Source organism: Molothrus ater, unplaced genomic scaffold (assembly GCF_012460135.2).
Source record: "Molothrus ater isolate BHLD 08-10-18 breed brown headed cowbird unplaced genomic scaffold, BPBGC_Mater_1.1 matUn_MA606, whole genome shotgun sequence".
NCBI classification, from domain to species: Eukaryota; Metazoa; Chordata; class Aves; order Passeriformes; family Icteridae; genus Molothrus; species Molothrus ater.
Genome location: NW_023416488.1, coordinates 1 through 71,402, shown reverse-complemented (window position 1 = coordinate 71,402; position 71,402 = coordinate 1). Strand labels below are relative to the sequence as shown.

General features: G+C 36.7%; 1 protein-coding gene across 1 annotated transcript; it reads left to right on the top strand.

The window, feature by feature from the left end:
- The first annotated feature begins 27,115 nt into the window (after positions 1 to 27,115).
- LOC118700145 (tyrosine-protein phosphatase non-receptor type 3-like) lies at positions 27,116 to 70,116 on the top strand. Its single transcript, XM_036404507.1, has 11 exons — positions 27,116 to 27,266; positions 38,478 to 38,585; positions 38,740 to 38,782; positions 39,863 to 39,941; positions 41,304 to 41,348; positions 42,265 to 42,317; positions 51,193 to 51,313; positions 55,024 to 55,111; positions 59,857 to 59,945; positions 64,870 to 64,933; positions 69,940 to 70,116. Exons 1-11 carry the CDS (start codon positions 27,129 to 27,131, stop codon positions 70,114 to 70,116), a joined length of 1,005 nt encoding a protein of 334 aa, XP_036260400.1. The 5' UTR covers positions 27,116 to 27,128.
- The last annotated feature ends 1,286 nt before the right edge of the window (positions 70,117 to 71,402 follow it).

Genomic DNA, 71,402 nt, shown 5'->3' with positions numbered 1-71,402 from the left:
TAATTTTGTTTCATTAAACACTCTAATTCTGGCTGTGGATTCCTGGAAGAACTCTTAACACTTGTCATCTCTCTCTCTGACTTAAAAAGCATTTCTGATGTTACCATATCAACTTTTTGCATCTTCTAAGACCAGGACAGTTCATTATTTTAGGACATAAATTTGAGTAATATCACAGTGCCATGTTTTACTTTACAGTACTTAACTCTTTACCTTCATGCTTCCAAAATACTTTCAGTACAAAGTAAGATGCTGATAAAGCTATAGTTAAGTGATATGCTATTAAATTGCAAAGCTCCATGACTGCTTCTCAATTCATCATTTTGTATTATTGGTGTAATATGCTTAAAGCAGTAGACAGAAGTAACAAAAAGTAGTAACAAAAAAGCTAATGGTAGTACCATCATCTTCTTGAATATGTTCATGGCTTACCAGGTGGTAAATCATGTTTTCATCCATTCCAGGAGTCTAAAATATCAGCTGATTTCTAAAGATCTTGGGTGGACTGTTTTTTGAGCAGTCAGTATTATAGCAGAGACAGTTGTGCATAGTTTTCTAAGCTGTGACCTACTTTTTACACTGATGGGTAAACGATAGCTTTACATAGACACTGGAGGAGTAACCTTACATAGGTACAACACCAGAAGTCTTGTGCACAGAAGTCATTAATGTTAGATTCTCCAAAGTGGACTAAATGTCAGTACAGTGAGCAGTTCTTCTGTTGTGGCACTTCATTCACAAGTATATATTTGCCATACTGGCATCTAAACATAGGGGTATTTGTTCATTAAAATTCAACCAGTTAAAAGTAAAATGTAGTGGTGACAAGGACCACAGTTACCAGTCTCTTTATTTTAAATGTGGTAAATATTCATTGTAAGTTCTATAGAAACCTTGTGGTGTGGGTTTGGTTTTAGTTGTTGGGGTTTTTTTGTCTGTTTTTTGCCTGAGAAGCACATTCCCTAAGCTTCATAAAACTGTGAACTTGAGAACTGATGTCTGTCAGAGGCAACACTGTGTGCTCATCTACTGGAAAGTTTGCACAGAAAAATCAGAGAGCAACATTTTTCAGCTGTTTTCCCAAAAAAGTATATTAAGCAAAAAATATTTATTTTGCTTCCCTCTTGTATTTGTTGGTGTTTGTAGCATTGGTTTCTCTTCTGGCTACCTGTGTGTAGCAGTGCAGTGTACATTTTGTTCTGTGGTGTTGAGTGCATGATGTTAGTCAGCAAGGGAGATTTGGCACAACACTGATGAGAAGCCATAGCTCTGGCACTTTGGCCCCAGATGGAAGCATCCCATACCTTGGACTGCAGCATGGGATGGTTCACTTGAATCAATCAAGTAACTCTGAACTGGGGTTATCTCTTAAGAGAGAGACAGAGTTTAGGCAACTTAATCTAGCAAAGGGAAGTGTCAGTGTTAACTAGAAATGCTCTGCCTGCAGTTTTGTCTTGGAGTTGGATGCTTTTCATGATCTGTAGTGTTTTTCTGTTCTCAAAGCCTAGAAGTCAGAAGGTGTATGTGGGCTTTCTTCATGACAAGTGGGAATGTATGGGAGGTAAATTATTCTTCTGTCAAGGTGTTTACTAAGGAGAAAGAGCAGGCACACAAGCAGTTGGAGTGGAGTAACAGATGTGCTGCAAGTTTCATCCTGACATACCTTGAGATAATTGATTCTAATCTCCCCATACCCTGTGATACCATTGCCTTCAGTCAGCATGCACTGAACCTCACTGAGTAGTTCTAATTTCTATTATTAGCATTGTAATATGAAACTCAGTCACGTGCCCACTATGGGACTTTGTGTTCCTTCTCTTTCTTCTTTTCATACCCTGACATTCATGAAATGCTACAAAATCAGATACTATAGAAAACATTGTCTAATAGCTTGCTTTATAAAGCTTTTTTTTGGTCTCAATTTTTCTTCCTATTGTCCAGCTGCATTCACAATCTTGAAGAGCCTTCTCGCTGCAGAGAACACTGATACTTCGTACATAATTTGGTTGCTTGAGTTGTGCTGAAATCTGGTCCATGCTGAAGTCTAGTCATGCCTGTCTGCTAGATTTTGGTTTAGATTTCCAAACATTACACATGACTAATGGTAACAAAGGGCTCCCGTCTTCTGGGTCAAGAGGACTCAAGAGAGACTTGAAAACCTTGTAGGTTCTTGGTGCACTGCTGAACTGTTGTTCACCTGGTGAGTCTCACATGCTGTTGGCTTACAAGTTAGAGATGTCCCAAAATATGGGCTCTGGACATACATTTGGAATACAGATTATCTATCTGGTACTCCTCAGGAAGATGCGAGGTATTTTTTAATCACTTTCCAGAAAAAGGTTGAAAAAGATACAAGCAGAACTGTATCTGCCTCTTCACCAGTCTTAGAGTTCCTCTGGCTTTTTCTGTCACACTTCTGTGGTTGGAGAGCCTTCTTGTCTCACATTATCTTACTATCCCTTCTCAGCATCTGTCTCCATCCAATAACAATACTTCTCCTTTTAAGAAATGCAGTTCTTCTGTCAAAGAACTGTCGCCACTGATTTAACAGGAGAGCATATCACTGTATAAGGGATGTGGTGGCTCTCTGCAGGCTCTAGGTCTCTAAGTCTGAACCAGCACATTATCCTAATGGCCTCTATTTGAAATGAAAATCATTAGGAGTGGTCTTGTCTGATGTATCTCTCTGACTAAGTTCCCTCTGTTAAACTTTTCTCTTCAATATGAAGATTACAGAACATTAGACAGGTAATGCCGTTTTACAAATAAAACAGAAATCCCAGAAGCAGTGAAGCATGTGCATGCTATGAGCATATGTTATTCTGTCATATTGGCTGTAATTTCATCAGTTCCCTCTCTTGGCAAGTTTAGGTTTGAGACAAGCACAGCAATATATGTTAGGGGGGGAGAGAGTGTCCTAAGCTTTGAATTATGACTAAAAACACTTCTGAGGAAACTGTGGTTTTAGAGTTTGGAGCTGAGAGCAACTCTTCAAGATAAGTGATCTCAATCCCTTTTTTGGCAGGAGGAGTATTAGGCTTTCTAAAAGGTGTTTTGCCAAAAATTAAATTGTTCTTTTCCCTGCATCACAAAGTTGAAATACAGCCAAGCTAATAAGTTGCATGCTTGTTTGTATTGACCAATTCAGTGAGTATGTTTCAAGAGGCAAGGTAGTGCCAATCCTTATCACAGCCACCTATTCTATCATCTTTGTCAACAGCCAGCTTTTATCTTACTAATTCAAGCTGGTGGCTAGTGCACTCTGAAATTGGTTAGGTAATTACTCTCAATCAATACTGTGTTACTAAGGTAGTAACTTACCAGCCATAGGTTCAGTCACTAGTTTTGTTTTTGGAACTCTCCCACTAATGTTAATTGGTATGCTCATAGAAATTCATAAGAATTGAAGCAAAAGTCAGTCTTCAAACCTGTACATGTGTGTTAGTGAGAGGTAGAGTTTTACAAGGAGTTCAAGAGGTTTTAAATAATTCAAGGTGAAAATAGAATCAGTGTGTTTTTAAGTTCTCTGCAAGCAGAAGAAAACTGGGTGTACAGAAAGTGATTCCAACTCTTTGTTCTTCTATTGCAATGTAATATAAAACTAATTGTGTACTCTTTCTTTCAGTTCACATAAGTGTTCAAAGAAGATAAAATATTTAATTTATGATGTTAAGGTGGACAGTACAAAATATGCTTCACTTTAATATTTTCTGAAGAAGAAGTAACGCTAAAATTTGTGTGAAATCATAAAATGCTTCAGCCTTTGTAGCTGGCAAATACAGTTGCAGTGTTTTGGAGGTAGCTGTAATTTTGGTGATTCTGACAGGTGCCAGTAGTGCTAACCAAGGCTTGTGCCTCAACAATATGGTTTAAAGGTCAAATTAAATGTGCATATGCACAAAGTAAAGCTACCTTTTAAGTTTTTGTGTAGCAAGATGCAAAAAGCCTCTCTTCAAGTAATTTATTATTTATTCTGATCCAGACTTTTTTCTTCTTTTAGCCTGAGCAAGACTTCAAAAAGTAGTTCTAGAGAAGGAGCAGCTGAAATCAACAGTGAAGTATTTCACTACTAAGTCAAATGCTGTTTTATTTGCACTTTGAAGTATGAAAGTAGTTATGATTTGACATCTTGTTCATTGGTTTCCTGCTATCCTCTCCCTCCACCCCCAGAGAGATTTTAATCTGGTGTGTGCAGTGTTATGGAAAGCCAGCAGTTCATAACACCAAGCTGTGATGAGTAACCATGGCTATTTCCCTAGCAAGTTATGTGATACAGTTACGCTCTCTGGAATGACGCATGTTATGAATCAAAGCTGGGAGCCTGAACTGTGACTTGTACACATGTGGGATTTCCTACTGTAGTGCTGTTCTTCACAGCCTGCAGTTCTGTGACTGTGGATCCTCTTGTTCAACATGGGGTGTTCCCCAGGGATTGGCCCAAGTATGCAGAGGTCTGATCCCGGCAGTTTCACTCACTTTTGGTGTTTTTTTCTTTTATACTGAAGGTTTTTATCCCATGTATGTACAGTAGTATTCTGTTTCTACATCTGTGTCAGTCTAAATGCTTTTCATAATTTTTGTGATTTGGGTTTTTTTTTGCATATTCTTACATAGATGGGGAGGGACTGTGCTTCTGGAACTATAATGGTGTGGATAGAGGCACAGCTTTTGATTGAGGCAGATGTGAATGTGTACCTGGAGTTAAGGACATGCAAGTATTTTTTTTTTTTTTTGCCATGGTTTCAATGCTAGTGGTTTGGAAGAAGGTGTCTTCTTGACTGTGTTGCTGATATTCTAACTAGCACATTAAGAGCCTGTAGTTATAGCAGATTGTACTTTGGTCAAGTTGAAGATCAGCTAGCACATGGTAAAGTACAGCTTGCCTTATCTTCACATTGTTCTTTCAGAATATGTGAGTTCATGTTTACTGTAGGAAAGAAAGGCATCTTTGAACAACCTAGTGAGCACAAGCTGTCCTTATTGGGTTTCAGAGGTTGTTGTAGGATTAGATCATTTCTAGTTTTTGCATATGCTTCTAGCCATATCTATATCTATATCTATATCTATATCTATATCTATATCTATATATCTGTATATCAGTAAAGATTTATTAAAGCACTTTGGAAACATGTTTAAAAACATTTGTCTAACATCCTGGCCAACTGGGTGCATTAAATTCATAGTTATGATATAGTTCAAGCTTCTATGATGTCCTTGGCTTCTTATTTTTGTGTTCAGTGTGTCAGTGGATTGTGTTGATTATCAAAAGACTTTAAAGAGATAAAATTATTGCACTCTGATAGTTTCTACTTTCACATAGAATTGCCTGGACTACTGCTATTTGATTAAGGTTTACACCCTTTCATATGCCTAACTCAATTTTAAGTCTTGATTCTCTCCATTTGTGAATCAGTGCAGTTGTTTATTAGAACAATCCTTCTATTAATAATAGTGTAAACTAAACCTGGTTGCCATTTTAGTATCTGTTCTGCCCATTGCCACTTCCATCTATGACATTCTCAGATGCCTAAAAAAGATGTCACAATTTTCACTTGATGGAAACTCATTGGTGAGCTTGACTTTGGGTAGAGCATAAGCCACTCTAAAAATTGTCTTTTGCATTATTCTATTAATAATTAGTTTGAAAAGAGATCATGTCTTTTGATAATATTTTTACAGAAATACCTTATTGTTTTAATGATCATAAACCTATCTTCACAGCATGATTTTGTAAATATAGTTTATTTAGTATGATGCCAGAAAATTTAATAAGTGGAGGAAATTTTTGTGAGACCACACCATTCAGGGAGCACTAGAAATCAAGAAACCAATAATCTCTGACATATTTTAGAACTCCCCAGAATACTCTTGTAGTAAAGCAGCTGTCCTAATAGTAGCTTTCTATTCATTAGGTTCAATTTTTTTAAAGTTTATTCTCCAGCTTTGGTTAATGTGCTTCCTGTTCATATTGTAAATGCACATCTGGAGAAAAAGTACCTATCTTAAGGAAGCTGGTGATTTGGCACTTGGCAGCTGATAAGGCTCCAGGATTAAGGGAAGCACAGTGGCTCTTGGTAACTAGGAAGTGATTCAGTGTTTGATAGCGGGAAAAGCTGTGGGTTGTGTGTTTTGTGGTTTTTGGAGTTTTTTTGTCTTATACCTTTTTTGAACAGATAGTGCTTTACTATTTTTCAGATAAATATTTAATCTTTCAATTCATTCATGTGATACTTGGTGCCTTTGACTAGAGGTACCAAATAACTGATGTATCATGTTAAGTGTCCTGTTACTGTTCAATTACAGAGCCTGAACTGGCCAACAGCAGTCTGCATATATCAGGTAGTATCTCCCTGGAATGAATTGGGAACATCATACTTTTGTTGGAGCAGATTGCATAGGGTTGCAGCCTCACAGTTATTTCTCCTTGTCACTATGAGCAGAAGAATTACACAGTTGTTTAAAATTACGCAGTTGCTTAAAATCAGTGCTAAACTGGTAAACTGTTTATTATATGTTAGTATTATATTGGCTTTAGATCCTGATATTGGCTTTAGATCCTGAGAGAGCAGTGCATTTGATTTTACTGTGAGTGTCGTTCATCTAACTATACTTGATTTCTAACTAAATTTATGTGACTTGCAAGCCATCAGAGGTCTTGTGGTATTCAAACAGTAATGCAGTGGAATATGATGTTGGGCATATTCAGAATTAGGAAAATTTTCTTCACCAAGTGAATTAGCAAGCTTTGGAACAGGCTGTCCAGTGAAGTGGTGGAGTCACCATCCCTGGGGATATTTAAAAGGCATGTAGATGTGGCACTTAGGGAAATGGATTAGTGGTGTCAGTGCTAGACTAATGGCTGGACTTGATGATCCTAGAGATCTTTTCCAGCCTAAATGATTGTATGATTCTGGTGAAGGTAATGGATCACTGAAATAATTTCTTCTTATTTGCGTTGACTTCTTGATTCTGAAAACACAATATAAATAATGTTTCTTCAAAACAACCCTCCCTCTTCTTAGAGCAAAAGGATTGCAGAGGAGTTGTGATTGTTTTATACAGGAAACCGCCTTTTCTCATGATATGTTACCTATTTTCTTTGGCTTATAAAGGAGGACTCTAACCCTTTATTAAAAGAAGTTTTGAAGGATAATTTGCTCTGAAAATACAATTTTCAGAGATTAATTAATGTGGTCTTAAAAGCAAGCCTCTAGAATTTGTTGTGTTGGGGTCTAAAGTTAGCTCTGTCACCAAGTGAGCATTCTCAGGAGCGAGTGATTTTGTTACTATTGTCAGTTACAGCCTCTGTTACTTGTTAACCAGTGCGTGCTACATTGGACTGACTCGGAGTAGTGTCGTGTTGCGTACTATGGTCATCCGTATTTGGTTTTGCTTTTTCTTTTTTCCCGATTATCCAGGAAGTAAATCTTTCCCAGTATAAAACAAGTGGCTTAAAATTTCTCTTTTGGGTGTCAAAGTAAGCTGCCAAAGACAATTACAAGCTATGTTAACTGAGTATGAAGGAAATTAATCTTCATGTTGCTTAGTCTCCCAGGTGTCCAGCACTGTGTCTTTATTATCACCTCATTTACCAAAGGCAAAAAGTAGATTTTTTGGCCTATGTTTGTCCCTCTGCCTTCTGTCCCCCAAACCTTTATGAACACATTAATGTAACCAACAAACATGGTCTGTCTCCTCCATTGCTTATCATCATAGAATTATTGAATGGTTTAGGTTGGAAGGGACCTTAAAGGTCATCAAGTTCCAACCTCTGTGTTGTGTGCAGGGACATCTTCCACTGGAACAGGTTGCTCAAATCCCCATCCAACCTAGCCTTGACCCCCACAGGAAAGAATTTTGTCCCAATACCTAATCTGAATCTACTCTCTCCTTGTTTGAAGGCATTTCCCCTTGTCTCGTCGCTATGTTCATGTAAAATGAACATAGTCTAGTCCCCTTTGGGGACTAGAAGGCTTTGTTTATTTAATTAAGTAAAATTACTTCTAAGGTCAAGATACTATGCTTATTCTTACAGTTTTTTTTTACAAAAGTAGATAGGAGTCCTAATGTTGTAGAAGCTGTGAAGAAAGTGTTGCTGTAGGTGTCACCTCAGTTGTGTAGATGGTCACAGCACTGCAGGAGTCCTGTGTCTTATCAGTGGTCCTCAGCTGCCACGTGCCAGCACCCAGAGCTGTGAAATGGCCTCTCTTGCTTAGAGACTGCTCACAGCATTCTTTGGAGCACATTTGCTTTTCTTTTCTGGCAATGTGGAGAAAAACTGGCTTTACAACCATCTGCATGTTATAAGGCAAAGTTGAACTTTTAACAGGGGTAATAAAAAAGCCTGTTTTACTGGATTGATTCGAGGCAACTTCAAGGCAATCAGCAAATGTGCCTCTTGCCAGCAGATAAGGTTAGACAGCATGAGGAGCCTGGCTTTATTAATGTCCTTTTCCATTCATAGGGATCCCTTTTGGCAGTTGATGTGTGACAAGTAAATGAGGTACGGGTTTGTGTTTCTTTATGTACTTAACTCTGATGTGCTGTCAGGTGACCTCAAGCAACATTGGGTCAAATAAACACTCCACGTCTGAGTTTTGCTGTTTAAAAAGCATGCTGGTTGTCCATCCCTGCACCTGTAATGCTCGATCATCTTGGTTTCAACACATTTTACATATATAATGTCTTACAGACCTCAAGCTGTGAACTACATCAAGAGCTTACTGCCTGCCCTAGGGCTGTGAAAGGCTCTGCAGATGTCTGTATTGCTCTGCCCACAGGGCAGAGAGTGAGCAGCTGCTTATGTTCACTCACTACCTACACTGGTGCTCTCTGCATCCTCTGTCTGACAGCTGGGCAAGACTGGCAGTATGGAGGAATGTGTGGGACTCACAAAGGCCTGGGATCTGGGAGAAAAGGGGAAGGGCTCAGGCTTGGAGAGTTGGCACCTTGGAACTCTAAGAGATGAGAGTAGTAGTAGGTGCATGCTCAAAGGCATCTGGGAATGCTTATGTTACTCTCTTAGGATAGTGGATGGTGCCAGAGGTACTCACCAAAAGGGATCACCAATATTTTACCAAGTTATTGAATAATGAATATGGGACTTGACCAGTTACATCTATTATAAACCTATAGTTACTTGAAATAAATATTCTGCAGACATTAAATTCTAGTATTCTGCTTTTATTTGCAGTGTGCTTATATTTACTGTTTTCTTCATTTTTGGTGTTTTTTTTTTTTTTTTTTTTTTTAATTAGATGCCTGTATATAAGAGGAAAAAATATTTGCTTTGAGAACTATATAACTCTGGGAATAGATTACATAGAGAAATATTGAAATCTTCCTTGCTGGAAGTATTCAAGGTTTGACCTAATGGGACCTTGGAAAATCTATTTTAAAGCCCTACTTTCAAGAACAGTTAGATCAGATGATCTCCAGAGGTCCCTTTCAACCTAGATTTTTCTATGATTCTGTGATCTAGGTCATGTATAGCCATGTATTTCTAAAACATTTGTGGTAGTATAATGGAAATTACATTAATCTTGTTAAAATAAAGGACATTTTTTCTGTTGAAAATAAATGTGAGAAATCAGTCTGCCAATGCAATACCATTGCCAGTATACAATGATAAACTTACCAAAAGAATTTACATTGTTGTTCTATATTACAGAAATAGCTATGATGCTGATACTCAGTTGTTTTTACTTATATGAGAGCAGAAAGAGCTCTTAGTGAGGTTGCATCCTGTAAGGAGTTTGCTTGACGCACACCATGCTGCTTGAGTAGTGTTAAACAACCTAGTTTCAAACGTAATCAGAAACCATTTGACTATTAATAGCAAATAGCTTCCATCCCCCTTTATTATTGGTTATATGTAAATGATGAATGCCTGAATGAGGTTTTATGGCATGTTGTCTATGTGTATATATATGAAAATAACATATATATTGATATGTTTGTTGCAGAACAAATTGAACAGGTTAAGACAAGCTTATAAATGGTGGAGCTATATTTGTTTCAAAACACTTTGAAGTAAACATATCCTGTTTGTAGTTGGTTTCTGGGCATTTTTGTTGGTGGATTTTTTTTTAAATTTGTCTGTCTGTTTTCCAAATTGGCCAGCTGTAGTGGTTGGCCTTTTTGGTGTAAGTCTTTTTGTTTTGTCCTGGCCATTCCTTGTAGAAATTGTTACAAAGTCAATGTAATCTATTGGCATTCCCTGTATGACATTTCAAATTAGCCTTTCAAATTTTGCCAAGGTAATTCTGCTGTCTGCTGGTTCAGGAAATAGTCCTGAGGTCTGTGGAGATTTCTGTGCATATATTATGTAAAATTTGTACAGGAGATGTAAAAGTTTAGACCTGGCTTTCAGAGTGGAACTTAAAATTCTCTTACTGGAGATAGCAAAATCCTGTAAGCTACTTCATGGGAAAGTATATTTAAATATTCAAAACCTTTTATGTTAACCTGTGACTGATTTGCATGTAAAATTAGGTGCAGGGACTACTTGGTTTAGTTATGATTTGGCTTGAGTATATTTAGTAAGTTTTAAATGCTGTTTCCAGTGCTTAACTTTGCAATAGAAGAGGAGTACATATATACAGATATACTTTACAAGCCTGTTTTATAATGACTCATCAGGTTCTTTTTTGACTTTTTTATTTCTTTTCATTATCTAGTAAAATTATTTCAAGCCGGGAGAAAAACAGTTACAAGGTCAGCATTTCTCAAAATGAAAACTTTGTTGTTTTTTTTTTACCTGGTGTTGCTAATGATTTATTCTTTTCTTTGTTGCTTGTTTAAATTATTTGATATCTTTACTTTCTTTGCATTTAGATCAGCCCTACTTTTTTTTGTTTTCCTGGCGCCTAACCACTTTAGGACCTGCTCTTGAAGTGGGCAGAAAGGTGTTTGCATTGCGCTTGCCTTCCAGAAGAGATGTTTGATGTAGAAGTTTCTTATTCTTCCACAACTCCTTAGCATAATTGCAGCCATCACAGACCGTGTTCAAATAGCGCTGCTCCAGGCTCTGGTGTGCTGTCACCTTTCTCTGGATAGCTAGATTTATAATTAACTACTGTTTGCACAATTAAAAATATTATAATTTAGGTGACAGGGGAGGGAAGGGGGGAGAAATCTTCAAACGGATTAGTCCTAGAACAGAGGAGCTGGTGGTTTTGAACGCCTGCTGTCAGCATGAGCAGGCGTTCAAAAGCCGGGGCAGGGGCTTTCCTTGGAGTTTGTTCGGGGCGAGAGCAGGCGCTGCGTTAGCTCGGCTCGCAGGTGCTCTGGCACAGCCCCATCTCCGGGCGGGCTGCGGGAGCCTCCTGCCCGGCCCTGGTTAATGAGTAGCTTGGACCTCTGTGTTCCCAGCGCGGGGCGGCTTGACGGTGCCACTGCGGCAGGGTGTGCTGGGCTGGGGACCTGCAGCCGTGCTTTTGGGGGTGGCAGTGGCCAGCACAGCCAGGCTTCTCTTCCAAGCTCAGTTTCAAGCCTCTTTTGGAGGTTTGCACAGCTGAAAACCAGAGGAAAGTAGCCATCTAAATCTGCATTTTTGAATTTTTAAATCCTTTCTTTACTGCATTTCTAATGGCAGTTGTATTACTAAATTTTGTAGGTTTGATAACACTTTGTAGTAGCTGAATTTCTAAATTTAGGTGAAAAGTTCTACAGCCTCCTAAGGATTTCATTTTACTTCAACTACATTGATATTCTACTGTTTTTGCTCTCCAAGTGTTTGATTAATTGATCAAAATAGTTTTGGGTTTTTTTCTGAAGCAAATTACAGTATGGTTCCTCTAATTCCACCTACATGAGTAAGAATGCACATTTCTTTTTTACAAGCTTAGTACACTACATTTTGTACATCTTTGATAATGTTGCCAGTTTTTCCCTTCGTGACTTAATATTGGTCATTGAGCAAAAGGTTCTTAGAGATAAGAAGGTGATAGTTTGCTAAACTGTTGCATACTGAAAGCTTGAGGTAGAAGAAAGTAATTAGCGTGGTCTATGATGATGGTTATAGTAATACCACCAGAAAGAGTTGTCATCCTTGTTCTTCTGAGGTTTTCATTTCCCTCTCCTTCTGGAGATATTGATAAGGTGGACCTGAGGAGTTGATTCTGAAGCATTAAATGTGAATGATGGCAAAATATTTTATACTGTGGCAGATCAAATCTTTATCTGTAAAACAAGATGTTAAGACCTGTATTTAAGTGTAGTAGTGCATGTCTGTCGCAGAAGTTAAGGTGTGTATGTGGTTACTGTTATCTGTCTGTACATGAATAATTTGAGTCATGTTGGAGAAAAGGTGACAAATTCAGTAGTAAGAAAATGTCAGATAGTTGAATGAGATGCATCTGATTTCTCACCCAACTGTGCAGATAACATTGCTTGAGACTGGCTGGGACTAAAAAGAGGTGCTTTCAAGGAAGCACTTCAGACTCAGCATGAAATCATGCTAACATTTATGAAGGGAAACCCACAAAAGATACTGAAACTTCAATAGACATTTTAAAAACCAAGCAACCATGACCTCCCAAAAATGCCCCAAACACCATATTTTATTTCACAATAATCAATAGTTTAACCTCTCTCCTTTTTTTTTTTTTTTTTTTTTTTTTTTTTTTAAAGGGTAGTAGTAGGAATTTGTACAAATCCTTAATACTTTTTTTGGGTTTTTTTGCCTGGCACTGATCTAGTTCTTCAGGAGCAAACTTCATTCATTTTTTTAAAGATGCCAGGTAATTCCCCTTCACTATCTTATCTAATTTCTTCTTCCAACCTCTACATGGTTGTCATACCCGTGTTACCATTTGCTTTGTTCCATCCCATTATGCTTTTATTCATCCAGCACTTGCTTTTATGTCTGGTCTTCTGCTTATTCTACTTGAAACCCCCTATATTCTTCAGAGCCTGTGCTCATTCCTATTCAATTAGTCTTATCAGTCCTGATTTATTTTTATGTTTGAACTCATCTGATATAATGCTTTTGAAATTTATGGAAAGGGGAGCTCTTTCTTCATGAATATGATAAGAAATAAACCAGGAGGCATTCCCTTCTTGATTTTTCCTCAAGGTTTTGAAGTGCTTCCCAGCCAGAGCTCTTCTGAGGTCTATCTCTTAGACCTCCCTTCCAAACATGCTGCTGCAATTCACTTTGGCTACTTTGTGTTTGCTGGTTCAGGGGAGGCAGCCAGCTTGTCATTGCATTCAGTCCCCAGCAAAACTGTCCTACCAATTATTCTTTCTAGTCTTGCAAATTGCCTTTACTTTGATAGAATTTCTGTTCTTGTCATATTGCTTCAAGAGGGGGGCTCTATGCTGCTGCATGATTTTAACCTGGTTGAAAGTTACATACCTTGCAAGTTTTGGCTAGATCTAGCAGTTAATTTGCAGTGCATGCTGAAGCTGAATCCCCACCCCATTTTTGCAAGGGACAAACTTGCTTTGGTGAAATACTAGGTTTTATTAATAGTAGGAAAGTGTATGTGGTGTAGGTCAGAATTTGTACTTTAATTCCAAAGATCATGTAGCCGTTGAGAGCATTCAGCATGAGTAAATATTGATGTCACATTCAGAAAGCTCTTGTGGGCAAGCAGACCACTTACTTGGTCATAACAAGGTACATTTTGCACTAGGAAAGCAATTAAGATTAAATAAACAAAGCTGAGTATTTTTATTTAGGTGTAATTTAGGGTAGGTAATCTGGAGTAGGGGTCATTACCTTTGTTACTGATTACAGCATAAGCTTAAATATTAGAGATCTATGTAAAGGTTTAGCTAATAGCTTTCAAAATCAAGTTGCTAATCTCCTTTATTCAGTTGCTAAGGTAAAATAAGCTTGATGACATTGAAGAACCCATTTCAAATTAATTTCTCCTTTAAAGCTTTCATGACGATCAGCTATTTCCAGGAAAAAAGGCTGGTTTGTCATTGATTTGCTGTACTGCTCATTTCTGGTCAATTGACTAGTCTTAAGCAAAACTAGAAATACAGTACTGTGCTTTCAAGTAGTCCTTGTTTTGATGCCTTTCCTTTAAAATGCACTTCTGGTGTATTGCTGGGTCATGAGAGAAACACAAAGGCAAAAAAGCATTAGTAGTTGTGGACTTCTGTCCTGGGTCTCATTCCAGCTGTTCTGTGATCATGGCTCTAACCTGATGAGATGCTGCAGCCAAACCCCTCTACCTCTCCCAGCCCTTCCACATTAGGTTTTGAGGAATTTGCCTGTGGGGAGGCATTGCCCATTACCTCTGCATTGTAAAAGTGCTGAGCAGTGAGGAAACTGGGAGAGATACCAGATCTCAGGACAGTAAGCAGAGCTTTCCTTTTTTTGCTCCTGTTTCCAGTATAAACCAGCAATGCTGGCCTAGTGCCTGCATTCCTCTGTAATCTGTTGCCACAGCATGCTAAGATTGTTTTGTGGGAAGAAGATAAATATTCTACCTGCCAGCCAGGAATACAAAAACTGAAATAGAAAGGCTTGGGGCATGTCAGATCTACTTGGCAAAATTTGTTGTGTTTGTTTGAAAATGCTTGGCATTGTCTTGTGCACTGAATGATTGGAAACTTAAAAATCAAACTAGCCTCTGAATGATAAACTCTGAAAAATAGCAGCAGTTGATACATATGGATGCATTCTCAAAAATGAGATGTTTTAATTCTGTAAATTATGTGATCTTGGCTCTGCATGGGAGTTTTAACAAGGTTGAAGAGACTTGCATTACTTCAGATGGCAACAGGAGGCTTTTTTATAAATGAGCATTTGCTGGACAGCTGTGTTAAAAATTAACAAAAAAGGACCTAAATGGCCTGAATTACTTGTGCCAGTGTTATATGTCAGTAGGAGAATTGGAGAAGAAACAAAAAAACACCAAAAAACCTAAAACAACCCCCCCCCCCCGTTTCCCAACAAAACCAAAGCAGTACCTCACCCAAGACAAGCAGTTCTTTACCAGACTCCTTTACAAAATCTCACTCTAATCCATTCAGTTTTACTCCCCCAAACTCCAGTTTGGATTGCATGGCTCATGTTCATTCTACTTTGGTGGCCTCATGGCAGAAGGTTTATCAGGTATTTGTCTAAAAGTTGCCCCAATATACTCACCCCAACCTGTGATGGTGGAGGAATGCTCTGCCTTCCCTGGTCTAGGGTGGTATCTGTGCTGCCAGGGACATGGCTGTCCAGCCTGAGCTTGGCACTAAACCTTGTTGAATCCTGACTGGGAGGTTGCTTTTTGGCTCTTTGGGGGCTGAAGTTATTAATGTGTTGAAAGGAAGAAAATGACCAAGAGATAGCTGGCACTGGGTTTGCAGTGGAGGGAAGACGCAGGAGCATCTATTTTAGGTGAATGCTTTTTGGAGCAGTGAGGTGCACCATGGTCACAGGGTGTGTGTTAATCTTGTAGGGTGGTCAAAATATTGTCTAACAGGGATGTAAAGATGTAAATGTTTAGATTTTGCTGGTTTGAAGCATACACTGTTTAAATACTTATGGAAAACCAGAAAGCACAAATTGTTTGCAAGCTGGGACGTGTTCTGTAGTATGTTTACTTTATTTTTTCTTCACTGTGTAGAGGGATTACTTTCTTCTTTTAAAGTAAGGATGTCCAAGCACATGCAGGAATTGGAAAAATGTCTATCCACATTGAATGGCACTGTTGCTTTTTTTTGTTTGCTTATTCTCTTTGTGCAGGAGGAGGAGGACTTGTGCAAAAGCTACAGAGCTGTAGTCAGTGCTACTGCAGGTCCTGGAGAACAATTTGATCTTATTGATATCTAGTATCTATTGATACTAGATATTTTGAAGTCTGTAAAACAACCTGAAAAGGGAAGAAAGAGGTGTGCTTTGGTAAGCTGAAAATCCAAGTATTTCTGTTAGTCATAAATGCAGGAGGAAGATGAGATGAAGAGAGGAAAGAATGGCAGTAAGCTGTTCATCTCTGGCGATTGTTTGCAAAATGCAGATGTTCCTAGATTGGCTTTCCACAGTGTGTGTATGCTTTTTCTTCTTGACTTACAAATCAAATATAATGGGTTGGGTTGGGTTGGGAGGGGCTCTAAAGATCACCTAGTTCCAGACCCCCTTCCATGAGCAGGAATATCTTCCACTAGACCATGTTGCTCAAAGCTCTATGCTGCCTGGTCTTGAACACTTCCAGGGGTGGGGCATCCACAGCTTCTGTGGGCAACCCATCCTAGTGTCTCACCATCCTCATAGTGAAGATTTTCTGCCTAATACCTAAACTGAATTTCTCCTCTTTTAGCCTAAGTCATTACCCCTTTTCCTATCACTATGCCCATATTAAAGGTTGTAAATTTTCTGGAGATGTTTGTCTCCCTTAGTCCCCTCACAGGGCAAGTAAATTTCTTACGTGAACATCTTCAGTTTTGTTTATCTGAATATGTAAAAACAAGTCATTATGATCAAAGTATCAGGAGGTGTTTAAATTTTATCATTTTGTTTAGGTTTTGATTCTAAGATGCAAGATTTCTGCAGCACATTTTCAAATGCTTTCCTAATAATCATGAGGTAGAACTTTGTGTAATTCCTTCAACTAGTTTTGTCAGACTTGAGGATCTCCTGAACTCATCATTTTGAACAGTGCTGGAGTATAAATTGCATTATAGAATTATAGTCTTTAAAAGAAATAGTTTTTTCTCTTCCTACAGCTTGAAGTTCCCCTTCATAACATAACTTTCAATTTCCAGATTGCTATTGTGTCCTTCCTTTTTCTTTTAAAGGAAGAATTGCTGTCATTTGATTATTCTACCATTTAATCTTTTTCAATAGTATTCTGCGCTTAACTGCAGATTGCTTGTGCTGTGTTCCAAATCCCTTTGGGGACATTTTGAAGCCATAGGTTTTATAACAGAAGTCTTCTGTCATGCTTAACAGAATATATTTCAAAAGCTTGCAGCAGAATGTGTATTATAAAGTATATGAAACAGGAATGTATAGAAAACAGTTTTGTGAAGTTTTAAGCTTTAAGTTCTAAAAGAAGTATCTGGGTTCAGAAAGATAATTCATAATAATTCTGAAGAATTTTTTGTTCATTGATACAATTTACAAGATAGGTTTTCTTCTGAGGTCCGAAATGTTTTCTTGCAAAACGTGTGAATTGGGTTTTTTTGTTGCCAGTGATAAGACTTTTTCTTCCCAAGCTTGAATGGTATACAGTCCTCTGTTGTGTTGAGAAGTAGATTGAGTATTGCCCACAGTGGAAAACACAGGGTAACAGTGGCACATCTTGATCTGCTACTTAACTGTGCCTGTGCATGAAGGAAACTTCAGTCATCTGTAATTTCAGGCTATTTCTCAATTTCAGGCTATTTCTTAACAATCCAGCACTGAATTTTGTGTGGAATTTCTGTTTTCTTTAAAAGCTGAGCTAGCTCTCCGTGGCATTAGTACTCTCACATCCATGATTAAGGTGTTTTCTTTCCTTCTTTCCCCTTTGGCAAAAAATGGCAGTCACCACTTCCAGCAGCATCTTTCTGAGCTGACAGATTTAAGGGCCATTCAGTCCTTCTGTAGAACAAGTTATTAAGTTTATCCACAGTCCATCTACCTATACCCCTGCTTTTTCAAAGTTTTCAAAAGTATGCTTTGGCAATTATTTCTGTCCTGGTCCATGTTCAATTTGAGGTGGAGGAAAGTGACCAGTTCACAAAATGTCAATAGTGCCAGCATCAGAAATAGTATGTGAACATTTAGATTCACTGCTTTATGTTGAGGCTATACTCTGTTCTGCCTAGAATCTGCTGTTTACCTGCTCCTTAAAAAACAGCTAAAATTTCTTTTGCTTTGTGAGGTACAATGGCATGAGTCCTGTTGGAAAGACTGAAGTCTTTGATAACTGTAGCTTTGACATGCAAACGTACTGTGTTAATTGGAGGCAAAAATTGTAAAAGGTCTCTTTTATTTGTCTGGTTAATATGTACAGGAAAAAAATTACTCTAGGCATCTATTTAAGATATGAGGAGAGGATTGTTTAAGAAAGCTGGTGTTTGGAGTTTTTTTAAACATGCCTGTTCTCATAAAAGGCATTTTCTGCACTTTGTGATTTTCTTTTTTTTTTTCTTTTTTTTTTTTTTTTTTGGTAGGCCATCATCATGCTGTATTGGCAAATTAAATATTTCAGTGTAGATCAGTAGTCTTTTAATTCTTAGGTGGAGGACAACAGTTCAAAGTTGTTATCAGAAAAGAGCGTGTCTCACATAGGGAACATTATATGGAGACTTGATACTTTTCTGACACTCTCAGCAACATTCTCAAAAGTGAAAATTGTATGTATTTATTTATGTTACCCTATAGGGGATAGAGATTTATATTAACCTGTAAGCATAGTGGGTAGTGTGAGATTTGTGTGAATAATCCCAGTTTAACTTTAGAGTGTTTTTAAAACCAGAAGTAGAACAGAAAGTTTCTCGACTGTTTGATTAGTATCATACTATGGATATAGTAAAAAATTAGAATTTCCCTCTAAAAGCATGTTTTGGAAATATATTTTAATACTTAAAGCTTTGGTTATTTTTCTACATTTCATCCTGAGTCTGTCATGCAGATGATTATAATTCTTCTTAAATATAACAGCTTTACTTGGCAGGAGAATTGACATGATGGTTCTTGTTTCGTGTTATGTGTCATACAAAGGTTTCATGACACACGGCTTATTGCCAATGGAATGATGTATTTTTTGTATTTCAGCTTTGGTGTGATGATTAATTTGGTAACTAAGATTTCAGAATATTTTTTTGCTTGTCTTTATAAATTTCAGTGGTGAATGCTTATTTACTTGGTTTTGAAAATTTGAAGGTGTAAATTACTTATTCTATATAAACTCATATATTTTTGGGAAATGTTGATAGCTGGGCACTGCAGTGCTCAGCTTTCACTTTGACTCAGTGTTCACTTCCACTCTTCAGTGTTGTTAGTGTAAGGCACTACCAAGCTGGGGAAGGTGAACTTTGGCTTTCATTCTGCAGTTTTTATTTTGAATTCATGCAACATTGTTAGTTACTTCCCAAAGGTATTATTTGGAAAATAAAGTAATGGTAGCCCTTGCATTTTTTTGGTGAGATGATTTTCTTTTGTTCTGTGGTCTGCTTAAAGCTGAGGCAGGCAATAGAGGAAGCCCTAGAGTTCCTGAACACTTTGATTGGCAGTGTGCAGGAAGTGAAGCAGCATGCTGTTTACTGCCCTCAGCACACTGGCTGAAGGTGTTATTTTAGAAATGGTTTTTAAAAATGAACATCTTAAAGATCGCTGACATGAGCAGTAAAAGCTGCAAAAAATGTGAAAGCATTATAAGTGTGTCATGTTCTCACCTGTATTTCACAGTATTTTAGCTGTGTAGGGAGCAGGGCTCTTGCTTTTTCTTCCCTCTGCTTTTTCTGCTGTCAATCATTCTGCATGCAGTAGATACCATCTCTTTACTTGTGCTTGTCCTGTGTCTCAGGTCTAGCAATAATGCTTCATTCTCTCTGAAATGACACATTGGATCCTACAGTGCCTTAGCTGTGTGGTTTTATTGTACGTATGCAAAAGAGCATTTGTGAAGTTGGCATTACCAGATTTATACCCTGGAAGTTTGAGGAGTTATTCATACAATCTTGTTTGATCCTTTGCAAATGTGACCAAAATATTTACTTCAGAAGTTGGAATAAAGGATGCTAAAAACACAAGATCTGAACAACACTGAAATTGATGGTCAGTATTGTTTTTCCACCAATAAGCTCTTCTAGAGTTTAGTTACCATTGGGTTATCTGATTTCAAGATTACGTTTTCAGATAAGCAGTCTTTGCTGCTGAACATGTTGCTGAAAGGCTGGGATAATCCTTCTAACCCCCAGTCCCCCATGTAAAGGCTATTACTATGTAAATAGTATGGTTATTTTGGTCTAATAATCTCTGTTACCCTGATGGCAGCCTGTTCTGCCTCTTCAGTCTTAACAGCAAGAGCTGTTGGGATGGCTGAAGCTGTGCATGTTTTACAACTCTTTGGGTAAAAATCTTTTTGGTAAATTATTACAGGTGAAGCACACCTTTTTCAAAAGGGAAGGACAGGAAGAAAGAAGGGTCTCAAAAAAGTTGAAATGAAATCTTTGTCTCTAAAACTTGCATTGGAATGAATATATATGTATATACAGAACAAATGTTTAATGTGACTATTCCCTTTTTTTTCAGGATAATTTGGTCACTTAGTGTTTTTACTCTGCCACTGTAGGATGGTCCCCAACAGAAATAATGTTCCCAGTGCAGCTGCATGAGTGTATGTAGGTCCCAGGCAGCAGAACTGAAATAAGGATTGGTGGCTTAATGTGGTGCATGGCTTTTCTGCACCAGATACTGCAGCTGCTCACACTGCTGGCATTACCTTCAGTATGATATTGGTTTAGTGGGATCTCAGTGGCATGTCCGTCGGGGTACAGTATAATGCTGGAACTGAAAGGCATCTCTTCTGGTCTGTCTTTGACATTCATGTCTGGTCCTGCTGAATCCAGAGTTTAAAATAGCTGGATTTCCCATGAAAACACTTTGCAATATGAATTTACCAGGGTTGTGTTATAATGAAAAGCTAAATGAAGTGCAGGGAAAACTTGCAAATCACTTAATTACTCAATTTATGCACTAATTAAGCATCTAACCTCTTGTAGTGGTATAGGGACTTTTTAAAATTTATTCATCTGCATAGATTGGGTTCTCTTTTAAGAGGCAATGACTACTGTAGATAGGTAGGTACCTGATTCCTAGACATTCCTAGGAACAAATCTAGTTTATTTCCTTTTGGCTTTTAAAAGTGAAATAAAAAGCTAGATTCCAATTCTGTGCTGGTTAGAAGAGGAAAGAGTATTCACAATTAGTTGTGGTCTGGTTTTTGTTTTTAGAATGAGCCTTTCTTTCTTGTACCTACCTTCATTGAAACTAAAATGCTTTGAAGTATGCTCTAAATAAACAAGTAGAGGTGTCATACTGTATGTGGTCTACCCTGAAGGCTTATTTGTGGGTGAACTCTGGCATTAAGGGCTATTAAATGGAGAAGAGGTATCATTATATTTTACTGTGGAAGGATGTTTTCTCTTTGCTCAGTTCTGTACTGGTTCTGGGAAATTATGGGCTGGCAATGTGTGTTATGCCTGTTGGAGGTATAACTTCAAAATGCCTATGTTTTTTGCTTACATGGACTAATTTTCTGTGAAGAATCTCTGCCTATAGGTTGTTTGGTTTTTTTTTTCTGGAAAACCAAAGATGATAACTAGAATGACTTAAGCACTAGTAGTTCAATTTTTGATATCATTCTTAGAATACTTACCTAGACCTATTGATTACTTACATGGCAGATAAGTAGTTTTGCTGCGCTTGAAAATATCATAGGTGTCATAGCACTGGAAACAAATCCAAGAAAGCCAAATCTTTAATAAAATTAATTTTTGATTTTAGCCTTGCTGTGAAGAGTCTCTATTATAATGATATTGCTGCCCTTCTTAAAGAGAAGTGGTTTGAAAACTTGCAGCTACTGCTTTGGAAGTTCTGTGTGTATCTACACACATGCACCAACTTTCAATATGGATATTAATCTTTATTCCTGTTCTAAGGAAGGCCATGCTGCAACAAGTCTTTTATTCTTTGTATCTCAGTTTGGAGGTATTTTTTGGAGGTATTCCTCCCATAATCTGTAAGGCTTAATCATCTAAGGCTTTCATGCTTGTTCTATATTTATGGTTTAATTGCTTTGGATCAGATTTTTTTTAGCTTTTGTTTTTCCAAGTAATGTGAAGTTTCATCATGTTGCTTCTGGCTTCCACACTCACTTTCTATATAATTTACATGAATATGTCAGGAAAATTTTGTGAAGAAATAACTACAAATAAGGATAAAATGGTGATCTGCACACACTGCTCAAAATGCCGTTTATCTTTTACTTTGGTTATTGCTTTAGTAATGCTTGGTAATTTGTATTGTGGTAAATACCTCTTGGGATTTTCCCAAGAGAAATAGAAGAGCTGAATTTTTTATTAATAGGGAGGCATTTAGTTTCTTATTGAGAATGTGGAAAAGATGAAGCATTTCCTCTGCAGAAGGTGGAGGCAGAGCCTGGTTTTCGTACATAGTGAGTTAAGCCTAACTCTTCTATTTGGAAAATCTGGCTGAATAATTTAGTCATCATTAAGATGCACTGATGATAGATAGGGCTCTGTGTAAGTAATTCTTAACTACCTGGGCTGATGCATGCTGAAGAGCATTTGTATCAGTTGTCTTAGGGATATACATTGCCACAAAGACACCTTTAATTTGTTATACCTCTTTCCATTCCCATGTCAGTTATTTTGTACCTTTTTAGTAAAGGAACAGATAACCATAAAATGTAACTGTTATTGAAAGGGCACACAAGACTTGACCATGTCGTTAGTACTACTGTTTTCCCCTTCCTTGTCGGGGTGGTCACTCAGACAATGAAAGTGAGTTGGAAGCACTATCCTTTTGTATATGACATTCCCACAGATTCTGTAATATCTATGATTTTTGAGAGGCCAGTGTTTTCAGTCAAGACTGTAATAAACTGAGAAAACTTAGTGCAGTAGTTTCCTCCTACAAAAAACATGATAATTTACAGGAGTAAATTATCCCTACTGACCTGAAGAAGTGGAGGTAATAAATAATTTATTAGAAAAAAAAAACCAACAACAAAAACCTCAAACAATCACAAACCCAACAAATCTATTAACAGTTATACACAGTATGATTATATGTAGAAGGTCTTTGAGTGTATACTCAGTAAATCTGCCCTTGATTTAATTACTTGGTAAAAAATAAGTTAATGGCAGTTATACTGATAATGGAATCTTAAGCTTTTTTACCAGCAATTTCCAAGCAGTTGGAAAGAAATCAAATGCTGGTATGGAAAAAAAGTATTTTTAAAAGTCAGTCTTCAATACAAAAGATGAGGAAAACGTGTTATTTTTGTTCTGCTTGACTGCAACATTACTGTAGGAGAAGGCATGCATAACCAAACTTGTCCAGAAATGTGTTTAATGTACTTGGAAAACATTAACTTCTTTTCATATCTGTACTTGTATTTGTTTCTCCTGTAAGCCTACTGCATGATTTCATTATGGGATAGAATTCCACATGTTTGTTTTATACTTTATAACTGTGAAAATAACTGTGTTTTCGATGTGTTTTGTTTGTTTGTTTAATTAAAATATAACTCCCAACTTCCTGGATTTTTTTAGGGAAAACATGCTTATTTTAGGGAAAGGGAAAAAACTATTGAAGTACTGACTTGTTGATAATATTAAATTGTCTTACAGGTATTTAAAATTTGGTTTAATTTCTGAATCAGCCTCCTTCCTGAGGCTACAAACAGGAACTGAGATTTGCATGTAGTGGCTGGTTCTGGTCGCTCAGGGCTGGAGGGTGATTGCTAGGGCTTAAGAGCCCTTGTCTTAGAAGCGTAAGGCTTCTGGTTGTGCTGGGCATCTCAGTGGCCCCTCTCCCTTCCCCGAAAGCAGTTGCCATTGCAGGTTCCTTCATGTGCTTCTACATGTTGCACTGGGGTCCATAAGCCATTCCAGTAACCTGGCCTGATTTAAAATACAGCTTTAAACAGCTCACTTATGGATGAAAAGTCATGTAGCAGGTGCCAACAGCTCAGCTGCTCACCTGTCTCCTGTTCTCCTTCCCTTGCCCTTTAGGCTAGGGATTCACTAAGTTGTTTCCTTGCAGACTTGCTGAGCACGTGGCACGCTGAGGTGGGACATGCAAAGTGGTGTGGGCAGGTTCCTGTGGTGTGACACTTGTAACACAGCTCCCTGAGGAGCTCACTTGGCACAGTGGTGCTCAAGGCCATGGAGGTGGGAAGTAGAAGGTGTGGCTTTCTCTGCTGGGGACTCCAGCTGGTGACAGTTTCCTAGGCCTTGATTAGTCCCCTTGAGCTCCAGTTGACTGATAGCTGTGGCATCCAAACACTCAGCCATTTGTCCCTGTCTTGGCACAGCTCCTGTGGTCAGCTGGCTTTGTTGAGGACAGCCTCAGCTGGGGCTCTTTGCTTGCCGTAAGCACAAACCATGAACTCTGTGTTCCTGGTGTGATTTTACATAAAATGGTAAAAATAAAGGAATTGCAGGTTTTCATTTGTGAACCCAAACTGGTCACAGTAGCAGGTTTGAAGTTCTCATGATAAATTTCCAACTTACTGCTTCACTTGGGGAATTGGGCATATAACCCAGCATCCAGCAGATCACCTGAAAGTGTTAAAGCAGAGGTAATTGAAAAACTAGCACAAGACTACAAATTTCAAACTAAGCACCTCTCATTTTATAATGAACTGCAGTATGAAATTATGTGTTACTGTTAGCTCTTAGATAGCTTTGGTTATCCAGGAGACAGGCTGGGTTTCCTGCAGAGGGACCATGGTATGAAGTTGACCTGTAATTACTTGTGGTACTATGCACAGTCACTTAAATAAAAATCATCAGTTTGGTTTATTCAGGTTAATTTTTTTGCAGTTATAAGAGTTTTCTTTTTTTGCTGGTGTTTTTTTTCCTTGTTGTTTTTTTCTGGATTGCAAGCACATGTGTATATAAATGTTATTGATGCTATTTTATTGGCTTCTGCATTTGAAGCTCGAACAAGTGAGTAGCAAGATCTGGCTATATTGCAACACTTGAAAAAATAATGCTCTGCTGGAGAGGGATTAGAGTTAGGTATCAAAATGCCTGAAGTGTCTCCAGGTGTAGCTTAACTTGAAGCATGTTCTGCACTAGGGCTTCAGGGGCTGAGCACTGTTTGCTCCCTCTCTCTGGGTAGATCAGGAGCAGGGTGCTGGAGACTCCTGTGGACTGCTGTGCTCTGCTGAAGCCTGACAAAGTTAGAATATAATTAGGGCATAGAGATAGGGAATGGTGGAAGTGTAAGATAGGTTGGACATTATAAGAAAAAGGGTCAAATAGCCTTTTTTCATGAATGGAGAAGTCTGTGTGCTGGGACCATTAGGTGTTGGAATGCAGACTGAGCCCTTAAGGCCAGGCTGATGAAGCTTTGAATCTGGCTACCAAAACATTCTCTCTCATCTAGTGGCTGGCCCACAGTGAAGGATAACCTTCCACTTAACCCATCAGTGGACTAGTGGATAGAGAGCTATTTCTGCAAATGAGAAGGTGTTTTTTGCCAGCTGAGGTGGAGAGAGGAGAAAAGACTTTGTAGTATAATTAATGTAGTCACTTGACTTTTTTGGTGAAAGGTGAACATGGTGCTGAATAAATAGTTTAAAACTTAGCTGCTAGAAAATTAGAGAATATGAGACTGAAGGCTTCCTTTACAATCCTAGTTTGTCATCAACTTTTTGTATACTCTTGATAATTGGATAACTGTATATTTTATTTAACAGCAACCAGTCATGAATTACCCCATTTTCTAGATATATTAAAAAAAAAAAAAAAACAACAAAAACCAAAACCTGTGATTAAATGCAGACTGTACATCAAGAAAAAATTCAAAGCAATAGGAGTGTTTGGTGGTTTATATGGAAATATTGTTCATAATTCTCCTAAAGATTACCTCTTCCTTTTTATCCCCTTATTTAAAAACAAAAGAATAAAAAAAGAGCCAGAGAAAAGAAAAAAAGTAACATCTAAAACCCCTAACCCACACCTTTTCTGAGGAAAAAAATGCATGCTGGCTAAAAAAATGAGTCTTGATAGCTTACAGTTTTGATTTTAGAAAATATACAATGGTGAACTATCAACTGGCTGACAAAAAAACCCATGAGAGTGTTGGAAGTGTTGAATGCTAATGTGTGTCTGACTTCTGAGCTGTCTGTGAGAAGGCAATTGTTTTAGCTGCTTCTGAGTATAGATTACACGGACTTGAGTGGAGAAGGATCACTGTGCTGCTTTGTTGTCTTTGCAACCCCAAAAAGACCACTTTATGCAATTTTACATTTCATGGCTCTTCATGCTTTTCATGTCTCCCTTTCAAAGAGATATGTAGTAGAGACAATGCTTTGGTATTTTAAGTGATTTTTTTTTTTTCTAAATTGTTCCATTTCTGTAGCTGTGTAAAAGAAAAGGCAGCCTGTGTTTTAAGGCAGATAGACAAAAAAGGGAAGATGGCAAAATAGTGCTCATATAGGTCCTGTCTAGCTTGGCCAGCAGTCTATGTAACACTCATATTATGCAAGTCCCTTTGTAGCTGTCCCCTTATAAGTGAGGAATGGTTTGGTAATTGGTATGGTAATTAACCTGGAAAACGATCCTCTGCTTCGCTTGCCAACTGGTTTTAAACGCTGTGATGTTAATTGGTAAACTGATCCAGTGAAGAGAGGCTTGAAATGTTTACAGGCTTGTCTGAATTTAATTCACCTCTTATTTCAATGAATGGCTTTTTGTTGTTTTATGGGATGTTCCTTTGTTTGTTTTAATTTGTAAATCCTGGTTTTTAGAGTTTTGGTTTTCATTAAGAGTTTTTTTAAAGAAAAAAGCCTAAGCAACAAAATAAGTGTTTTCTTGTGGGATGTTCTTTTCTGGCTTCATGCTAGACTGTAAAATATTGGCATGTTTTAAGAGTTAGTTCTGCTTGCCTTACATATGGTGTTTGCATATATATTCCTGAAACAAAGTGTTACTTGATAGAATCTGATTTGCATTAACTCAAGACTGTTTTGTCAGCTGAGAGTAAACAGAATTATTGTAGTGGAACTTGTATTGTAAATGCAGAAATATGTAGGAAATGTAAATGGGGGTAAGGGGTTTCCTAGTTACAGATGATAAAAACTTGTCTTGACGTTGCCTTCCTACATTATAGTAGGTGTTTGGGGTTTTTTACTGATTTAAACTAAGGCACTGACTCATGCCTAACCCAGGTATACATTGCAGGGATTACCTGTAATTCTCTTGATAATTTTCCATTTACAGTATGGGAACCCCTCTATATTTATGCATTTATGTTCTGGTTTACAACAAGCTAATTTTACAAGTTATTCTTTTCTAGAAGAAGGATTTGTTAGCTTGGGGTGTAATGAGGTCTTCATGATGTTGTAAGTTACTCTGAAAAACAAACATAGAGAATTATAAGAACTGTCATTAAACATAATTTTTGTTTTATAGGTTATTCAGCAATAGTTATGAACTCCCGTTTACGAGCCTTAGGTGGGAGGATAAATAACATACGAGCATCGGAGCTACCAAAAGAGAAAACCCGATCAGAAATAATCTGTAACGTCCACTTTTTGGATGGCTCAGTACAAAGCTTCAAAGTCAACGTAAGTTTGGAAAACTACTTTCTTTTTAAATACATAGAAATTTGTTTGAAAGCTGCAGATGAAATATGGGACCCTGAGGCATGGTACCTCTAAAAGATGTTGAAGATGTAGCTTTGTCATAACAAACTGCAAAATTACTGCTTATGAAGTGGATTTAAAAAATTTGTATTCAAGCCAACCAACTTCAATGTCATAAAATCATGTCATGCAGATGGTATCTGGAAAAAGGTGTTCTACATGATATGGGAACCACAAAGAAACAGATCTGGTGATCATTATCAACTATGAATAAGTAATTCATATTTAAAGGAAACTCCTGGACTGGGATGTGCTTCTCCTTCAAAGGACTAGTAAAAGGACTCTTCCTGAAAGAAGGAGGCCTTATAAATTCCTGTAGTGATGTCAGTACATATTTTCAGAAATGCAAAGTTGATGTAAACAGTGAAGACGTTGTGGCTCAGTAGGACTGTTCTGATCAGTCTTTTGTACTTCAATACAGTCTCTTTATTTGGGTGTGGGGAGGGAAAGGGGATTAATGGGGGTTTGTACTCCGTATTTTCAGTGTATTTTATTCTGCAAGGATTATAACTTTTAGTACTGATTTAAAATATCAGTTCATTTTTGAATGAAAACAAGGGAAACTTCTCAATCAGCTTTCAATAGAATTATTTGACCATGCAGAGAAACTGTGGATAAATTTAAGTAGAATTGTGTGTAAGATTTGTGTGTATTTCTTTATATGATACTTCTTTTATCTGATTTACCTTGTTTGAGAAGAAGCATTTTGCTGAGGAAGCTGTATTTAGATATCTTAGACTACACTATGCTTTCTAATAGGACATTCAAAAGTGCACCCAAAAGTTGTATTTTCCCAAGTCTTATTACAGTTCTCTGCAGACTAATTTTGTTTTTTAACTTTGTCTGCTGGATATTGGATATTGATTGAAATATAAATTATCTGATAGGTTAAAAAGGCTATTTCCACCATAGTATATCCAGAATTAGTCTCATTTTAGTATGTATTTTGCATGCTATGTGTTCATATATGTGTGTAATATTGGGGAGTGGAGTAGAAGGAGAGTAAGTAAGAGAAGGAGCAGCACGTTAGTATACAGTTTCCATTGTTTGTCTCCAGCATGCCCTGGGAATTGTCTTGTCTGTCAGTGAGCTGGCATAATTGCCACCTGCCCTGCACAAGGATCTGTGTAAAGTGAGGAATTCAAAATGGTTTTAAGTCCATGCATAGTAGTATATTTGTTCTTTGTAAACAGATGTTTCACAGCTTTAGGTGTAGTGCTTGGCCTGAATTCCAGCATTATACAAGTGAAATTTGCTCCCCATTTCCTCCTTTAGGCAGTGAGTGCAAAATGGGAACCATTGAGAAGGAACTGTGTAGACCTTAAGGCAGCTTTCTGGTACCTAAAGAAAGCTGGGGAGGGACTTTGTACAAGGGCATGTTGTGATACAACAAGAGGGGACTAGCTTCCAACTGAGAGAGGGTAGATTTAGATGAGATATTAGGAAGAAATTCTTTGCTGTGAGGGTGGTGAAGCACTGGAATAGGTTGCCCAGAGAAGTTGCAGCTGTCCCATCCTTGAAAGTGCTCAAGACCAGGCTGGATGGGGCTTTGAACAACTTGGAGTAGTGGAAGGTGACCCTGGCCATGGTAAGGGAGTTGGAACCAGATGATATTTAAGGTTCCTTCCAACCATAACTATTCTATGATTTTTTGAAATTCTGAACTCAACTGATTTCGCTCCCTACCTTCAGCATATCCTTAGGGTACCACTGCTGGTTACCTCCTCCATCCAGGAATTGTAAGGGCCTCCTTTACTGCAGCTGTGATGCTGAACTGTTCACAGGGGTGATATAGGACTCGTTACTGCTCTGCATGAAACAAGCAGGGAATGCAGCTACCCTGCTGTGTTATGGCCTAAGAAAAGGGTTTTGCAGATTTATGTTCTTTGAGTACTGAGCTGGTAATGAGGGAGGCTGCATTTTTCTGTGAGGATGGCCCTTCTTGATTATCTAACCTTACAGCAGCCTAAGAATAGGCTGTGCCGCACTCTGGTAGCATCATAAAGTCCATTTCTCAAAAGGATTTGAAACCAGCTGCAGAAAATTTCTGTATCCAAGTTTTGCTTACATTAGCAGAAAAATTCAGCCTTTTTGTTTGTGTGTTTATTTTAATTGCCAACATAATTCAGTTTTATCTCTGTGAGCAAAGAATAACTTGGGTCTGTGGTCAGTCTGGGAGTCAGCTGGTCATGAACTGAAGGGCATGTACTTATTGAAAAACAATGTTTTGCTCTGAACAGATTTTCCTCACTAATGAAATCTTTCTGTATTGCTTTAGAGAAACTGTTTCTCTTATTAAGATGTTTTTCTCCACATTTAAATAATTTCTGGATGATATGTTAATTGATAGTTCCGTATTTTAAAGAAATTAAATATGCATATAATATGGCATAATTATCCAGAAGACAAATTAACAGAAATTTATTAAATGATGTAGTAGTACATTATTGAAATGAAGGTGCTTTCTGAAGAGACTAGACATAGATACAAGATACATGGATAAAAAGACCTGCTCTGTCTTTTGGATATTTTAAATAAGTTTTTTCTAAGTTTTTTACTTTCTCTGCTTTACAATTATTGCTGAAATATGTTGAATTTTTCTCCTCTGTCAGAGATTGGAGAACTAGACCTGAACAGGATCACCTCTTCTAAAGCATAGAGTTCAGTGTTTTCTCTTTAAAAGAACTTCAATATTATCAGTGAAAAATTAGGGTTGAGAATTCTTCAGGGTTGTTTGTGGTCTAGTAGTAGCTGGTTCTGATATGTGAAGGCTCAAAGTTTGGATGGATGTTGCACTTTGAACTAACATTAGGCTAATATTTACATATGCGTAAGTGTGCTTTATGTTCATTGACATAATTATATTTTTCATCAACAAATAGTAGAAAGTAACAGTGGAAAAGCAGAATACTTGAAGCCTGGCCTTTGTCCATATAATAGCACAAGTGGAATTGGAGAGTTCTCCCATCCTAAAGACAGTGGGATGGAAACAACCGAGCATTGCTTGTCATGTAGCAGCTCTGTGAACACAGAATTCTTATTGCAAAAGGATTTCTTTCTTTCAAAGTTGTAAGAGGATTATATAGGAAAATAACGTTAAAGAAAAGGAATCTCATGGGTAAGAAGAAACTTAAGATAAATTTACTGTAAGTTTAAACAAATGGATATTCCTATGTTGTCATTTCTGTTATCTTGTTGGTAATGTACATATGCTCAAGACTACAAAATATGGGGTGGATTTAAATTTAATAGAAAGATAATTGATTAAATAGTCTAAACTTACGGCACTGAGAAAAACATATATTTTGAAATTTTGAACTAGTACTAACATCTTGAAAATGATGGTATCTCAAAATACTGAATCTTTTGGAGAGTAGAACAGGGAGAATAGAGATAAAACTTTCATTTCATTCTCTAGAAACAAGGTCTTTATAGAGCCTACAGAGCTGATTTTCATCAAATTTTGTTACCAGATGGCAGGGCACTTTTGTAGTTACACCTATATGTTTCTTATTCAGATGCTACTTTGTTTTCCCAGTGGTTCTGTCTGTAGGAGGGTGAATAAAAACCAAGTATTGTAAAACTGGACAAAGGAAAAAAGAAGGTAGATTTTTTCATATGGATGTAACCAGAGGAACTTTCTATCTATTGAGAAACCTGAAGATAGCTGCATAATTTCCTTTCTTAAAAGTTGTTCTTATTTATCATTTATCCCAAAGAATATTGGTATTCTGACCAGCTGTAAACAAAGACTTAATTGCAAGAGAGCAGCACCGTTTTTCTCAGGGACTTGTTACTTTGGCGGAGTAGTGAAGTGATTGGCTATTTTGTTCAATGTTTTTATATAAAAGTGTTATTCCACAGTTTCAGTGAATCTGAAATGTGGATTCATGGTATCACAAAGAGTTCATCAGTATTAACCTGTGGTATGTGCTGATTTTAGGTCATCATTATCAAGAAAGTTCACATGGGAGAACACACAGACGCATTCCACTATGTTGCTTACAGTCCACAGAGTATGTTAACTATGCAAGGCTGACATGGCCTTTCTTGTTCCATTGTTATGTGTTTCAGTACTTAGATGGAACATGTCCAAAGTCCAGGCAAAAAACTGAAGGTGCATGGAAGCTGAGAGTTGGAAATGCTATTTCAAAACATATTTGAGGCAAAGACTTGACTGCATTTAGTGCTGAATGTTGCACTTGACTTTAATTATATCCAGGCTTTCTTGAAGCCTCCTAGTAAATTTTGGGTGTTTCAGTTTTATGGTAAGGTTAACTCACCTCTGTCCCTATTTTCACCTCTATTGTGTTCTAAGACTATAATGCATAGGCTTTTCACCTGGAGAAAATGTTAGCTGTCATGCAGATATATAGAGAATTTACTCATGTGAACATATGAGTGTGTATAATAGGTATTTATTATATTATGTATATCACATTGTGCAATAATGCAAATCTGTCTGTAACTTTTGATATAAACATGCAGATATTTTCTGGTTTTGCTCTACTTTGACTCATTTACCAGGAATGACCACTTAGGAAACATGTCTCAAGTAAACTGACTTTTGAGAAAGTATAAAACTGACAGTGGCAGATCACTTCTGAATTGCATTGTCTATCAGCTAGACAGTTAATGTTTTTGTCTTATTACCTGGGATTTTTGCTTTTAGACTAGTTGTCTTTTTGTAATAGTGTTTCTTTCTAGAAAGAAAATGATGAAGCTGTAATAATTCAAAAATTTACATGAATTGAAGCTTGAATCATAAGGAATGTTTTTCCTTTTCTTCCACCTCAGTTAAGTTTCTTCTTCCAGTATTTGACAAGGAATATGATGGTTAAAATGAACACCCACAATTATTCGTGGTATGTTTAAAATAATCAACTGAGGTACAAGTCTTAGAGGTTCTTTTTGATTGTGTGTATGTTTTATAATTTTAAACCATTCATGGAAAAATGCGATCTTGCAGAATTTTTGTGTATCTGTCACCAAGTTTTCCTACTTGGTATTGTCTGATAATACAAGATGGTTTAATGCTAGTCTGTGTCCCTGCATGTTGAAAGAACTGCTGTATGAAGTTTCAGGCTGGCAACAAATATTTAGTTTTGTATTGAGTCAGGTCAGTATACTTGACTGGAAAGCAGTAAGACAGTATGAAATTTGATGATGCCTCTGAGGACAGTGAGAAAGTGATCTGCCCTACAGCAGGCTTGTTAGTCTTGGCCCTTTGTGGGGCAAGACTTCATAATAAATGCTGAAGGAAAGAATTAGTGGAGGAGAAATTTTCTAAAGTTAGAATGGAATGACTAACCTCATATATATGTTTGTTTTAAATCATTTTTGTGAGGCAGAGGAAATGCAGTGGGTTAAAACTCTGTCCTTGGACAAATATTTTGTATGACCTTTATGTAGGAAAATACTGTGCTAAAGTGTATGGAATCTAGAAACGTTACAGGGTGGGCCAGGAGTTGGCTGAGGAGGTGGTTGTAGATCTTGGTGAGAAGGAGATATTAAATAGTGCAAGGACATTAAAGGGAGTTCTTGACTGTCAGATTTCCTTAATGTGTTGCTCTTGAAACTTTTTCAAAAAATCAAAAATATTAAGTTTGAGGCCTTATTAGCAACAAAAAGATACAGGAATATGAGGTAGCGGGTTATCTTGAACGAGGAGTAATTGCAGTGAGGGGAATCAGTAGTGTAAACAAATAGCTTTTATGAGATGAGGTAATGTTTTTTTAAGCTCAATTTTCAGTTGCAAACAATAGAGAATGGTGGCAATTTGCAGACTGAGCTGCTCATGTATTACTGTTCTGAAAAGGTAAGTGCTTTCATGCACCAGGCAAGAATCTTCAGCCAGTGTCAAGGAAGTATTAGCAGTGTTAGTCTTGGCATTGAGGCAATCCTCCAGGGAATGTCACATGGGGATCCTGGCCACTTGCAGACAAAAGAGGGAAGTTCCAGTGAGGCAGGCTTAGAAGGTAAAACTAGGCTGCTCTGCAGAGGACTGGACCTTAGGAAAAAGCCAGTTCTGTTTATTCTAGATGAACAAAATCTTCCATGGTTGAATAAGGGCATCAGGTTGGTAAATAAATTCCAGGAAGAGACAAGGACAGAGATAGCAGAAGAGCAAATTAGCTGTGTGTTTAATTACTGCGGAAATGAAAAGAAAGTGGTAGCACTGTGTTCAGGCTCATGCACCTTTTAGGACCAAAGGACATAGGCTGTCTGGTTGCAAAGGAGTGTTACAGGCTAAATTAGGAAAGGATGACCTCAAACAGCACACGGCGGGCAGTGGGCATTGTGTCTGAAGTCAGACTGAATTTGCAAAAGCTTAGGTGGTGCTTAACTGCGAGGTTATCATTACCAGAGAGTGGGGGCAAAGCTTCTGCAGGGGACAGGGAGATATGCTTTACATTGCACTGTCCTCCAAAATGGTCACTTTGTACCACTTCCCTTGTAGAAGTTAACAACCTGAAGAACTTTGCATGCAGATTTACCTCTTTAGTCCAAGGTTCTAACAATTTCCCCTCAAGTTTATGCAGCTCTTAGGGCAGTGAGTCTTGATCACTCCAGGTTCTAGGCAGTATTCGACATTAAAAAGTAATGAAGGGCTTTTTTCTCTTCACAGTTGTTTAACCATATAGAAATTGAATTTGACTAATTTAAATTTCCTAAATGTTGTAGGAACTTGTTGTGGCATGAGTAGAATGTAACAGGTGTTAATTATAAGTGCTCTAAGTATTAATTTTTGGCCTATCCAACATAAGCTGTAATTGATTTGAAGACAGATTTAAATGGAGGTGAATAGTGTGTAGTTGTGAGGTGGCTGATGCAAAGCTTTTAATACTTCAGAATAAGGATTGGTGGATATCATGAAGGTGAAATAATTAGTTCTTTTCAGATGGAAACGCACAAACTTCTTGAAAATGTTTCTTTTCAGTAAAAACTTTGAAATTCTCAAGAGTTTGTGTCATTACAGCAGCGCAGGCTAGTGAGGAAGACACATAATTTTTTAAATTACACTATAGAAAAACAGGAGCTTAATTAGGAATGCCTTAAATATTTGCCCTAATGGTTTATAGGGTTAAGGAGAACTTGATTCTAATGCCCAGTATAGCTGAGCAGTGTTCATGTTGGTTTTGCCCTCCTATGGCACAGGGGAGTGAAAATAGGATGTGTTGTAAAGCACTTGACACATTGTAATATTTGAATATGCTGTGGCTATGAATTGTATTGGAATGGATGTCAAAATTCAGAAGCTCTGATGTGACATGCTTAACCTGCCTCACTTTACACCTAGGTCTCAAAACTGTTAATTTACAATGTAAGTTGAAGATTGTGCAGCATGAGTTGTGTGGCCATTTTTAGGTATATAGACCAAAAAATAATTCAAATATTTCTTAAAGCAATACCAAAATTAAGTAAATAAACATTTCATTGAAAAACAACAAACCCCCTTATAACTGGGAATTTTAACAAGACTTGAACAATTTAAAATAACTTTTTATTTAGTTTAGATTTCTTGACTGGATGCTTGGTCTAGGTACTGGGAAAAAAACTGTGCATTTAGTAGCAGAGGGCAAGAACTGGAGCTACATAAAAGTAATGCTGGAAATTATTTTTTTTTCCCAGGAAATGTGGAGAGGAAGAAGAGAGGTAAATAGATGTGTAGGTGGATGAGACTAGTGCTGGCTGAACAGCTGGGTTTCGGGTTGGGATACCCATGGGAGCATTGCAAAGAGAGAACTCTGCTGAGCAAGATGTCATAGTGAGGAGCTTGCTTGTCTTTACAGGGAAACAATGGGAAGGCTTAGCAATTCATATATGCTGGGGGAGAGGCAGGAATGCAATTGGGAAGGGCTGGGGAGGGACAAGGTGAAGGCATCTGAATTGGGATGAAAGACTGGAAGCATGAAAATTGAGAAAGGAATTTGGAGATAATGCTGTTGTGAAGAAAGGAGGCCAAAAGGAATAGGAAGTGTTGAAATTCAAACTAAAAATTAGCAGAAGAATCCACCCTCAGTGGTCTTGTTCCTGCTCCATTTATAATGAAACCTGATATTCCTGAACACCTTCTTTCATCAAAGTATCTATCCCATCCCCTGTAATTACTGCTTCTGGTCATAATATAACTTTAGGAGCTCCTTTAGATGCTGTCAGAAGTTCACACCATAGGTGTGCAATTAAATTAGGCTTCTGAGTTCTGCAGGTGTCATGATGACACTTAAAATTGTTTTAACTTTCTGCTTATAAAAACCCAGCCCTGAGGAAATAAATATAGTCAGTGCTAAAGATGAGCTTACAGATGTCAGGAAATGCCCATTATTTCATGAGGTGCAATCTGCTGTTTCCATGGGGCCCTCTTCTGTACACATATGAATAATTTCTGGTGGACAAATCTCAGTCTGCATGGTGGAAGCACCATCAGTGGATGGTGCTGGACAGAGCTGCCTGACAGGTGCATGGTGCCATGGCTTTGTGTGACAAGGAGTGCATGGTTGCGTGGCCTTACCTGTGACTGGCAGTTCACTTTCTAAGCTGCATGTTAGGCCTATGCTATTTCAGAAAAAAGTGGGATTTGATCAGTGCTGTGGTTTGACTATGCCAGCAGCCTGTTTGAAAGGTGGGAGTGGGAATGTGCAGCTGGGTTGGTAGGAGGGTGCAAAGCTGCTGCTCTTAGTGGCCACACAGCCTTTACAGGCCTGTGTGGACTCACATTTATTGTGAGATCTCAACTGTTTTCTCTGAAAGTTAGATAAGATGGGAGAGTGCTGGAGAGGAAAAGGTAGTCTCAACATCTGGATGTTGCCTACATTGTTTTCTCCACATGTGCCTTTACAGTGTCAGTTTACATGTGACAGAAAAATGGACACAGCTTTTCACTGGAGGCCAACAGCCTGATATGGCAATGCTGAACATTCAAATCACAAATGAGCTGCTAGCAGTTGTGCTCTAGCAGTAGAAAATGTTGAATAATATTTCATCCTCCAAAGTAAGATGTGTGTCCTTTGCTTGAAATTTTGTTTTTCTTTTCCCATCTTTTTAAATTGGAAGAATGATCCTATGAGATAAGGAAAGACTATGGAATATGATGCAGTTTAAAGCACTCAATCACACCAGTGTTGCACGCTATTAAAAAAATAATAAAAATCTCTCTTCTGAACAGGACTTATTGGACTGCTCTATTATAAAAAAAATGTTTAAGCAAAGAATTGAATTGGCTTATAAGTGAACATGTACATACTGAGCAAGACTGGGGCCAGCCACAGTAATGTGGCTTATGCATTAAGACCTTTGTTTCAAGAGATTATTTTCAAAAAAATCAAGACTTTTTCTTAAGAAATCAGAACATAATAAAACCAGAGCTAAATTTTTAAGAAATTTGTTCAAGAATAAACTGCTTGTCTTTTGCAGTTAAAATAATTTTCCTCTGAGTTTTTGTTTGTTTGGGTTGGGGTTTTTAATGTGTGAAGATTATTTTGCTTTTAAGAGAGACATTTGGAAAAATCCTAAACTAATTAGGAATCTTTGTTTTCTTTGATTTTCTTTTTTTCAATTAAAAAAAGCAAACTGGCCTGATTTTTGCTCTGTCCAGCAATTCTGTATATAAAAATCTAGAGCTAAGATGCCACACAGCTCTGCACTCACCAAATACTGTTGCAGGCAAAACAGACTGAACTTGGGGATAATAATTGAATTTACTACAAACAAAATCAGAGCAGGATAAGAAGTAAAATAAATCTTAAAAACACCTTCCCACCACTCATCTCTCCTGCTCAGGCTCTACCTTCTTCCCTGCAGTGGCACAGGAACACAGGGAAGGGGGATTTTGGTCAGCTTGCCATAGATTATTTCTCCTGCTGCTCAGGGAGAGGAGTCCCTCCCCTGCTCCACAATGTGGTCCTTCCCATGGGAGACAGTTCTCCACAAATTTCTTCAATGGGCTTCCTACAGGCCACAGTTCTTCACAAATTGCAGCTATATGGATCACTCTTCCCTGAGGTGCAGTCCTTCAGGGTCACAGCTTCTACCAGCAAACCTGCTCCAGTGTGGGTTTCTCTCTTCATGGGTCTGCAGGTCCCTGCCAGGAGCCTGTTCCACCCCTGGCTTCTCATTGATTCACAAGCTCCTTTCAAGCATCCCTGCTCTGGCATGGGATCCTCCACAGGCTGTAGGTGGATCTCTGCCTCTCTTGTGGGACTCCATGGGCTGCAGGGACAGAGCTGCTTCACCATGATCTGCAGGGGAATCTCTGCTCTGGTGCCTCCCCAGTACCAAAATCTAGCCACACAAACCCAATATGGCAACCTCTCTATTACTTATTAGCATAGTTAGGATTGCAGTTTTGTTGAGGGGATTTGTTTTTTTGATTCAGTGTTTGGTAGCTTTCTAAAATAGAATTGGTTCATGGTGTTCTTTGGCAGAAGTTGGTTAATCTGTTCTCCACAATGCCATGGCATGGAGATTCTTTTTTGGTTTGGGGGAAATTATACCAGCCTTAGACTTCTGATCTCTGCTGTTTGATACCATGTTGCACCAGTTCTTCTGTGATTCCTGTCATGGGGGACATCTAGGGAGAAAATGGGGTGCCTGAATGGAAGCTGAGTATGTGGACACAAAGGGCCAGGTGAGAGTGCAATCTGAAGTATGGGGTCTCATGGCTGGATCACAGGATCCCCCTCCTTTTATTTCCCATCCTGGTGTATTCTTACTTTGCCTTTTATTAGCTGATGTGGAAGCACAGGATGCTGCTTTATGGCGACAGCACTGGCCAGAGCAGCCCCGTGTGTCTGCAAGCCATCCCTGCAGGCTGCCACTCCAGGGAAGGGCATGGCTCCCACTGTGGGCAAGGGAGGGGTGACCTGCTTACAATTAATTTGCTGCACTCACATCAAGGGCTGGAATACATGTCTGTTCATATTAGGAAATTTCTTATGCCTAAAGTATTTTGGAAAGAAACCCAAACCTTTATCAATACCTTTATTGCTGAAAACCTTTGAATTGATGAATTAGCAGCTATTTTATTCCTGAGTTATATTAGGAAAAAAAACAGAACTAAACGAGCTTCAATTAGTTGTATCTTAAAATGTATAAGTGTTGCAGATTTCACTTATAAACTTTTCTTATTTTCAGAAACAAGACACTGGACAGATTTTGTTGGATATGACCTATAACCAGCTGGGCGTGACAGAGAAGGAATATTTTGGTTTACAGCAAAATGAGACTTCAGTAGATTCACCTGTAAGTATAGTAAATAATAAATGTGTGTGCATGTATATGTGTGTATAAATATATACACATGTATGTATACACACATATTCATGCACACACGTGCACATAAACAGTATTTATTTGCAACTATTTTTAATCCATCTAATAGTTTTTCATTTCACAGCGATGGCTTGAACCAAGCAAACCTATTAGAAAACAGTTAAAAGGTAAGACTTATTTTTACTATCTTGGTTGTAACTTTGCAGTTCTATTTTTCTACATTCTTATGGCTAGAACAAATGCATATTGTCCAAATGGTAGATTTTTCTTCAAGAGCAAGTCTTGTGTCTTCCAGTCGTTTCAACAGATTCTTCTGCTTTTCTTTACTCCTACCTGAGAGGAAAGACCTGTTAGATCATTAACTTTGATGCTATAATAGCAGCTAAACCTGGTTTCTGAGCAGTATTAGACATGCTTAGATGGCCATGAAAGCAGTAGTCATATTGTGGTGCCAGTGAATTCCTCCTGAGAGGGAAGCAAAGGAAGAGGGGTTTTGATTGAGGGAGGAATAGCCAGTTTTGTGTTCTGAGAATTAGGTTCTGAGAATTTCTTATCTCACATACAAGAAGAAACCCCAAATTTATGCATTTTTATTAAAAAAACTAACCAAAAAAACCAACGCCACACACTTCCAGGTGCATCTGTTGTTCTAGTATGTCTTGTTTTTTTGCAGCTTTGTGTAACACAGAATGCCTGCCAAGAGGGACAGGCCAGCCAGCATAACCCTGGCCGGAGAGCAGCTTAGGAGTGACACTGAGTGGCACTGTCCCAGTTTGGGCTGTGACACCTGAGATATGTTTTTCAGCACTCTCATTTCTACGTTGTGCTACAGATCACGCATTTTTATTTCAATTCATATACAAAAGTAGCATGTTGGACTGCTGTAATTTAATGTATTTGTATGTTAGATAGAACTGAGCATTAGCCCAACTGAGATACCTTAAATATATTTAGTGCTTTTCTCTCTTCTAATACTTAGGAGGCAAAGGAAGCTCAGTAATGCCTTTTATGTAGCATATGCGAAGTACTTTCATTTAAAGTGTTACTACATTTGAGAGTATTTTCTTCTCAAAGTTGCTCTTTGGGCATCAGGAGAGACTTTGCATAGTTTCTTTGAGTTTCATGAAAAAAATGCATGAGATTTCTATGTGGTTGTTCATGTAATTTTTCTGTAAGTATAGAAATTAAAATATTATGCTCTTTCTGTTTTAAATTAAATATTGATTTGCTCTTCTAAAATATTGCAGGAGGTTTTCCCTGCACACTTCATTTTCGTGTAAGGTTTTTTATACCTGATCCTAACACACTTCAGCAAGAACAAACCAGGTAACTTCTATTTGCCTTTATGAACTAAGAATGTGTCTTACCCATGTCTGCAGCTTGGCAAATTATGCTTTATTACATGGGTAACTTTCTATAACTCTTGGTATTGAATGCATTTGGAATGGAGAGCTTAGTGCCATGCTCAAATGAGTAGTTTCTGATACACTCCAGCTGTACCTCAGAGTTGTAAGCTGTGTATAAGTTAGTACAAAGATGTCGGTGTTAAAAGTATATTTATTTGTGTCTTGAAATTTTTTTTTTTGGGGTCTGCATGCCCTAGGTCTATCTATCTTAGAAGTTTTGTATCAACACTGAGTCAGTTTTAAACATGTGTAGTAGATTTAATGCTGAGGGTGTGGGAGGGTGGGGTTTATTTTTTTTGGTGAAGAACTGATAACAGTTCTTGTTTTCTAGTTTGACCATTACTTGTAACACGCAAATATGTATAATGCTTCAGTTTACAATAGACTTCTGAAGTTTTATTTTTAAACCTGTCTTTGAGTTTTTGGGGTGGTGAGGTGCATGAATTGTAAGCAATTTGCAATTAATTTCTCACAAGATTTTAATTGAATACTTGTTTTGTTCAGTGCCTGTAATTTGGAGTTTAGAATTTGAAGGCACGTGTTAATCTGGCCATTATCTGGCATTTCTGTAGCACTTTCATTGCTTATTAATTTCAGTGACTTGGGAATATAAGTAGTACAACATGTGAAATTATATTTCTTGTAGAAAATTTAGCTTTTGACCTGTTTTGGTATTTGTTAATCATGCACTTTTAAGCTGTTTTGCAGTTTAAAACTGAAATTATTCTAAGATCTGCTCTTTAAAGTTATTCACATGCCCACTCTTCAATATCACTATAAACTAGCATTATCAAACCCTCTAATAAGAGGAAGACTAAACTGCTCTTGGGGAATTGTTTAAGAGCTTTTTTGTCAGCATATGCTGCTAGAGAAATGTTTCATCCTTCATTGACTAGCTCCAAGATAGACTTTCACAGTCAAACCTTGATTGAGATTTGGGGTGTTTTTCCTTTTTTTATTTTTTTTTAAATTTGCATTCAAAATGAGTATTCTAGGGAGAAAAAGAGCCCATTTCAGTGGTTATTTGGTTTTTGTAGTGTCAATTGTGACATTATTACTGTGGCTTTGGAGTTGCAGTAGAGACAGCCAAAGATCCTTAAAAATGTTGTGAGAATAAGTGGGTGTATGACTGTGTATTTGTAAATGCCACTAATATTTGTTCATCTGTTTGTATAGCTTGCTGGGAAATCTAATGAAGTAAAACTTACATATGTTGCTATTTAAATCATACCATTTAAAAATAAATGCACATTTGTTTCTTTTCCAAAAAATTATTTTCTAGGCATTTATTCTTTCTGCAGTTGAAGATTGATATTGCAGAAGGAAGGTAATAAGAAGAATCTTCGCTTTCTCTATAATTCTTTTAAAAATAAAATTAAAAAGCCTTTGACTTGAGGGTATTGTTGCTGAAAAATTATCCCAGTTATCCTATAAATATGTCTTGTGAAACATTGCTTTAAAGGAAAATCACGTTGCTAGGAAATGATACAAATTTTCTCATAGCTCACTTACTAAGAACAGTTTAGAAGTCTGTTGTGAATGAGCTGTAGGAGATGCTGTGTGTCAACAGGCTCAACATTAGCCACAGAAATATTTATGCAAGGCTTGGTGTGCCAGGCATGGAAATCCAAACCTGGGGACCCAATACCTAGTGCAGTAATCAGGAAGAGTAACAGGCAGTTCGTGCTATAGTTTCTCATTTCAGGGTTATATTATGTATGTGGTGGGCATATACCCAATGGTTTATTTGGCTGTGATTTCTATGTGTTTGTAGATTAAAAAAGAAGTAACAAGGAAAACATGGTCCAAGTATTTGCTGCCAAATGTCAGTTACCTACCGGTGTTGGCTTTTTTTCCTTTATAGAGTCAGTTTTGGTCATAAGATCAGAGCTGTCTTTGTGCTTGGCATTTGGGTAATTTTAATGTTTGTGTATCATTTTAAATACACCAGAATACAGCTATTAATGTCCAGAGCCCCATAAAAATATTGTCTCCTTTTTCTTTGCTGACTAAGCATCCAGCAAGAGTTTGAGCTTGTCGTTTTCCGATTAGTTCCTTCTGTTCACTTACGGGACTGTTTAATGTCTGGTACTGTGCTTTAACAATCAAACTGAGTAAGAAAAAAATCAGATATTCTTTTGAAGATAAATTAGTCTTTGCATACTGAACTAATTGTGAGACAGTTTCAATAAGATGTACATACAGCCTATGTTTAAATAAAAATTATTTCCTCTCCTTTCCAGGTTGTCATGCCCCATTAATTCTGCTGTTGTCCTGGCATCATATGCAGTACAATGTAAGTAATATCCAACCATTATTTTGTTAATTGATTTATTTGACTGACTACTTTCTTGGCTCTTTGGCACTGAAAAGTCAGGAAAGATTTCTTTCCTTATCTATTTGTGCAGAGTATTCGGCATGCAGGTGAAGGTTATTAGAGCAGCCTCCAGAGGCAGTCTAAATAGAAAAAGAGTACTTTTTAGGCCTGTAAAAAAAAAAGTTGATACAAGAATAATGTTGCTATTTATGTGTGCTTCTGACTGCTGACTAAAAAGTCAGGTTTGCATTGTCAGTGGAAACAAAACTGGGAAACTTACTGTGTGTTATAATAGCTACGAGAAAGCATTCCAAGGGAATAAGTGGTCATCTAGAGAACAGATAAGAGGAAGGTAAACTCATGATTAAGAAACTACAGTGTTCTTACACAATGTTTGTTTCATGGAATTTGGTTTGTTAGTTATGTAAAACTGGCCCTTTGCAACACATTTAAGGTGACTTTACATATAAGAACTTACATCCTTCTCATCTGCCTTCGGCTAGCAAAAAAATTTCAAATGATGATCCTAGAAAAGCATCTTCTGTAGGAAAACCAAACTGGAGTCTGACAGTGCCTTGCAAGCATCCTCAAAAGATAGTGAAAAACAGCTGGAGGAGGACCTTTCTCATTAAACAAATAAAGAAAAAAAGCACTTTGGAGGTTTAGTGGAGTTTGCATATTTGTTAAAATAGTCAGGGGAAAATAAGCGAGAATAGTTGTGTAATTATTTGGCTGAATCTCATTTCTTTTATGGAAAGGCTAACAAGGCCCACAGAAACAATTGAGGTATTTTTGTTTGAAATGAGAACCAAGCTAAAATAATTAAAGTGTGGTTTTCAAAGAGGAATGTGATAAACTCTTAGTATCTATTGAAACCCTAAGAGTCTATGAAACATTTGCTTTTATGTTGAAGTATATAATACGTTGCACCCTTTTATAAAATGAAACTGTAATCAGATTCAAGCTTCAGTAAGAACAGTTGAAATTTTCCAAATTTCCCATAGTCCCAGTTTTTGGTGCCAAATGAAATGCATCCTGCTCTGGTGTTTCCGAGGCCCAGTAAGGGCACTTGAAGGCTGAAACACTCTGCACCATTAGGATTGCTAAATGAATTGGTGATCCAATTGTGCTAAAGCTCAAAAGTGAAGAATGCAAAGGTTTTATCAAAAGGGAAATTAATAATGCTATATCGAGTATACCCCAAGTCCCCAAGATGTTCCTGCTTCCCCTTCAGTTTTACGACTGTTCCCTTTTTAGTACTTAGGCTAGGATACCTACTAACACAGTTATCTGTACTAAAGGAGAATGATAGAAGGACAGTGAAGATTGTCAAACAGTGCTAGTGTGTTTTAATCGTTTCTTTCATGGTGGATTCTGGATTTTCCATCGAGCTATTTATCTGTTTTTTCTAACTTCTTATAGTGTTGCTTTTACCAGGTGGTGCGTATTTTTCTTGTTTCTTTTTTAATTAAAAAAGCCACAGCACAGAAAACCCCAAACCCAAAAGTAACTATTTTTTGCTATCTGATTTCCTTTCTGTTGCTGTTTGTGTGATACTGATATTTATTCTCTGCATTGGTAGGGAATGAAATGCTTATGAATGCTTAAATGAAAGACATATTCCATTAAGTTTTGGGGTTTTTTTGCTTTTACCTGAAGATGATGGCATAGGAAAGACATTTGTGAAATCAGGGATTTCAGTCTCCTTATTGAGTCATGTTTGCTGTGATTCCTGTCAATTGAAATAGTTTTAAGTAGTTTTCTATTAGCATTTTCGTTTCTAATCATACTTAGTAAGGAAAGCTGAAGTTCTTGGTATGAGGTAGCTGCTTATGAGAAATCCATTGTCTGAGGTTGCCATGAATCAGTTCTACCTGAGCTGTTTACTGCCACTTCTTGGAGGCTTTCAGGCTGCTCTCTCCTTCTATGCCTTCCCTTGTATGCAGAAGGGGAAATCCGTGTTGTCTGATAGCCTTGTGGGTTGTTTATTTAAAAGGTGTAGCAGTTGTTGCTGATGGGAGGGCTGAAGCAGATCTCTTTCACAGTGTATGATGTCTGGTATTTGATATTTCTGCTCTTGCTTCTTAACTGAAGTTCTTCTGTGTGCTGGTTGTGTGGTTGGCTTCAGAGATTTTGTCTGAGTTTCTCAAGGAGACAGTTTTTGGTGATATCTGCTGGGATGCTGCTTCTCTGTAGTGCCCTGTGTGCAGGCATTTGGTTCTGAAATAAAGTTCTGAAATAAAGCTCTGACGTGTCCCTCTGCCCTGCTACAGCACACCCTGCCTTGCCTGGTGGGGCTAAGTTACAGGGGAATGCAAGTGGGTGTGAATACTGTGTCTGAAGAACATGTGACTGAACCTGATTACGAAAATACTTCAGGCACTTCAAGAATAAGTTGTTAGTGTATTATCAGGAATGTGCTTTGTGACAAAACAGTCAGTGGATTTTGAATTTTTTTTTTTAAGAAGAACTTGTTAAGGTGCATTTCAAATAATTTCATCATTGTGAAGTTGGAAGGATACAATCATACTGAAAAAAAACCTTGATAAATCATGTGATTTTAGTAGTGTAAAATGGGAATGTTGTACTGTCTATAAAACCAAATAAGGAAACCCATACAGTATGACTATTCCATTTTTAAATTTCAAATGGTGATTTAGCAACACTTGTTTTCTGTCGCTTCATGTAGCAAATTGCCATTTCCAGGCCATTGTTTAAATGCCCAGATACTGGTATTTAAGAAATCCCCATGGGTTTTGTGAGAATATGCTCTTATGTTAATAAATCCATTGCTGATTTGGGCCTTGAATCTGAAGCACAGCAATAAAGCCAGACAAGATGTTATGAATGCTTCTAAGTTTGTTTTTCCTGAGCATCAGTTGCTCTTGTCTCCTGTGGTACTGCTCCTCTCAGCCCTGCTTTGAGAACCAGGGATCATCTCTCGCACACTGTAATCTGTCTTTGGGACTTGTTCAGAAAGGGGTTGACTGGTTGCTAGGGCTTCCAATGGACTTTAACCTCTTCTAAGGAAAGGAAAGCTGAGGAAAGGTGATGCTGAGGAGTCAAGGAAAGCTGAACTTTGTGAACTTTAGTGTCAAAGTCTCTCAGGAACTGGGAATAAGAGTATTAGAATTTTGGGAATGCCAGAAGATTGATGTCCCAGAGATAGAGGTGGGCTGTAAGACTTAGAGAAACATCAACACCACAGTGAGGCCTGACTCTTTCTTCTGACTTGCTATCATTTTGCCTTTATAAAAATTAGGTTGACCTCTCAGACTTCCTAGTTTATGGAAACCTCTCTCTTTTCATGGTTAGCATTTGGGGATTTTTCTGTGTGTGCTCCCTACCCATGCTTTCTTCAAGTACAATAGTGCTCATAAGGACATTTCATATAAGCTGAGAGACTTGCTTACAGATGATGCAGATTTCTGCTTCTTTCCAGGGCATCTTTAACCCTTGTGTCTTAGAATCAAAATCAGACTGGATTAGCAGAGAGAACTTTGAGCTGAATTTCCAGGGTCTGAAATTACTTACTAGGTGTATTGGGTAGTCTGAGGATTGTGTGCATGTCACATCTGTTCTTCTGAACATCAGTGCTTCAGAGCATCAGTGTTGTTCAGAAATACCATTTATCATATCTTACAGTACCTGTCATCAGCAGTGCCAGTGTTATCTGTGTGATGGTGATGAAACTCCCAATACAAGAATCAGTTTGGAGAGATTAATTGAAAAACATTCCCATTTCCTTCCATATAGTTCACTGAGTTCTAGATTGCTGCTCCTGAGCTTGCTAGCATCTCTGTACAACAGATCATCTAAGTGTCCTGATTGTTTACATACAGCAACTTTCCAGCTCTTTTGGGCTGGTTTTCCCTAATTATATTTTACAGTTGTGTTAGGCAGTACAAAAGCCACTTCAGGAGATCATTGCTTGAAGTATTTGTGATGATCTTCCATTAAGCCACAAATAATTTTTGAACTGTAACACTTAAAAACAAGGTATAGTCCCCAGAGTGGACCCAGAGAACCCCAGATTGGGATACTGGCCAGTGCTGTAGCTGAAGGAGCTGACTTTCTGCAGTGCCTCATAGATTTGACACTACTATTCTTCTGCATTTTGAGTTGGATGACTCTTTTAATTGTTTTTTGTGTAACATAACTAAAAAGGGGGCAAGAAGAGTTTCCCAAGGTCAAGGTCCATGTAATACAGAATTACACTCATGGAAACAGCCTCAAGTTGCACCAGGGAAGGTTTAGGTTCTGTATTAGGAACAATTTCTTCACCAAAAGGGTTGTCAGGCTTTGGAGGAGGCTGTCCAGGTAAGTGGTGGAGTCAGCATTCAAGGAGGTATTTAAAAAACGTGTAGATGTGGCACAGAGGGATATGGTTTAGTGTGGGCTTGGCAGTGCTGGGTTAAGGGTTGGACTCAATGATCTTAGAGGTCTTGCCCAACCTAAATGACTTTGTGATTCTCAAATGAGTAGTGATGAATGCTGAGAAACAACATATATGGCAGAGGATGAGATGCATTAGTTTGGTAAAGCCTCACAATGTTTTGGGAGTACTGGTAACTATTCCTTTAAGTCTTTTATTCCAATGTCTCCTCAAAATGAATACTCTTTGTACTTTGGATTATACTTTGCTTTTCTCAATAGTTTTTTTTTTTGATTGTGTCTGTATGGTTTCTGAAGTACATGTTGTATTTGAGATGCAGACACAGCAACTCAGTATAATTTATAGTTTCTAATTTGTTTCTTCCTTTTCCTTGTGACTATTGTTTTGTGTTGCTGTTTGACTGTGTCTGGGTTTTGAGCTGCTGATTTTTATTTTTTAGTTCTTTTAATAAAAGGCATTACAATGACTGGCTCATTTTTCATTCTGGAGTGGTAAATAACTTGGAGACTACCATTGTGCATGCATAGTTTTCTCTATTTTTCCTCTACAAATGTTCCTTTGTTTTTATTAATGCCTAATTTCTCATTCTGTCTTACCACAAAATGGCCAGCTGTTGTAAGTGGTCGTAAGCAGCTATTTACAGTCATGCCTAGGCTGAACATTTTGTAAGGGCTCTTGAGTGTGAAGCATTATTTCCTTTTGCAAAACAAATTAGTTTTAACTCACATGATAGCTAGTTCTACTTGTCCTGTAGGGACATCACAATTTCTTAGGGACTGAGTAGGTTAGTGTTCATGTTCACATCCTTATCTGGATACAGGTTCCACTTGTTGAAACACCTTTCCTTCTCTCAACATTCACTTCTGAGGGTTTTGGTCCTTTTAGAAATTTCTCTCTCAAAATCATTTTCAACATGGTGTCATTTTGATCATTCCAATGTACCTTTTTACCTTTTGCCTTTTAGTCTGTCTTTAGTAAGTCTCTGCATTTTTATGCTGGTTCTTTGAAACTGAATTCTGCTGTAGCAGATTGTTTTATGATTCCAGAAACATTTTAATATTTGAATAATTTTTAGTTGCTATTCAGTAACAGTTTATGCTAGGAAGTTAATCTTTCTTCTGTTCTCTTTTTGTGCGAAGAAGCAATCACTTAAAATTTCTAAACTGATTGAACTGTATAGATTAAGTATCTTTTCTTTTTGTACCTCAGTGTTCATATGAAGATAAATTAATCATTAACCTTTAATACTACATTTCACCCTCATCTCAGGAATGTGAGTCATTATTGCTGTCTTGATTTGGAGGCCAGTCATATGATCCTGTGATTTCTATGTTTTAATCCTGGACTGCAGTTTTATATGTGGGGGATTTTACAATTTATATGCGAGACTCTTCCTGTGGTTTGTTTATTCTGTTGCCCTCTGAACCTTATCTTTATATGTAGTTATCCTTTTTTTAAACAGGAAACTCAATTCACTTTTGTGCTTTATTCATGTGACCTAAAATATTAAAATTGCAGAAAAGTTACAAATTCAATATGAACCTGCTTGATTATTTTCTGGTACACTTCTCAGGTCTATGGAAATTTGATATTTAACCAGTTTGTAAAGACTAGCTTTTGTAGGCATTCCTTTGGGTCAGTTTGTCCGTATGATCTATAACTGATTTCTCATCATGGTTAGTCAATGAGCTATTCATGCATTTCCCTTCTTGTATGTGAAGTTACTTGAAATGCCCATGTGCAGAAATAGGTTCTGGTGCTATTACTTTGGATGCAATTATTTTCCTTATTATTTACAAGCAAAGTCTGTAGAATTAGAGAACAATGTCATCTGCACCTTCAAGGATATCTGAACAAATTACTTTTGAAAAAAGTATGAAGAATATATGACTTCTTTAGTCTTCTATAAGGCATAGAAAGATCCTATGCTTTGTAAACATATATGATCTCAAGACTTGTGTTTCAAGCACTTATAAGCTCTTTCTTTATTGAAAGTTTGTAGAACTAGTGTTTTGGCATGGCTACTTGGCTATTGAATCTTCTTTTACTAGAAATTAAAAATAAATACTCTGGTTTTACTGAATATGTCCTTCTAAATTAATGGTTCATCACATTCCTTCCTTTAAAGCTTTTCAAATTCGATATATAACTCTAAAATATGGTATTCTGATATTCAAATATCAGGGTTTGTTTGTTTTTTGACTCATCCTTGGTTCCACTTTCTCTCACTTTGCTCTATATTGTTTGCCAGTTATAATAAATTAAAGAGCAACAGTGGTCTAGAATGGAGAAAGGTTAAAATATTATTTTTATACTCTATCTTCATTGAGTTAGTATCTGTTGTCTCATGATCAGAGCAGAAACTATGTCAGGAGAAACTCAGATTAGAAATAGGTCTTTAATATTTTTTGCCCTTCTTTTCTCTTCTGGAGAAAACCAGTAAAGAGATAGAAGCATCATGGGTTATTATTCTTGCTGGCATCTCGATATGTCCTAACTTTTTTTCCTGCTTGGATAATTAAATTTTACACAAGATCATTAGTCTAGCAAGATGTTTCTCTTCTACTGCAACAGCTGGCTAGGGAGTTGGAGAAGCTAAATTGCTCCCCTTGTTGGCAAGGCCTCAGGTAGCTAGTAGCAAGAGGAAAAAAACCCAGTTGCCTATTTAGAAGATCAGAAAGAAGACTACCTCATAATGTATGGAGGAATAACAGTTGCCCCTTTTAGAGAACATAAAATTACAGTAACAATATCTTTTCCTATTGCAAACAAAATTGAAGTAGAAAACGACGTTATCTTATTTCTGGTAATCTGCTCTTTTCCCACTGGCAAGATTGGAATTCAAACTGGCTGCAGCAAACCTTAAAGATGTAGATTGTTTCATAGAAAAGATGGGTTGTGTTAATGACTAGCAAAGGAAGGGATCCTCCGTCAACTACTGTAATTGTGAAATTGTGAGTTTTATTTTACACTGTTATTAGCATACTACTTATTTCTAAAAGATTTGAATTTTGACTTTTATTGTTGTTGCCTTAGACTTAACATTGTCACGCTTGGACTTTTATCAATATAGAGATATTTCTAAAATCAGTTCCTTATGATACTTCTGCATTGTCTGTCTTGGTTGATTTGGTGATTTTTTTTTTGTTTTGGTTTGTTTTTATTTGTTCTTGTTTTTTTGTTATTCTTCAGATAAATTTTACAGTAATGTTCAAATACGTTTTTTGGCTCTCATGGAAAATATTTAGTCCTTTGCCTGCCATTTGCTAATTAATTTAAAGTTTAGGCTACCTTTTAAAAGAAAGAACTAAGTAGGCAAGACTTTCTGCATTTAAAGTAAATTACTTTCTCTTTATCCTTCCCTTTTTAAAATATTTCTCTTGATGCAGACAATTAGGTGTGCAACTTTATTAGCTTTGGACAGCATTTCCCTAGGAATTGTACTGTATCATTGTAGTTCCATTTTCTGGACCATATAAATCATGCAATTTGAATATATATATGTGGCAAATATTAGTGATCCCCTGCATTACAGATCCTATATAATTACTATGTGTAAGTTATTTCTGATGTGCCTCTCATGCCCCTCAACTTGAATCACTTAAATATCTATTTTGTATTTTTTTAAAAAAAATTCTGGAAAATAGTGTTAATATAATTGATAGTATATCCTAAAAGTGTGCTCTTGAACTTTGATTTAGTTGAGGAGCTTTTGATGCTGAATTGTTTGCAGCCTATCAGTTACTTTTTTTTGTGTTAATTTGCAAAGCATACCAATAACTTCTGGGAAACTTTAGGGCTTTATAACCACTATTCTATACTCCTTATGAAAAAGAAGGTTAGCACAGGTTATAGTTATTTACTTTTTTTAGCAGCTTGGTAATGTTATGTGTCAATCGGCAGTTATTTCACTCTTTCTGTTAACTTAACAGAATTCACAGCTCAATTTCTAGGACAGTGTTATAGTTGGTAGTAGAGCGATTTCCACCTGAATTTGGGAAGAGTGGATGCTTTTTAAGTGACAGATCTTGTTGAAAACTTCTAATATGTTCTAGTCAAGTAAATGTGTCAAACTGGTTTCATTTGCCATCTCTTACTGAAGTAATTTGGTGTTCTCTGATGTTACAGTGCAGCATGTGTGTGTCAGCACAGCACATGACATCTGTCTGGTGCTGTTACAGGTTGTGATGCAAAAGTGAGGCTACATAAGTAACTAAATAAAGTACTGAGTCATTCAGTGCCTGAGATTATAGTTATGGTAAGTGTATTTTGAAAAAAGTCTTACCTCGCTGAGGTCATACAGTTCCCAATGTTCAACATTTCTTGTCTGTTGGGAAATAATTGGTAATTTCTGCATTTTCCCATATGTGTATGCGTTTTAATGAGAAGGAATTTCTTCTAAACAAAAATCCAATTAACTATGAAAACTTTGTATATGTGTTTCTTGTTTTTTAACAGCACAACTTGGAGACTATAATGCTTCAGTGCATTGCTCAGGATATCTTTCAAATTACAACTTTATACCGGAGCAGAACAAAGATTTTCTTACCAAAGTAGAAACGCTACATGAGCAACACAGGTAATGTGAACTTGTAGTTCTCTCTCACCTCTTGAGCTTTTAAAGAAAAAAAAAAAGATGTCAAAAGGAAGACTTGAGTTCTTACTAGTTTCATTACAACAGTATTTTATGTAGCTGTTAAATGAAATACTCTGGTTTATCATAGAGATGCTAGATTAATTATATTCAGAGTGTGATGCTAATGTGTTGAAACATTTAAATAAATTTCTAGTTATAACCTCCAGGAGATTAGTTAGCCTTAAATATTATTAAAGTCAACAATCTAGAGCACTATACCAGATGTTTGAGGAGTTTGCTGCATGAAGAACATTTGATCATTTTTCAAATTCTACATATTTTTTTTGTCTATATATGTGGGAAAAAACTCCAAGAAATGCCATAACCATAAACCACTTCAATTAACTTTGTGCTTTCACTCCCCTCTCCTGAGTTTAATACAAAGGCTGCAACAGATTATTCCAGTCAGTGCACTGCTAATTATTTTTTCTGACCCTGCTGATTTGTCTCTTGTAAGACTGCAGCTTTGGAATTAGTGGTGCTGATCAGATACTTGCAAGCGGAATGCAAATAGACCAATCTAAGAAATTGTCTGGGAGCAAATGAAATCCAAATCTCTGTAGACTTGTTTTCTCTGTCTGTATCTTAACTGCGGGAGAGCTAATTCCCTGCTCTCTTAGTTTCTTTGATTTATACCCTGAAATATTTCCATTTTCATGTCTTCCTAATGTCCCTCAGCTGCCTTTTTCTCATCTTTCAATACTCTTATTTTTTCCTCTGGTTTCTTTACTGCTAGTGGGTGTAGTGAGTAGTTCTGAACTTCACGTGTGGTTCCTAGCCATCCAGCACAGGCCTTGTCATTTTTGGGGCAAAAGAAGATAACCGCTGAACTCTAAACTCCAGCTGTCCTTTCTGTTGGAGATACTAATCTGGGCTGCTTTCCAAACAGTCCATGTTCAGGCACACAATAGCTGATGCTTCTTTCTACTCCTTCCAAATTAATTTGCAGTTTCCAGTAGGCTCAGTAGTTTTTTAAGGGGAAGTTTTTAGACAGGAATGAATAAAACTGCTTGTCTTTTGGAAGCAGTCATCTTGGAGACCACTGAGGGAAGTTTCTGAAGAGTCTTGGTTTGGCTGGGTTGAGCTCAGTTATTTAGGGCTGTGGTAGCAAGAGATATAAAACTGCAGAGTAAAGATCAGAAGTTAGCATTGGTCCAGACTAAGGTGTGCTGGGGGCTGTTGGAAAGACACCTTTCTTCTCTGTGTTCTTTCAGTGATATCAGTGCTTTCATTGAGTGTCTTTGGGGTGAAGAAGCCTTGATGGTTGAGAAGTTTAACATCTGTATTGGAATTAACAGAGATGTTGGTAATTGAAGGTCTGAATAAAAATACTGAGTAAATTGGACTTGAAATTTTTTTTTATTGTTTTAAGACGTCTTTAAAAACTTAGCTCTTGAGGCCAATTTACTTCAGAGTGCGAGGAGAGGCAGACAAATTATTGTATATCCTGACAGTATTTCTTGCATACTCCTTTGGCATTCCTGTGTCTCAGACGTGAATTTGACTACATCAGTGCCAAGAGCATACTTGACAAGAATGGTTCGGGTGTTCACCAGAGCTGCTAGGAAAGAAAGATGGAAAGGAAGAATTCACTTTTTTACCTTTGAGAGAACATTGTTCCTTTGGAATGAAATTTCTGCTAATCTGGAATAAAAAATATTGCTGTAAACTCTATAGGTTATCTGTAAGTTATTATAGCTTTGAAATTGGTATTCTTATATTACAGGGTTTCAAAGCCAACTCTATAAACACCTATCCTTTTTTCATTCTTTAGTGTCTATGCTTTGGGAAACTTTCACAAAGGAAAATAAAAAGGCTTGAATTGCTGAAATACAGACTTGAGAAGTTATGTCTTATGTGCTGTAACTCAATGAAAAGTTTTTGTTACCTAGGTCTTATGTTGCTTTTCAAAATCTGAGGAAGTATTCCCTGAACAACTCCATGTAACACTGTTCAGTGGACAGTATGTAGCTGTTAAGAAAGCAGTTTATTGTCATATTGCACTTGTGTAGCTTCAGAAATTTTCCTTCTATGTTCATCCCATAGGGGGATTTTTTTGTATATAGTTGGTTCTAATGTGGTTTTCCTGCTGTGTTTTGCTGAGTAACATAAGCAGCCTGAGATCTTAGGATGCAGATATCGTCCAAATTGGTAAGGTTTTCATAGTGCTTGCTAGATCCAGCCATCAGTTTGAAGAGAAGGATGCATTTGAAACCAAATAAGATGCTTATATTCCAGATGAGGTTCACTAGTCCTTGGGCATCAACAACTGTAAAAATTGGAACATCAAGACCAGTTTCCTCTTGCCTGTTTATCTCACAGAATAATTACCATCTGCTTAGGGACCTGAAGGTTTCATTTCACCTCTAATTGAGTAGGAGAGTGTAACAACGAGTAAAAAACCTAAGTCTGTGCTGAGATACTTGTTGGCCCTTCAAGACACAAAGCATGACTGGTCTGGTGTATACAAATTGAGAATTAAAATTTGCAGGCATATCTTGTTAGTGTGCAGCAGACCTTCTGAACAAAGTACTTGATCAAAATATTTAAAATGACAGCAATGTACTTTTGCAAACATATTCAGCATACTTTTATATAACAAAATGGCCATTTTACATTGGTTTGTTTCTCTAATTTTCTGACACACTGATACAGGGTCTACTAAAGATTTTCAGAATCAAGCTGACAAAACTCAGTATACATGTAGATCTGAGAAACCAGTTTAGCTCAGTATTATGACAAACAGAAGTTTTCTTTATCTTTGCTCTCTTTTTTCCTGATGTTATGGCATCCTCAAGCCACACTGGCCATGGCTTTCCAGTTCAAGGTAGCTTTCAGTTCTCTGCAGCATGATGTAAGATTTCCTAGAGAGTGACTGTTTCAGGGCATTGTATTTGGATGGCTTTGCATTTAAAAAGAGAGATGTTAATTAGGAGTAATAGAGGCTGTAGTTCTTAACATAACTCAATATTATGTCAACTTTTTGCAGGTTGTACCTAAATTGCATTTGATTAATGTAATTTTATGCATGTTGTTTTGGAAGCTTACTTAGCAAAGAGTTGTTTTTACCTGTACTTATAGAAGCTTTCTTGAAGACGCGAAGGTCAAATGCTTTTATGATTTTAATGTCTTATCTGCAGGAGAAAAAAATATTTTAGGACTTACAGATTTTAGGTTAACTCAGATGGCTTTTCCTTGGTGTGTTTCATATATTTAACTTTTAGTCTGTTCTCTCTCCTTTATTTTATTAGTGCATTTGTGCTTCTTATCTTTCTTCTACATGACTACTTTCTGAGAGACTATGAAATGCACAGTATTTACAGATACAGCTTCTTATTAAAAATGTCAGATTTTATAGGGGAATTGTTTCCTCATCCCTTTAAATATAACAGATAACAAAGATTTTTCTAAAAATAGCTAGTCCAGAGTGGCTAAGGTAATAAAATCACACATAATTCACTTAATTTTTTGGGAGTACTTTAGCAGGGTATTCACCAGTAAATAAATTGTGGCACTACTTAATGTAGGGTTATTTCTGGGACACTGGACTTCAGCATTCTTCTGGTTTTATGCTTTTGGAATAAATATGATATAATATCTTTTACTTTTGACTTGTCTGTGGCTCAAATTTATTACTTTTTCCCTTCTTCTAGTGGCCTCAAGCAATCTGAAGCAGAGTCCTGCTATATAAATATAGCAAGAACACTTGAATTCTATGGAGTGGAATTGCACAGTGGTAGAGTATGTTTACATTGTAATTTTTCCTTTGGAAAGTAAATTTACGTGGGTTTTTTTTACATTAATTAATAGCAGTAAAAAAAAAAGTAATATTTAAGTACTGACTTTATCATCTCTATTTTTAGGGAGAGCTGGGTAATTTTTCAATAATTTATGTATGACATGGGTGCTAGAATTTCAACCAAATAAGCTAGAGCTCCTCAAAGTGTAATAAAGTATTTTTAAGATAAACTATATATATATATATATATATAAACTATATATATAAAGATATATATTAAGATAAAATATATATATATATATAAAATAAATATATTTTACTTAATAATTTTACAAAGGTTTCTGAGTGTCTTAGCATGAAAGAAAATGAAATGCTCTGTTTAGTGCTATTAGTTGGCAGGCGTTTTGTGAGGTTAATTTCTCTGAATTTCTAGCACTAATTTCTTTAGTGTTAAGATTATAGAGGGTTTTTCACGTTTAAATTCCTGTATTTCTTGATTCCAGGCTAAATCTAAGTATTTAACAGCATGAGTGATGACCAGTAAAAATGTGTTTGAATTCTTTAAATACAGGGTGTTTATTGATAAGAAACATGTCTTAGTATTTCATTGTCTACTGCAATTTAATTTTTTGGCTACACTATTCATCTGAAGTGAATCCCCAAAATGCTTTTTTATTGGCATTCTAGGGTGCAAGTTACCTTTTGTGCTTCTGTGTAATAGTAAATTGTTTTTGTATAGGACTTGAAGTGTAAAAACCAAAGGAAGTGTACTACAGATAATTGATTTCATAAGTGAAGATGACTTCTAGTTTTCCTAACATTTTTGAGGTTTTTTAATAATCCTGACACTAAGAGTTAGTATGAAAAATTGATAAATTTCTTTAATGATGAGGAAGGAATAGAATGAGTCATTTGCTTCCTTCAGCATATTTTTTTCTTGTTTTTCTTTATGCTGCCACAAATAAGTGAGTGTTGCATTGAATTTCTAGAAATTCTTAAAGTGCTTCTGTATGAAGCCACTGCAATTAGATTCATATTCATGAAATACAGTGCTCAAAAGGTAGACACTTTTTTTAATAATGGAGAAAAGTAGAAAGAAAGGGAAATTATTAAATCTGACTTTGTATAGTCTGTCCATTAGGTTATTTGTCACCTTTCTACTTTATTGAAGAAGTTCTTAGTGTTACACTGGAGATCACTATATTCACTTAACTTGATTGGATATTTGCCTTTTAACTTCTATTATAGCCTAGTATTTTGATAAGCCAACTTGAGTGCTAAGATTTCCACTCTAGACTGTGACCAGTCTCTTAATATTGACAGGATGTTGTTTCTGAAAGCTCTTCCAATTTCCATTATCCTTCCTGAGCTGCAGGCTGCTGAACTGCATGCAGGGTGTCAGTAGTGGTTTTCCCAGTGCCAGCAGTGATAATAGATTGGATTCAGACATTTTCAGCTAAATGAAATTTCACTGCAGACAATTTTGCTACTGTTTCAATTCAAAATAATAGTTTTATCAAAATTCATTTTTTAAGGATGAAATATTTGAAGGGATCTGTTTTTTCTAGTCATTGAACTAGACATCTAGATGTTTAGAAGCTGAGAGGAAGGAAATAGAACCCAAACCAGAAAATATCATGCCACCTTTCAAATTGAGTTTCAATATCATTTGAATGTTGATCTTCATTCTTCCTCTCCCTTCCTTATCTCAGAGTAGGTAAGGGAAAAAGAAAAGTACAGAGAAGGATAACAATCCTGAATGTTTAAAGGAAAAGCCTTCTGTAGCAGGTGAACAGCATGGAGAATATGAATAGCCAACAAGATCTTCAGTCTACCCAAAAAGAGACAGGTTTAAGTAAAGGAACTTTTCCCACAATGCTGCAGTTGAACTGTAAGGGTTACTTCTGATTTAATGGATGCTCAAGGTGAAATAGCTATCACGAACAGTCAGGCAGTCACTGGAGTCCATTAAACATAAAAGAAGCTTCTAAACCAGGAAATCCTCTACCTGTAAATGACCTGAAGCTGAGAAGGGAAGTCATCAGTCAGGGTTTAGTTGGTTGTCTCTGAAGTTTTGTCCTTCTAAAACATCAGTTGCAAGTCCCTGTTTGGATTGAATGCCATGAGGCAAACCTCTCAACCAACATGAGGTTGGCCTTGCTCCCTGTAAGAAGTTTTCAGTGAAGGTTTATAAGCTGCTTCTTCAGAGGCTACTATGTCCTGCCCCTGCTCTGGCAGGGATGTTTACAGTGCCTCCTGGTATCCTCCCCCCTCTCAGTACCGCTTTTAAATCATCCTTCCAGTTTTGTCACATCCCAGTGCCTTGACAGATTTAGCAGGGGCTAATTAAACTGTGTCTCTGTGAAAGGGTTTATCTCTGTGGATTCTGATGATCTTGTTCCTCTTAGATTGTGTATGGCAGAAGAACCAGGTAACACCTGGCTTTTATACTAATGGCCCAAAGAAGCTGGTGCTCCTGTACTGGTGGTTGAGAGTGGGATACTCTTGGATAATGTTTCTTGAAGAGCAGATGGATGTATAGCTTCCTTATTTTTTTTGTTTTATGATACAAAGTTAAATATTTAATATAAGTGTGAGCCTTTTTTTTAGCAACTTACTAAACATGCAACTTCAATCTGAGCTCAGTTTTCATCTGCAAACACTTTTGCTTTTTTTCTGATGAAAAATCTGAACTGCTAAAATAATAAAATATGTGATAGTGGTAGGGGAGACTCAAGAGAGTGAATTCAATATCTTAAAACTATATTGATATTTCTTGAATTTCTAATCTCCTTTTCACTCTGGACCACTATCCCCTCTGCTCAGTAATTAATCTGCTGTTAACTTATCTTTCATTTTTACTCAGAGAGTTGAAGATAGGAAATTTTTTGAATCAATATTATTTCCATATCTACAAAAATAAAAATAGTAATTGTAAATTAAATCAAATATGAGTCAGTACTTAAGTAGCTAGATGCCTCGCATGACAATTTTTTATAACTTTTCTTTACAACTTTTTATTATTATCTTCTTCATGTTACCTGTTTTTTAATAAAAATATGCATGTTATTTCTTTCTTATGCAATTTAACAGCATGCTATGAAAGTGAAATAACTGTACATCAATATAATTTTTCGTTAAAGAGACCCTCTCTTTATGCTATTCCAGCATCTTGATTTTGTGTTTCTTAGGCCTAATACAAAAGAATTCATAGTAACAAATAACATGGGAGCTTAGTGGTTTGGGCTGGTGCAGAGGAGGGTAAGGAATGAACTTTGTTCTGACAAAGCTTCTGGAGAAAATAGAGTAGTTTAGCCTAATTAATCCCCATCAAGTGTTTTAGATAATCCTTTGCTTCTACTTAAACATGTTGATTCTAAGGTTTTACTTTAAAAGCTGTTTTTTCTTCACAGTATTGATTTTTAAAAGCAGGACCCTAGTGTAAGCTCAGAGTGCTAATAATACAATTTTCTACCCTGCTTTAGGTTGGCCATATCATGGCAGAAGCAGCTAAACTGCAGGCACTTAATCTCCTGAATACCTCAGTGTTTTTCCCAAGTATTTAAATACAGGGATGTCACTTCTGGATTCCTGTATTATGCTTTGCAAATTAGGCTGGACTTCACTCATTCATGGGCCTGAATCACACTTCTATTCAACTGTTTTTAAAGGATTTATTATAGACTTTCCACAGTATTGCCAGAGCACATGCTACCTGTTATATTTTCCCATACCTTACTAATATAAAGAACTTGGGATTGGACATGGAGGAAAGCCATATATTAATTGAGCCCAGAGTACCATCTAGAGGAGCAGCTGCGCTACTGAAGGCTTTAATCTGTTACCATTGGCTGTCCTTTAAAAACAATCTGAAACTGCTTTTGAGTCAAAGCTGATATTTGAAACGATGGATTCTACTTACGTGTGGATTGATGTATACATTTAGGTCTGTTTAGAAATCTGTGTAATGACACATTAGTGTGTATTGATCATAAGAACTGGGAAGCCAAGATTTGTAACTTCTTTAACATCGGTCTGGCTTTAGGCTCAAAATGACCATCCAGCATCCTCCTCTCTGCCTTTTTGTTTTTGGGGTTTTTTTAAACTCAAATCTTTGCTTATATGTTTTCTCTTGAGTATCTCAGTACCTAGAAAGGATTGTAAAATTCTGATTTTTTTTTCCCAGTTGCATGTGTTAAGCTAATGCACAGCTTTTGGTTTAGTTAATAATGGATTTAATTTATTATATGAAATGTTCATGTGTATTTCTCCAACATATTCTCATATGTGAAATTATGGTCACCTCCTGTGCAGTCTTTCTTGGTAAGACCTTTTAGGAAAAAGTAAGGAATTATTTCCTCTCCTTTTTTAACGGCATGTAATCAGGCAATTTTTGTTCAGTTCCCAAAATTCTGTGACATTTACCTGACTAATCTTTGGAAGTATTTCGACTTCTTTCCTGAATTAAATAAGGTTAGACTTGCAAATTTACTCTTGATGCAGACCTAAGGAACATCCTGGGTAGTAGAATGAATGTCACAACTTTTATGAATGAATAATATTTAGAATGTGTAATAGATAACATCAAAGGAAAGACATGCGCAAAAATCAAAACTCAAAAATGTCATTGATTTTATTCCTCAAGCGTAGCAATTTAGGTATAGAAAGTGTGAAAAATAAATTTATTAGTAGATAATGTGAATGACACAAACTGCATCTGTGTTCTTACAGTATTTTTCTTTTTTAGGATCTCCATAATCTAGATCTTATGATTGGGATTGCATCCAGTGGGATTGCTGTATATAGAAAACTCATCTGTACAAGCTTCTATCCCTGGTAAATTCCTGTATTGTAAAGAAATGTGTCCAGTTTTTTCAATTTTACATCCATTTGCTTTCACATTTTTTCCAAAGAAGCCTACAATACACATATTTGTTCTTTATGGAGTATTGTATTATTTTCTTGTGCTTAGATAAAAACAAAAACTTACCTAGGTTTTTAAATCTTTAAGACTTTTGAAGTCCTTGCACTGTGTGAAGTCCTGATCAAGTTAATTTACATACAGGTATGAGTACATTATGAGGACCTTGTGGTCTTAGAGATTTGCTGCTGTTGTGCTCAATATGTCTCTTTAAAAACAAAACCAATCAGTATTGCTATTAAAGTTCAGCCCCTAATTCAGTCTGAATTAAGTTCAGTCTGAACTTTTTAACGTGGCATTCAGCAAGAAGACACTTCTTGGAGTAGAAATGTAAAATGAGGTTTTTGGAGTTTCAGATTTACAGGAAGTAAGATAATACAATTTAGATATTTTTAAATGTCATCAAATATGGGTGTATAACATTAACAAGCAGGTGAGAAACCTTCACATTCTCTGATACATAAAACATTAGAATGCATGATTGTGCTGTAGAAAATAACCTCTGCAAAGAAATAATGTGCACAGGAACTCTGATGTGAATGACATGAGAAGTTACATAAGCTATAATTTTTTTAAAGTGCTTTTGGGCTTTATTAGCTATATCATACTAAAATTATAACCTGAATAAGAAGTTATATGGAGGTCAGGCATTTCCTTAAGGTTTTTGGATTGGATCAGAAAGAAATTTTTTCCAGTCTTTCATTTTTAAATGAAGTATGAATTTTTTTTTTTATGCTTGATAAAACTATAGCTTTGTCATGTTATACGTGAATTCTTTGAATTTGTAACAATTGTTCTGGATAACTTTTTCAGTAAGATAGTACAGTGTTCTTAATCATGAGAGAAAAATACATTCCAGTGAGTTGTACTTGCTTTTTGGCCCTTAATTATAAAAAAAACTCCCTAGCTGTAGTCTTTAAATACTAGTGTCATTCCATCCTTCCATTTATGAACCCAGCCAAACAGCTATTTCCTATAGAAGAACAATAAAATCAGTTTCAATTTAAATTCTAGGGGAAAATATACTGCATGGTCTCTGGATTTTTTTTCTTTGCTGTGAGTTGCATTTCAACTCCCTGGGATGTACTGCAATCATCCGGGGTAAATGCATGTCAATAATAATGCTCTCATGTAGCAGCAGAGTGAAAGCTTGTATTTTTCCATTTCTAATGCACATTGAAGCATAGAAGTCTTGACTCTCATCTTTGTGCCTTGAGTGTTTCTCTTTCATACATCAGTCTCTCAGCTTCTTTCAACCTCTGCAGGTTTTAAAAACTGCCAGCTGGAGGAACATTTTCTGTCTTCTGCCAGTGTTGTTCTGCCAACTTAGTTGACCTAAGTAAGATATGAATTGATAATAGTTGTTCCTGAAAATCACAGAAGTAATGGCATTTTAAAATCTGTGACTATGAATTTTTTTAAGGAAGGGAAAAATAGTTTGTAGCACACAGGACAGGAGGAATCTACAACTTCCTATGCTACTTTTACTCCTGAAGAGCACAGAGGAATAAAACACAGATGCTAAAACATTTTTCACAAAAGCCTATTCTCATTTACAGAAAAAATTGAGGGAAGTAAAACCCACAGGTTTTTCAGTTCAAATAATTCCTACTCTAAAATATGAGGTTTAGGCAGTAATATTTTAAGCTGACAGCTCATGCAGTTGTTCCAAGCTTTCCTACTCACTCACTTTCTCTCTGCTTCTCTCTCTCTCTCTCTCTAAAAATTTCATTTCATCTTGGAAGCAAAATCTCCCTACACAGGGGCTAACTTTTTGATATTTTATTTCTGGCATCTTGTTTGAGTTAATCATAATTCTTTGTGCAGGAATGGTGTCCATTCCCTGATCCCACCAAAACAAGCAAACACTGAAAACCACCAGAGTGGTTGCTTGGGATGTATTTGTAGTTTGAATTCTCACTTTTATTTTATATCTCAAAGCAGGATGTATTTCTGTAATGCCTGAAGTAGTATTTATTTAGGCTCTTTATGTAACACCATTTGTATCAAGTGGTTTTTCCTATGGACTGTGCAAACTTCACCATTAACAAGTTAGAACTCAAGGTGGCAGCAAACACCATCGAAGCACTCTTTCCAAAATTTTAAGTAAAATACTCTGCAGTGGATGACAACAATACAACTATGCCATATGGTAGTAGTCAAAGGGGCCCAAAAGTTTTCAGGAACAGAGGCAGTGAGAGAGCTCTGCCTTGGCAAAAAGATGCTTTTCAATCAAAGCAACCTACGTAAAGAGCTGACTGATCAGTCAGCGACAATGCAAGTCAAGATAGGTTTAAAAAATAGCTTTGTATTTAATGCAGTATTTTGTGCACTCTGCAGAGTTATTCTCAAGGGTGCTTAACAGTTATGTGGTAATTTCCAAATTTTCCAAGTAAATATTAATGGCAAAAACATACAAATACAGCAGCAACTGAAGTTAGGTAGTAAATGCTATTTTGTGTATGCCATTTCACTGCTTTGAAAATTTCAGAGAAACTGGTTGAGGAATGCATAATACATTGCTAGTTAAAACTTGGAAAACAAGTATCTTGCATAGCAAATTGGACAGAATCTTTTTTCAGTGGCAAAGTATAGGGTTTACAGGTAAAGAAACTTTCTCTTTGCTTCAAGTCACAAGTACCAGCTGTTAGTACTAAGTTCTAGGACAGGACTGCCAGTTTAATCAAAAATTAGTGATTCTGTGGCCCACGGAGTGACAAATCTATTTTGATGCTTGTGAATGATAGGAAGATGGGACCCAAAAGATCTATCATTCTTAATATGCTACAACTAGTGAGTGCTTTTTAAATAAACCATGAAATTTAATGATTTGTGAGTGTTGCATATCTGCAATACTCACAATTTGTGAGTATGCATATCTGTCACTGAACAGATTATTGGTGAGAGAAAAGGGCCACTGAACTGCCAGTTATAAGACTAGTAACTGCATTCTATTAATATAATTTTTGGATATGGCATCTTCAAGAACTTGTTAAGTCTAAGTGCTTTGACACCTTAATCTCCTAGATTTTTATTTTCTAGGTGTGAACATTCAGTCAGTTTGTGGGCATAACATTGCAAATGATTTTTAGTTATTGTTAAATGAAAATGTCAGAGTATCAAGTGTTCTTCATGCCTGAACTAAGTAGGTTTAGTTGTACTTTAAGAAGAATGAATGGAATTGAGAGGGGTATTCTATTTAGGAGAATGTCAAAATAAAGATACTTAATGCTCTGATTTGGCTTGAAGTGATTATGTGGTCATGCACTGAATCATGGGGGCTGTTTTGGTTTTGATGGAGTTTTGGTAGTTTTTTGTTTGCTTGTTTTGGGGTTTTTCAAGAAAAAGCGGGAGGTAGTGGAGAGCGATTGAGGGAGTTTTGGTACTTGCAGCTCAGGAAATACAACTGAAAATTTCTGACTTGTCAGATATTCAGAATCAAGAGCTTTTAGATGAGCAATGCAGATCACTGATCTTTGAGGTACAAGTCAAATGACACAAGTATTTTAATAGTTGACCTAACAGGAGAGGTGCAAATGATTTCAATTTTCCATTAATTTTCACATCAGTTTGTCTTGTTGAAGAATAGTGTTGAAATACCTGTTTCTTTGTGGTTCTGTAATTGATGGAGAAAAGCATTTTCTGAAGATGGCATTGTTTTCCACCTCTTGTGCAGAAAGAGGGATAGGTAATTCCATTAATATTCTTGTTAGTAACTGGCAAATATATTCTCCTGTATCCATGAAGGATGTTGCTCTATAACTCAAGTGCCTCTCCCATGAGCAGTTGGGAATGAGTTTTTATGCCATCGCACTTAATGAGAGTAATGCAAAAACTGTGCCAAACTGAGAGGACTTTCAACAAAGTTCATACCTGATATCTAACATCCTGTGAAACATCCGTTCTCGAAAATATTATGAGACTTTTAGCAGTAAACCTACAAAACCCTTTCATGATTTTTTTTCAGGCAAATATGACTTGATCAAACCTTAAATAGGTTTCCTAAAGGCCTCTGTAAGATTCCAGCTGACCATAGAACAGAGATTTCTTTGTCCAAAAATGCAGGTTTTCAGTTACTGAAGTAGAACTATTGCAGAGAAAATTTAGGTATTTTAGACAAATCTTATTTTGCTGTGGGAAGGTGTGCAGGTGGGTGGAAGTTTGTTTAATTTAGAAAAACTGATAAGTGTATAATTAAAATGAAAATTGCTTGAACACCAATTTCAGTTGTAATCTTTACCTTAGAAAATATGTATTCACGCTGTGTATATTTAAAAAGATGTGTTCAGTTCTAAAATTACCACATAAATTACATAGCAATGTTAATGAAGTGAAAAGTATATTAACACTTTTTCCTACAGTTTTCATCCTTCTAAAATGATGATTTTATCTAGAGATTTTGTTTAGTGATTAAGACAAATACATTATATCTTTCACCTTATGAAACGAATTCTGCAATGCCTCTGCAAAGTTTCAGTTGTTGTAAGACCAACCTTGTCATGTCATTAGGGTCTTCAATTTTGTTCCTTTAGTCACAGTTGTCATATGACTCTAAAGTTATACAAAAGTTGACACATTTAACATTTGTGCAGCTTAGTGTAGAAGATGTCATCGAGTTTTTTGCTGCAAGAATAGATTTGGTGGGAGAGAACTGCTGTGAACTATTTAAAGATTAAACGAGGACATTTATTTGACACTCAACACAAGAGATGGCTGCATATTATTCATTGAATATTTTACAGCTCTAATCTTTCAGGCTTACTGTACACAATATTATTTTTCATTGTTTTATCACTCTAAACATTGCTCGGTATTTCATGGCCTGTTTCTGTCTTTTAGGGTGAACATTTTAAAAATTTCCTTTAAAAGGAAAAAGTTTTTTATACAACAACGGCAAAAACATGTAAGTAGTCCTCTAATATTTTTTTGCTCTAGTGTCAATATTCAATATTTTATATTGAATGTAACCTACAAACTGCTGATCAAAAGGCTCTGTTGGGATAGTGTGCCTTTGAAACTCTTTCGTTAACTTGGTCTTGCTATTCTTGTCTGCTTATTCCCTCTCTTTTTTCCCTTTTATTATTTCTTTTCCAACACTGAATCCCTCCACTTTCAGTCTGTTGGAGTGTATCTTTCCCATAGAGGCTTCTTTTCTCTTGGGGTCTTTGGGTAAATGCAGATCTCCGTCCTTTCTCCAATATCTATTAACAGCATATTTCCCCTTTCTCACCAGCATCTTCTGCTCTTTCCCTTGTTGCTCTCCCTGCCCTGTAGAGTTCCCTAATGCAGTGAATCTACTAAACTGCTTGTCCCATCTAGGGGGAGTTTGTGAGGTCCCTTCAGCTTATGCGGCTCAGAGCTCAGGAAGAAAGCAAGGTTCCTGGAGGAAAGGAGAGCTTTGCAGATGGAAAACATGAGGTTGAAAAAGGAAATAGCCCACCTGCTGCTGTGTGTAACATGGAGGGCTTTAGGAGTTGGCAAATTATATGAAGAGAGTTGATAAAGCGCATATAAAATTTTTCAACTGTTAAGAGATGGCTTCTGTTGGTTGCTTTGTGCTCTTTGAAGAACAATTGAAATATTAGTCTATTTAATGGGGAAGGAAATCTTGATTACTGATTATTATTGTGCTACCACAATATGAAAAAAATATTTTTTACAAAGAGCATACATTATTTAATATGACAGAAAAAAACAACTTCTCAGAAACTAGTGATCAGCAGATGTATAAATATTTTAGTTCAATTGAGGACAAAACTTAGTAAAAGGTAAATGTTAACTTGTACCTAAAGTTCATGGAGGTTCTTTCTGGTAGTACACAAGCTCTTAAATTTATAGGAACTGTGTTACAAGACCACCTCTTGATCCACATAGATTAGAAGGTCTGCTGAACACAGATTTCTAAGGAGGCCTTTTTTTTACCCAAAAGGAAAATGTTTTCTTCTTTTTTCTTTTCTGTGTATCCTTCTTTTTTCCCATTTTGGTGGGCTCTTTGAAATTTGAGGAGTGTGCAAGTATGTATATGTTACATTTCAGGATTCATGTATAAAAAGAGTTAGTTTCCAGATTTAGTGTTACTGCACTTGTGCTTGCACACACACATAGCATGCACAGGGTGTGTCCTTACACACAGTAGGGTGATTTTAAGGTTTTTTTACTAGCTGTAAGTTTCAAAATATGTTTTTTATATGCAGACATGTCAGTCTGTTCATTTATATTTCACTGCATGAAGAAATGAGTGGTTGATAGACCATTCTACTCAATTGTGAGTGTAAACACTTGCAAGTAGTAACTTCTCTCCTGAGTTTGAGGATTAAAAATTCACTGATAAATAGTAATTTTAAAATCTAAATATTTTCAAATATACAGATAAGTGCAGGCTTTCAGACAGCAGTTTCCAGGGCTTGGAACTCAATGATTTTTAGTCCCTTTCAACCCAAACCATTCTGATTCTCTGAAAATGAGTGTATTCACAATGATTTTGTAATATGGAAAAATAAAGTGTCAATATAGAACTATCTGTGGACTTGATGTAAAATATGTGTGTTCATTATATAAAGACTTGGCTGCTGTCAAAAGTAGAATTTTTGTCTCTGGAGACCTGTGTCACTTTTGAAGAGAGCAGCAATCTTAATTTGTTCAATCAAACATCTGATAAATGATGACAGTTCAAGGCTCTTAATTCTTTTAGCTTACCTTCTCTTAAGTGATCATAGTTCTTTGTTTCATAACCTCCAGAGATGACAGTAATGCATGCAGTGTCATGCTTAAAGAGCTACAGAACTGTAAGAAAAGTAAGGCCAGCTGCATGACCTTTTTACTCCTCCTCAGTTCATGTGAAAAAGCAGACCAGGTGTGCCACTGAATCTGTGGATACATCCATCCTTGTCAGCCGGCTTTGTTTGAAATTTAGGGCATCAAGTGTGCAGTGCTCTGGTGGTATTGCTTGGAAAAGCTTGCTGGTGCCGTGCAGAGGGAGAGAGGGGAGTGGAGTCCGAGGGGTTTCACCAGAATAGTGGGATGCTTGAGGGGTGTGCGAGGACAGATGACTGCATTGGTGTCAGTTTTCAAAATGATCACTTTTTTGCTTGGAAAGACAGAAGCAAATAGGTAAATGAATCTGAAAGTAAAAGAGATGAAAGAGTGTGGGGAAAACAGAGCAGATACTGTATATTCTTAGGCAAGGTTTGACTAAAGAGGACAAGAGTGCTATAGAACCTCTTTTATATTTTATATGTCGTATGTAGATTCAAAAATCTACAGAAAGTTCTCAAAGGCAATGGATTTGCAGTCCCCTGGGATATGTCCCATATTTCATTGATTTGTTCTCCTTATTTCATTTACTCCATTTTTCTTTCCTTATGCACCTTTTCTGAAAAAAACAACTTACCTTTTCTCACTCTTTCCGTTCTACTCACCTTCTCTTTTACCCTCCCCCTGCTCTGGTCTGTTGATCAGCTACTTGATTAGGAGTATGCAGTATTTCTTTTTCTACTGAAGAGCCAAATAAGGACTGGGGAGCAAGACTGATGAATCAGTGAATGTCTGATGCTAGAGAAGCTCATGACATGTAGGCTTAATGAAGGGTGGAGGATTTAAGGTAGGAATAGGAACTATGCTGTTTAAAGGCAACATTTTGTACCTTTCAGAAATGAAATTTTATTTTCAATGTGCTTACCTAATGCTTAAAACAACTTCATTTGTTGCATACTAAAATATATCTTTGCTTTTTATGCTCTAGATATTTTCAGATTTTCTGTTAATGGAGTGAGTAGGCATACAACTGATGGAGAAATTCTTCCATATGCTGGACAAGCAAAAGACTTTAGTTACGTAGAATTGTTCCCTTTACCTCAAATTTCTCTAACCCTCATTTCTTGATAATCATGAAAATGCCATTCTTTTAGAACTTGACTTGAGAAGTATAATGGGCATTATGTCCTGGGATCCCACTAGAACTCTCCTCCCCTTTAAAAAAATACACAGATTTAACAGCATAACTTGCAAGGTGGCCTGTTAGTGAAGCAGATTGTAATTAACAAAAGATTATTTTAGTCTAAAAATTGAATAAATATTTATGAAACTTCTCAAAATATTTTTCCTAGCTTAAATCCATGTTGAAACTTTCAGCCTTAGAAACTTAAAGGCTGCTAAGAAGGTTCTGTGACAACAGAAAAGCACACTTGTAAAAAACAAAATTAATTGCTGCTAACAAACCTAAATTTAAAAAGATAATATTAGATGTACTTAGTTCCTTATATTTATACTATAGTCTTTCAGTATAATTGAGATGTTTGAATAAAATAATTTTTGTGGCAATTGAAAGGCCAGTACTTCAGGCCAACAAAAATATCTATACACTTACTTTTATTTGTCTCCTGGAGTAGTAAAACCCTTCAAGTGGGATTCAACCAACAGGGAGTATGTCAGAAATAGCATTTGTCATTAAACCTTTGTGATGTGTGCTTCATATATTTCAAGAAATACTGAGTTAAGATTTGCTATGCTTTCCTGCTTTGTTTTGTGTAACTACTTAGAAGCAATTGTGGTGAACTGACAAATTGTTTCCAATATGCAAGAGACTCAAATAACAAACCCACATCTTGAAAAGAAAATATGTTTTAAATGCTTTAATAGATATATGGAAAACGTTCCTTAAAGACTGTAATCAGTTAAATGTTTTTCAGTACTTATGTAAAATCAAGAGGAAATTTTTTTTCTCTTGAGAGTGTCACTGTTTTTCTTAAAAGCTGCAGATTCTCTGGACTAGACATGAAGTGATTTGCAAAAGCCGGCTTGGTCTCAGATACGTGTCAATTGTAAAAGGCTGCCTAGAAATAAAAAATACACAAGAAAAACAGATTGACTATACCAGCCAAAATGGTTTGTAGTTATTTCCCAACAGGATTGTTGCTGTGAACCAGCAAAAGGTTGCCTGTCTAATTATATGTTGAGATGACAAAATTAGTCATAATTTAGAGGAGCTAGAAAAGATGAGTGATGAAAAACTTGTTTTTTCACTGGTGTGCTGAGCTATGCTGGCAATTGTCTCAGGTCTCATGTTACCTTTATTTTCTACTTTTTGCGTTGCTCTCATTCCACTTTCTTTGCATCAATAACTAGATTAACTAACCAAAGCTTTCTCTTGTACAAAACTCTTGGGATAAACATTGATGGCACAATTGTGTTGCACTCAGTTTCACTGGCACTTTGGCACTGAAGTTACTCGTGAGAGTTTGCATCGAGAACGCAAGTTTTATATTGCCTGTATTCTGCTCTGAACCTCCTCATTGTGGCCTCACATTATCATCCAAGCAGGAGTGGATTTCAACAGCAGTAGCAGCAGCTCCAGTCCCATCAGAAGTATTTTCTTTCCCAAAGAAAGATCTCTGTTAACATCTTCAGTTTTTTCTGAAAGAATGAAAAGAATATGCATTTTGCATATTATGGCACTTGAAAGAACATTATTGAATTGAAGCCTTACATGAAGAGTTTGAATTCAAAGAATGAGGGTTTTTTTCTTTTGACATTGCACCCTTAATTGAATGTTTTAAAGAATTTTGTTTGTCTTAAGAGGTCAAAATCTGACTGGAAACCTGAGAATATATTTATCAGTATACCATGATACTCATATATACAAAATCTTTACTGCTCTAGACTTAAATATTTTATTAACATTTCATGAACTTTTAAAGTGCACATTTTGCAGTTTTTAATTTCAAATAGTCATAGAGGTATTTTGGCCATCTCCAGCTCAAAATCTACTGTATGCTGGTTTTTTGTTTGTTTGTTTGTTTGCCACAATGTATTTTTTATGTTTAAGCTTAAATAATTCTTGTTTTTTTATGATCTTGTTTACTGTTTCATCTACTTGTATATGTTGAAACATGGTGTTCCCTACTGTTACAGAATGAATCCAGAGAGCATATTGTTGCCTTCAACATGTTAAATTACAGAGCATGCAAAAATCTTTGGAAATCTTGTGTAGAGCATCACACATTTTTTCAGGCAAAGAAGTCACTACCTCATGAAAAAAAGATATTATCACATTATTGGACTCTGGGTTCTAGAAATCCAGCAAAGTAAGTATTTGTGTGAAAGCATGTTTTGCTCTATGATGGGAATGGGAGGATTTGTGTCAGTAGTAGCTCAAGTTGGAGTGGCAGAGAGTTGAGTCCTGTCCATAGCTTTGTTCCAGTCTATATATGAACCATTTGACAAGTTATATGGCTGTGGTTTCACTTTCTGCAATGTGATCTCCTTACAGTAGAACTTGTCTTATAATTGCCTCAAAAGGTGTTTGGATATATGTTTTATTACTATTTTTTCAACTTGTTGCTTCAGTCTGAAGTATAAAAACATTGGAAAGGAAAATGTCATGTAGCTAATGATCCGGTAAGAGAATTTCAGAACAGATTTGTTTTGAAATGTTTAGCCATTAGTGTCATATACACATTCTGTTTAATATGTTAGGGCAGTTTCTGGAGTGCATCACACCAACCACTTATTACTGACACAAAGATGAAAAACTTTCTCCCATTCAGGTATTCAAGATAGCCCTGTTGTGACACTTCTAATCCTTTATTTGTCTCATTGGATTCTTTAGTTACAAAGCACTAGAACACTAGTTTCCTAGTGTTGTTTAAGATTTAGTTACCAGGAAGTAATTCTTTAGAGCCTGTGATTTTCCTATATGAAGCTGGGATTATTCCTCCCCATATGCAGTTACTGAGCCCTATTGTCATTAAAGTTAAGCTGCAGGTTTATTGTCCAGTCACATGACATTGTAATGTCCCTCTCCATTTCTTTGCAGTTAGCCCTTATTTGGCTATCCTGTGTGATTTTTTTTACTCTGCTTTTTTTTAGGGGCTTTTAAATTTTTTTGATAAGTATCAGTCACAGTGATTTCTTCCGTTATGTTGATTTGTTCTGTTGTTACATTTATCAGCAATTCAGCTACAAAGATGTCATGTCCTGTGCCTTCATTGTCTCATCCAACCGTCCCAATCCACCTACCCCACCCCCAAAAACATTCTGTAATGAAACATATAAAAAAATATTTCATATTAATAGTGAATGAAGAAGAAAGTCTTGTGTCATTATCCTCTCTGGATGTGAGATTCTGGGGGTTCTTTGACCCTTTGATGATCTGTAGACTCTAGAAACCTTCTTCTTCTCATGATTTTTGGAGAAGTATTTTATTGTCTTGTTTTTGTTCATGGGTAGTGTGCTTTTGTGAGTTTTTTGTAGTGTGTTCTCGTAACAGTTTAATTTTACATGTAATTTGTCAGACTTGGAGATTTTCTGTCTTCTGTTTGGATAAAGCTTCAACTTCTGAATGATATCAACATGCTTCAAATGACTCCTCAGAA

Coding starts and splice junctions, on each gene's coding strand:
- LOC118700145 (XM_036404507.1), top strand. CDS start 27,129: ATGAACTCCCGTTTACGAGCCTTAGGTGGGAGGATAAATAACATACGA. Junction 39,942..41,303: donor CTTCAGCAAGAACAAACCAG/GTAACTTCTATT, acceptor ATTATTTTCTAG/GCATTTATTCTTTCTGCAGT. Junction 51,314..55,023: donor ACGCTACATGAGCAACACAG/GTAATGTGAACT, acceptor CCCTTCTTCTAG/TGGCCTCAAGCAATCTGAAG.